Here is a 67,735-nt window from a genome sequence, read left to right as displayed (position 1 = left end):
ACTTGTTGCACGCTTGTTGGATCATTTGCCATCGGTGCGACAAGCCGGACTCGTTGCGATCATGGGTCACCGACGCGAACTCCCGATCGATGACCCGGCGCTCATCATACGTCGTCTTCACATGCCTCTAATAGGTGTCGCCAGATTGATTCGCGCCGGTGAAGGGATCCATGCTCACGACCTTCCAAGCTTCGGCGAGGCACTCGTCTTCCTTGGAGGTCCATTTGGGGCCTCGGCTTCCACCACCAGGTCGGCGTTTCTCTCCTTGGCCTTCCTCTCCCGTTCACGGCGGGTACAATCCGCCACCCAGTCGGCATTGCTCATCCCAGGTGGCCGCTCCTTCTCCTTGGGTTTCTCCGCCGCTGCGTCACCGGCCAACGTGGAATGAGGCGCTGCATACCTCTTCGGCGGCATGGTTTTTTTGGGGCGGTGGTGGTGTCGGCGAGACGCTTTGAGGTGGTGTCAGCGGCGAGAATGGGAAAATGGCGGGACTGGCCGCCTAGGCTGGGGGAAGTGGAGGGAAAAGGGGAAGCCGGCAAAAATTAGCAAGGAATTTTGTATTATCTCGCCGACAGGTGTGGCCCGCGTTGTCTTTTGGTTTCAGCCGGCGCCCCCGATCCCCCCCTCCGTAGAGTTGGGTGCGTCCTGAGACGCCGGCTAAAATCTTGGACCGCGCCGGCTAAATTTTAGAATTGGAGGATGAACTGGGTTGGAGGGGTTTTAGGGGTACCGATTGGAGTTGCTCTAAAGCGCCTTTGACTAGTTTAAAGAAGAATCCGTCATCTGAATACCTTCAGAAATCTGCTCCTTAAAAGCGGAGCCCCCGTCGGAAAAATCTTCTACCCCTATAAAACACGAAATCTAGCACATGGTGGTGCCCGTTAACACCACCTTTGCGCAAGCCCATGGGAAAATGCCTGACACAAGCCTTCGTGTGCGTGTCCACCTAGCGAGAACGGAGACACGACGATGCTTCCATGCCTGGCAAGACCACGCACTGCCCATCCTTCTCTTGCCACAAGCAACCAAACCAAACACGACAAAGGCACTCTACGTCCATGGCATGCCCAAAGAGGGCAAATATTGTCTCGCCTCGAATTGATTGCGCCCCAGTTCGCCGCCTGCCCCCCCTCCCCTTCGCAGTTCGCATTAAGCTCGAATCCCCGAATAGAGCCAAAATCTCAATAAATAAACCCTAGATGCAGAGGTAGTAAATTAAGCGGTCAAACCCTACGTATCAGTACTGCCTAAAACAACAACAAAATTAACAACTACGGATTACTCATCACACCAGCCAACCACTCGTGCTGGGTACTACTGTATACCTCGTTCTAGACTTGTTATTTTAGATGCGCGACGAATCGGATCTCGTTTTAAAATTAATCGGTGAAGTCCAAGGAAGACGAAGCAATCAAGCAGTAGCACGCCCACCGAGGGGGGCGTCAGGACAGAACACAGAGAAACGCAGCCGCGGGTAGTAGCCTCACCTTGAGGTGCGTGATCTCGCGGTCCATGATCTGCACCTCCAGCTGCATCCGCCGCCGGCCGCACATGTCCGGGTACCTCGGCGGCGACCTGGGCCTCTGCGCCTCCAACACCACCACCGCTGCCCCCTCCCCCATCTCACATGTACCCAAATTAACCCAGAGCCAGAGGGGTCTCTCGGGCTTAGCTACCGAAGCACATTAGACCGGCGTCAGAGGAGAGGAAGCCCCGAAGTCGCCGCGGCAGCGGCACAAGGAGGAGGCGGTGGAAAACGGAGATGGCGGTGTACGAAATCGTGGGGGAGGGTGGTGGGGATGCGGGAGCGTGGGCGTGGGAGGATGGCGCGCGCGCAGGTGCGTGCTCTGGCCTGTGCGTGCGTGCCAAGGCGAAGAGGCAGAGTTGGAGCAGGTGGTCTGGTAGAAATGAAGGCAGAGACGAGGAGTCCCTCCGTCCATCTCCATATAGCTAGCGCTGCGCGGGCAATAATAGCAAGGGGCCGCGTGGGGTTTAAGAGAGAGAGTGGCGCGGGGTGGGGTTTAGTGAGAGAGAAAGAGAATCAAGGAAAGGAGGAGGGATGGTACTGTGAAGTGTGAACTACTCGTGCTGGAGTACTGCGTGGGTTCGTTTGACTGTATGCGTCCTCATGTGGTCTACGGTGGCTGGGCTGGGCATTTGGCACAACTCGGGACGTGCCAACGCGGGTAACGTGGCATGGGTCCGGTCGGTACGGGGGTTGGGTTGCGTGGCTCATGTGAGCAACAACGTGAGTGATGATTACATGTTATGCCAAGGAAGATATATAAACGAGCAGACACGAATTTCAGTCAAGGACGATAGCCAGCGAATACAGAGGCAGCATTCGGTATAAATCAAAATTTTGGTTAGGAAATCCGGTTTATTTTGATACTTGGTTACCAGAAAATGCCAACCGAAAATTAGCATCTAAATAGCACAAAACGAAATTTCAGCTAACCGCAAATTTGTTTTTTCCTCGCAATTTTTGCCCACCCAAAACTGTAATCACATGTACACCTAAAATTCGACGCGGTTGTGGTAAGTCGGTTTTTCTGCTTGGTACCACATGCATTGCCTACTCATGACTTGCCAATTTTGGCAACAATTGACTAGTCAAATAATTGGGTAAGGATTTGGTTGGTCTATGATTGACCAAAAATTTGACAAGAATTGTGAAGGATGATGTTACGTACTTCCTCCGATTCTAAATTGTTGTCAAAATATTACATTATCTAGACATTTTTTAAGAATAGATATATTCATATTTGAACAAATTTGAGTCAAAAATTTAGAATCAGAGAGAGTAGTTGGCTAAAATCAGTTGGCAATCAAAAAATTAGCACTCAACCAAATAAAAGCCAAATTACCATAAGCTGCCAAAATTAGTCAACTTTGGACATGAAACAAAAACACCATGCAACTCCACGTTCACTGCAGTTGCACGGTTGCCTCTTGCAACACTCGAACTATCAGTATCACGTACTCCCAAAGCGCGATATGGCGCATCCCAAAGGTACGGAAAAGGCGAAGAAGACCAACGGGACAGAACGAGGCCGGGCTCTGGCTTTTGACAAAGACGCAACGCAACTGCGACGGGAAGGACGCCAGCGGCACCGCCCGTCCGCCCCCACGTATCCGCATGCAACTCGCGGGCTCGCCCCTGACATGTCCACGTCCGCCTCGGTCCCGCACGAGACTCGAGATAAGATGGGGCCCATCGGCAGTGGCTAGTCGGAAAAAAAATAGACGGTACGATTTGTACAGGAGGTGGAGCACGCGCGGCCCAGACTATTGCTGGCAGTGGGGACCCGAATACCCGACGGGTCTAGACCCGATTAGTATGTGGGTCTGGTAAAAAAAATCCCCGCCAGTCTGCAATTGGAAAAGTTCTACATCCGATCCATCTTTGGGCTCGAGAATTTCACGGGATAGAGCTGTCAGACCTAGATCCGCGTCGCCATATACCAGGTACACCCATAACGATAAGAACTGAATGGCCTAGCCCAGAAGGCCTCAAGGCCCAAGTACCGTTCTTGCCCTGTCTTACTCATTTAAGCCTAATCCTATTTCCACTCGAGCGACATCCTCCCGAGCTCTCGTTGCGCTGCTGCTTTCCTTCCGAGCTGGATGCGCTGCAATGCCGCCACCTCCTTTCCCTAGTCCTCGGCGCCGTCGCTGCCTCCTCCCTAGCCCACCACGACGCCGCCTCCGCCTCCTCCCTAGCCGGCTCCGTCGCCGCCGTCTGCTCCAGCTCGCTGCCCGCCGCCCCCGATATTCTCCTCGGCTGCGCGCATGCGCGGCCCCTCGTCCAGCCTGCAGCCGCGCCATCTCCCTACTCGCATCGCCGACGCCCGGCTGTCGCGCACCCTCCTTCCCTCACTGGCGCGTGGCGCCCTCTTCCCCAGCCCCTCCGCCGATGTTGGAGTAGCCGCCGATGTTGGAGTAGCCAGCCAGCGTCTTCTCATTCGGGTCGGGTATACCCGCGGGTACCCGAGACCCGTCTCAGGGCCGGGTCTGGGAAAATTTTAGACCCGGTACCGGGGTCGGGGGGGTGGCCGGGGCCGGGTTTGGTATGGCTGGACCCGGCCCGTACCATCCATAGCCCAGACACCAGGCACCTCCGTACGGTGGACTGCACCACGCTTGACGTGACCGACGCCTCCGCAGAACGCACATGTACCATGGCCACGGCCACGGCCCACAGGGCCCAAACGGCCCAGCCAGTTATGACGGTGTGGCCCATGGAGTACCGGAACGGGGGTCGACACACTGCCGATTCGATAAGGGAAAGCCGGATCGATCCATCGATCTCCATAGCAGTTCTCTTCCTCCTCTTCCCTTCTCTGTTGCTGCTGCTACATCTGCCACTGCTACACTGGCGACACAGGAGTATTATTTCCATTTCGGAGTAATTGCTGTGACGCGTCGTGCGCACAAGCCTCACAGAGAAGATCGGATGCTGAGGCCTTCTGTGATACATTTTGCGAAGAAAGCGGGGGGAACTAATTGGCGGACGACTGCCTGGCGCGGACGAATTTTGACTAGGTGGGTCGGCGCCATTCCGACCGGGTGAGTCGCCGCCGCTGCCGTGGACCCGCCGGCCGGCCCCGGCCCAACCGGATATCTCCCGCCACCTGCGGCCGGTGCGCTCCCGCGACGCCTCACCGCTCCGCCCTGCCCCAGCCGCCACCATCGCCGGTCGGCCGCTCACCCCCGACCATCCCTTCAAGCCCGGGAACAACCCATCTTCTCCGGCACCGGACAACCCACCCACCCCCAACCCTAAGTAGGATCGCCGGACTTACCTCGCCGACTGCTCCTCTCCTCCTCGTCTCCGCCGTGCTGTCGCGGCCCGCCGTGTCGCCGCCGCTTCGGCTTGGGCACGGCTCGCCCTCGCCTCCCTCGTCTTCGGCTCCGGCTCGATTCACGTCGCCTCCGCCGCATCGCCGCCGGCTGCTGCTCGGGAGAGAAGAGAACGACAGAGAAAAGAGAACGAGAGAGAAGAGTTCACACGAAGGGAAGCTTCGGGAGAGAGAGAAGAAAACAAGAAAATAAGGGAAGAAAGTGGGGCCCACCCGGATTTTGTGCGCAGAAACTAACCACGCCGCGTGGTTAGTTGCCAAAGAGGGAATCTGGAAGAAAGCATGTTTCAGGTTTTGCGGATCGGTGGAGGCGACACTGGAGCTACATTGTATATCCATGGGTTATTCGCAGGAAGTGGGGAAAGTAAGCATATTTCCCCATATTTGTTGAAATTGCGCTGGAGTAGTATCCATTGGCTACAGTACTTCTAAAATTATCTCGCCCTGTTAAAAAGCAACGTCGGATGGTTCCCAATTTTGGTTAGTTTCTCTGGTCCCTCCACGGCCATCGTTGAAATATGTCGTTGCTCTCTTCAGAGCCTCCACCTTAGTACATATTGGAGATGGTCGTAAGGCCCTTTTCTAGCATGACTCCTGGCTCGATGGTGTTGCTCCCAGAGTCATCGCCCCTACCATTTTTGCCTTCACTAGGAGGAAGAACCGCACTATTCATGATGATATCACTAGCGGGGCTTGGATTCACGCTCTTAGGGGCAAGATCTCCAATGCAGTGCAACTTGATGAGTTTGTCTCTCTTTGGTTGAACCTTCAAGGTGTGGTTCTGCTGAAGGACATCTCTGATTCCATCTCCTGGCGTTGGACCTCCCATAGAAATTACACCTCCAACTCAGCATACAAGGCCCAGTTCCTTGGTTCCATTCAAGCCCAACAAACCAATATGGTTTGGAACGCCAAGACTGAAAATAAGTGCAAATTCTTTGATGGCTCCTTGCTCAGAACAAGATTCTCACCTCTGATAACCTTGGCATTAGGGACTGGCCACACACTCCAGGTTGTTCTCTTTGCAACAAGCCCCACGAGGCAGGGACCCATATTTTTCTTCGTTGCCCCTTCGCTTGCCAAGTGTGGGGAAATGTTCCGGACCACTACGACTTTAACATCCTACAGCTGGTCAAGCCCACGACTACGACGACACTCTCGCTTGGTGGACTCAAGCCTCTAAGGAAACTGACAAGAACAAAAGAAGTGATTTTAACGGTGTGACCATTTACATCATGTGGAACATTTGGAAGGAGTGCAACCGGCGTATCTTTCAGGCAGTGGCCTCCCCTGCCTTCGCCGTCGCTTCTTAGCCCGCCACCCTATTGATGCTCATAGACTTGCTTTTTGTCCGTTGAACGCGTCGTGAGGCTTTTTTTGCCCTGTCGGCCAACTGTGCTTGGTCGGATGGGGCGGTTCGCTTTCTCTTTTTGTTTGGTCTTCTTCGTGTTGTTTTGACCTCGGTCTATTGTACATATACTTGATTTCTCCATTCTAATATTGCATGGCAAAGCTCCTGTCTTTCTCGGGAAAAAAAATGTGCCGTTGCTTGCTGAGAATCGGGCTAACTGTTACCTTAGATCGGACTCGAACTTGATAGCATCTCTCAGTCTAATTTGTACTCCACTGTACTGTTGATTTGGAACTGGTGGCTTTTGATTCTGTGAACATGAATACTAACGTTAAACTGTACCGTTGTTGGTGGGCTTGTGACATGCCCGACAGCTTCCTGGAGGCTCTGACCAGATGGGCCTGACGAATGGGCAAAGAAGGGGCCCAACTACTGAACTAACCAAGGAGAGCACCGCGGGGCCACTCTGAGGTGGACATGAATGAACCTGCGACGGTAGGCCCAAGCTCCCATGCACCACCACGGCCGAAAACGGCTCACTGATGATGCGGGTCGGCAGCCGCAGCAGAAGCCGGAAGCGACGCACCCTCGCTTCGCTAAAATAAACAAATTAAAAAAACACACACACACAGAGGACACCCTCGCAGGCTTCACATGGGCCTCTGGACCTGATTGCCTGTGGGCCTGTGGACCATGTTTTTATAAATAGCGCTATTTTTGACGCTATAGCATATCTGAAGACTCGATGCTACGTTTAAGCTATTTTTCTCGGCATGCCGTTATTCCTGCTATGGCGCACTATTTTTTCGCGTAGCGCGTTAAATATTTTGCATTCAAAATTGAAATAGCACCACGCCGCCCTAAAAGTCTAGGCCCAAAATATATCAAACCTGACACGCTCGAACATGAGCACGATCTCTAACCAGCTCCAACCCGAGGGCGGTGCATTCTCCCTCTAGTCCGGAATGAGTAATTTATGCTATTTTGTTGCCTCGTGGGCTGCAAATGTCATACACTTTGTTTCTTTAAAACTATTTAGTCCTTTAATTATGCCTAATATGTTTACGCCATGGATTTGGTCCTGCAAACGACTGGAGAACTTTTTAGTATGTTTTTATGCCAATTTTTTTAATTTTGGGCTATCTTTGATATATTTATTTTGCAAAACGCTATTTGAAATAGCGCACGCTATAGCATCTATAGCATCTGGAGGAAGCCGTCGCTAAATGTTATAGCGCACTATTTAAAACCATGGTTTGAACCTGAACGTGAGACGGGATAATGGAAGACCGGGAATCGTAGTAAAATTTGTTACACGGGTTTATTTTATTCCACGAAATTGTAAAACATTAATTTGGGATGCTAAATTTGTTTTTTTAGGCTCGCAGCTAGCCCAAGTGATGCAATTTAGTGACCATACCCGATGATATAGCACACGTGGCATGGAGGGGCTCGAACAAGATGTTCTTTTCCGTGACAATGAGATGAGCAACTGAACGGAAAATGCATCTTAATGATATATGTAGTCTATCCCACTTTATTTTTCATATTTAAGACACAATGATAAACGAGATGTTCTTTTCTTCGGTTAGTTTTACTCTCATAAATAAATGGCAAAATAAAATGTCCTATTCCCTCTGCTCCATATTAACTGGCGCAGATTTTGTAAGGGTCTTACTCGCGGAGTACAAGTCATGAATAGGCGCGACCAGTTACGTGCACCAAACTGCATCACATATCAGTAAAACTTTTTGAAGGGAGAAAAATAAGCAAAATAACAATAAAACGCAAAAGAAAAAACTGGAGAAAAAACCGTACACAAAACTTCGTGAATTATGAACAGTACTACCGATACCTTTTTTGTGCGAATAAGCAACTACTACTAATACAAAAATAGCAAAAATAACAGTTCAAACCCAGGAAAACGAGGCTAATAAACGGTTTTCTTCTCGCGTGTTGGGCCTGCTAGGATGATCTCTATTGGTGGAAGTCTCGTGGGCTGCAAGCCCGCTAAGCCCGCGAGTACCGTGTCGCTGGTGTATATTGCGCCTAAACCACAGCAGCGAAGAAACCCTAGGCGGCTGCTGCAAAGCCTCGACCTCCTCCAGGGTTCACCCCGCCCACCCTCGACCCCTCTCGCCGCCGGCCGTTATCCGCCTTCGTAGCGACGCCCGTTTCACCGCATAGTCGCCCTTTCTTTCGCGGCATCCCCGACCCTTTTTCCGCTGCTCGTAAGGGTTTATCTCCATAGGCTTGCTCCGTCCCTCGGGTGGCTTGGGTTGGATCCGAAGAGGAGCAAGATGGTGGCCATCAGAGTTCCCAGGAGCATGCGCGCCAAGCGAGAGGTCCTCAAGCACGCGCCCAAGCTCGTAAGCTTCTCTTCTCTTCAACTATTTCTTAAGCTGTTGCAAATTTTACCTTTAGTGTACATCACCAGAACACCTGTACGGCACCATACTACAAGCGCACGACGTTACTAGGGCATAAGTAGAAGGAAAAAGAGAGAGTTTGGTGTATAGTATTGGATCATATGATTCTATCACTTTGTGGCCAGGCTAAAACTGGTATCGTTCAGTAATTGTCCCCAATTAGTTTTGAGCATAGTGTTGCAACATTGTACTTTTTCTTAATATAGAAACCGAGTTACACTCAAAGGAAGAGCCTGATTTTCTGGTGGAGATACTATACGCGGTGCACATAAGGGCGTGCAAATCTTATCTTAGTTGATATAGGTTTTGAAGGATATGCACCTTTGAAATCTGCCATGTTGAGAAACTAGAAATAATATGATGTGCTTCTTTCTGACTCTAATATCAGACTGTTACTTCAATGCTTGTTCCAGGTTGAGAATGGCAAGAAGATGCTTATCCTCCATGGTACAAAGACTAGTGCAGTTTTGAACTCTGTGCTGGCAGATATTTTTCACTTGAAGCGTGATCATGCTGTCAAGTACACCAAGAAGAACGACAACATAAGGCCATTTGAGAGCGGTGGCGAAACTTCTCTGGAGTTCTTCTCCCTTAAATCTGACTGCAGTCTTTTAGTGGTAAGTTGCATTATGCTGGCTTGAGTTGCAGGGGAATAGAGAATTGCTATTTTCTCGAGAAAAGGAAGAATAATTTCATGAATGTCGAGCAGGAGTAAAATGACTGAAGTGCACAATGAATTTCTTAAAACCCAAACCTATCTGAAACCTTTTACATGTTTATTATAGTAATTATTTCATTTGCCCTGATCATATATTTTAAGAGATTATATTTCTGCATTGTTTTTAACTGTAACTATTTACGCGTTCGCAGTATGGTTCTCATTCAAAGAAGAAGCCCAACAATCTTGTTTTTGGAAGGACTTATGATCACCACATATATGACCTTATTGAAGTAGGTGTCGAGAACTACAAATCCATAGAATCCTATGCATATGATAAGAAGCTGGCACCAAAACTTGGGACAAAGCCTTTCTTTGCTTTTATTGGGGAGCACTTCGAGAGTGTTGAAAAGCTGAAGCATTTGAAGGAAATGCTGCTTGATCATTTCAAAGGAGAGGTGTGCCTTTTATATAAAAGTTGGCGTGTAGTATGTAGATTATCTCTTGAGCTTCAAAGTAACCTGTTTATTGTTGATATAGGTGGTAGAGAATCTGAACCTTGCTGGTGTAGGTCGGATTTTTGTGTGCACAGCGATTTCTCCTACTACTGTTTGCATGATGCACTGTGCCCTCCGTCTAAAAAGGTCAGGCACATCTATTCCTAGAATGGAGCTGGTTGAGGTTGGGCCTTCAATGGACCTGGTAGTAAAGCGGAACCAATCTCCAGCTGAAAGTTTACGGAAAGAAGCTATGAATACTCCTGGTCATGCTAAGAAGGTAAAACCCAATGGAGCACCTGTCTTATTGTTGTCCAGATCATTGTTAGCTTGATTGTTTGGTTGCAAATTGGTGTCATCAGCGTTAAACAACTTCACCTCCTGCCCTTGTTATCTCCTGTGAACTAAGTTTGATGTGGTATTCACAACTATCATGGCCCGTTTACAGGTGAAAAATGTCACGAAGGATGTGCTTGATGGCAAGACGGGCAGGATCTATATTCCAGACCAGGAGGTCAGTCCCTTTTGTTTTATTAGCATTGTAAAGGTGAGACTTAGCCTGTTTATATACTGATCTAATTCCCTGGTTTTCTGACCGAAAGGTTGCAAAGTTGGCGTTGACAAATGACATAAAGGGGCTGAAGCGTGAGCGCCGTGATGCCAAGAAAAACAAAGAGCACTCAAAGAAGCAAAAGGTCAACCCTGAGTGAAATAACACAGAGGGCTATTCTCACTTACCCGTCAGTAAGGATTTTTGGTGGACCTAATCACAGCTGCTCTGTTAAGCCAACTGGAGGCCAACTTGCTGTTTGCTCGAGTTGTTAAGAAAACGGTACCATCTTCTAGGCTATAAAACTTTGTAGTTACTTCCACATCAACATTGAGCAGGCCCAGCTATCCAACACAAGCATAGATTTTTTAGCAACTTATGTTTCAAGTATTTTATTTGACAATCGTCGGTCCTCATATGTGCCCGATTGGTGAGTTTCATATGTGCAAAGGTACCTTGTGCAGTTTCTGAATCAAGTACTACGGTGTGCATAACTGAACTGAAACTGAAAGCGATAACAAAAAAACCAAAATAAAATTGAAATATACCTAACAATATCTGATTCGGCTAAGACGGCCGAATGCCTGATTTTTTATGGCGAGCCAGTATAGAAACAAGCCTTTTGGTGGTAATCCTGACCCGCCTTGATTAATCTGAATGAGCACTGTATTTTCCTAAATCACAGCTGATCACAGCTGTTCTGTTTGCCCAAATGGGTCTTGATTAATGCTACTACAATTGGATTCCCCTCCAGGCCTCGAGTGAACGCAGCCGGGGCTACAAGCCATAGCTACAGGCGTTGACATATTCTCAGGCTCACATGCTGCCAGTTGGGTCCTATGCACGTGCAGAGACGTGACATACCACTATATTGAATCTACTGTATTATCAGTTGATGCTCTTTGTCAACACCTATAAATGATACTGTATTAATATACTCCACGACTACTTGGTTCAGATCAGTCGGTTGACAAAATGGACTGTTTCCTTCTCTAGCAAATAGCAGCCGTGGCAGCATACCACTATTAACTACACATCGTGTGGCTTTGTTTTTCTTCGATCAGCATCTCAAGTGTTCTAGCAGCCATGGAGCTCATGCCGTTTGTCCTCTCCGTTCTCTTCCTCTCATGTGTCCACGGCGCGAGCTCCGACTCTCGCTACTTCACCTCCATGTTTACCCTCGGAGATTCCCACATCGACGTCGGCAACTTCTTGATCATGGCTGCTCAGGTCATGCCGGCTTTGACTGTGTGGCACGACAAGCCACCTTATGGCATGACCTTCTTTGGCCACCCCACAGGCCGCGTCAGCGATGGGAGAGTCACCATCGATTTCATCGGTAAATTTTGCCATCTGATCTATTGCATTGGACCTGACGAATAATTTGCAGTTTAATTTTTGCTCTACATCCAACACTTGACTTTCCTATGGCTGTACTGTACGTAGCCGAGGAGTTTGGTCTCCCCCTTCTTCGAGCCTCCTTGCTGAATAACTCAGACGTGTCCAGAGGCGTAGATTTTGCAGTCGGCGGCGCGACGGCAATCGACGTCGACTTCTACGAGAGGAACAATCTGGTTCAGTTTAAGCTCCTGAACAATTCTCTGAATGTGCAGCTGGGTTGGTTCGAGGAGCTCAAGCCATCCATTTGCAACACCACCCAAGGTCTGTAGCGTGCTCTCCGGTCTCCACAGTCCATAGATTAGTAATATGAAGGTGCTTGATTTGTTCCAGCCAAAATGATAGGCAATCCAGTTAATACAGGGTGCAGAGGCTGCTTTAGCAAATCCCTTTTCTTCGTTGGGGAGTTTGGAGTGAACGACTACAACTTCATATGGATGGCGGGGAAATCTGAAGACGAAGTGAGGTCCTATGTGCCACGAGTTGTGAAAAATATTGCCATGGGCGTGGAGGTACATGCTTAGTGTTATACAAGTTCTTCGATTCTGCTTTGGACTTTTTTTTTTACAAGGCTACAACGGTTACTCGGTTATGGTGATCTCTTAACTATTGGAAGATAAGAGATGGCTTTGACCCTACAAAGGTTTATGTTTTCTTTGCACAGCAAGACATCTCACATTAATTGAAACTCAAATTAATGGAACGAGTCAATTCTAGAAAGGAGAGGGACACGTTATTGTGTTGTCATTCCAAATACGGAGTAGTTATTTTGCATAAAAATGGAAAGTAAGGTATATCGCTATATGTGTATATTTTATAATAACTAATCCCTGTAGTCCAGTAAAAACTGTTGTTTCGATATTGACTCAGTATTTAAAATAAGAGTAAAATACACCCACAGTTCTAATTCTTTCGTGAAAATGCCAACTTAGTCCTAAATATTTGAAAATGAACGTTTAAGTCCTAAAACTATTTGTAGTGGTTCATTGCAGGTCCTAAACGTGTTTGGGTTCCTTTGACTGGCTGATGTGGCAGTTTGACTTATGCCACATAGGCATTGGCCACCTGTCAGGTACCCATTCTAATAATAAACTTTCAAATAACACCCGCACTCTTCTCTTCTTCCCACATGCGGTCCCTCACTCTATGCCCCCAAATCTGAAGCCTATCCACGTTTTCGTCCTCCTCTTCTATGGCACCACCGTCTCCGGCCGCAGACCACGCAGCCTGCGCCCACCGCCCCCAGCACCCACGCCGCGCAGCCTGACCCACGCATGGCCTCTGCGTCGGCCGCCCAAAGCCCACGCGATCGCCTTCGCCACCTCTGAGCCCACGAGGCTGCTGGGCACTGGGAGGAGGACTGGAGGAGGACGAGAGGAGTGCGGTGGCTCCAATTTCAGCGGTGGCGGCACGAATCGCCACGGCTTCAATCGCGGCAACACAGTCTGGTGGCGTCCGAGATTCGGGCCGCCGACCTTGATTCCTGCGGGAAATTGGGTCTGCAGGGGGGCGAGGAGGATCGCGGGGAGGTCGAAGGCTGACGATGGTAGCCGGAGATGGTCGCGAGCTAGGCCGTTCAGCCCACTCTGCAGGCCTGCGAGCTCCTCGCCGGCCACGAGCTATGCGAGTTTGATCTGACAAGATAGCCTTCAGGCTTCAAGATGCACGGTTCTGTGAGGAAACTACGCTTCCGCGTGGCCGGCGGCCAGCAGCAGGACGAGGATAATTAGCAGCAGCATCCGGCGGTGCCATCTTTCCGATCCCTCCGCTATGTTACGGCCAGTGAGGTGGAGAGAGGAGAAAAGGGAGCGAAGGACTGCAAAATGGAAGGACGAGAGATTCAAGGGGGTTTCCAAAAGATTACATTCCGAGTGGTTACCGGACGGGTGGGCCCAAGCCTACGTGGCCAAGTCAAACCGCCACGTCAGCCGTCAGAGGTGCACAAACACACTTGGGATCTGCAATGGACCATTGAAAATAGTTTTGGGACCCAAGCGGCATTTTAAAAGATATAGGTCTAACTTGACACTTTTATAAAAGAATTAGGACCACATGTGCATTTTACTCTTAAAATAAAGCTCGGACTATTATTTCTATAGGAATATATATATTTTTTAAAGAAAACTAGCACAGTGTCCGTGCGTTGCCACGGACTCTTAAACATAAATGTCCTACAGTAACAAAGAGATCGTTAAAACTTCTTGCTACACCATCTAATTAGCAAAGAAGAGAAACATTATCGATCTGGAGGCTCGTGGGGGCCACCAGAGGCGCAGGGAGCGGTTTTTTTTTCGGACTCGTGGTTCGGTGCGCTAGATGACCAGTCCTCCTAATTGGGCTGCGCCCAGGCCGAAGCCCAAATCGCGCGACGGACGATGACCGAGGAAGAAAACACTATTCACTTTATTATTAGGTGTAGATTATCGAATTTGAGTTCATTGTTTGAAAGAAAACTGAAAAAGGGGACCCCACAAAATAAACATGTTTTAAATCAACCAATATGTAAATAGATTAGTAGTCAATTTTAAGAAGTTTGACACAATCCTTGTCCCAATCGAAAAATCTTAGATGACACAGGGAGTGAGTTGCAAAATTATACAGGTTCCAACTTTTAGTGTTTGAAATAAAAAATATTCTCAAAGTAAATGTATCGGAAATACTTTGTTACTTGTAGTGTGAAATTAAAATCCAATCATACAACACCCCTCCTAACGTTTATTGTTGGGTTCTAATATAGTTGTTTGAAAACATGTAGCATATGCGTTCCCTAGCTTAACAGAAAACTTGGCTAAACTACAGAGACTTGTGAAGGAAGGAGCAATATACAAATGGGTGCTCACCCACCATGCTCACGCTCCGCTCAAACTCTAGCAAGACGGACTATGACCACACTGGTTGCCTACTGGACATCAACCGTGTGGCCAGGTACCACAACTCCGTGCTACGTGTGGCCCTGGGCGTGCTCAGGCGCAAGTATGCTCATGCCAGGATCATCTTCGCTGACTTCTACAATCCAATAGTCACAATCCTCGAAAACCCCGGCCGTTTTGGTAAGAATCAATGCAACTTCAAATCTTGCATGGTTGCTTGTCCTAATCTTAATTTGCATCTATATGTGGGCAAACCTTGCGATCTATGCAGGAGTCGTTGGCGCGGACGCTCTCCGGACATGCTGTGGAGGTGGCGGCGTGTATAACTGGAACATCAGCGCCTTGTGCGGCATGCCGGGGGTGCCCGCTTGCAAGGATCCGTCGGCGTTCGTAAGTTGGGACGGGGTTCACTACACGGAGGCCATCAACCGGTACATCGCCCAGGGATGGCTCCATGGTCCTTTCGCCGATCCGCCTATACACAATGTTATTGGCTAACTAACTTGAGAAAAACTACTCTCTCCTACCGGTATTATTTGCCTCAAATTTATCCAAATATGAATGTTCTTCCTCTGTTTTTTTTCGTAAAATTTTTGACACGAATATTAACGCAGCGACTTGGTTCCGTCCACGAGCGAGCCAGCCAAACGCAACTGCTGCTCCCGTGCATGCAGGCATGGACGAGCCTCAACAACTCCCCCGAGAAACTGCCTCTGCACTGCAACATGCATGTGCGACCACAGGAGGAAACTACCGATTTTTCCTCCAAGCATGCACCTTGCCCTGCAGATTTTTTCGTCGCGAGGACCGATGCGAGTCTGCGCGCCTTACGTTTCGGAATTCGGTAGAAAAAATTACACGTCATGTAATATTTTAACAAATAATTTCGGCTGAAGGGAGTAATATATTTATAGACACAAATATGTTAAATATCTTTTGAAAGGAGCCAATGATACGAATAGTACCTGTACAGTGGTTTGGGCTGATGAGTTTCGGCCTTTTTTCTTACAAACTAGGCAATCTTCTGTAGGAATGTGCGGGAGCTGCTGCCCTCTTAATGACGTTGCTAAAAAAATTACAATTGTTTGGGTTGCACAAAAAAACGCTTTGATATTTGAAAAAAGAAAAGAGTCGTGTAAGGTAGGGAAAATTGAAACGAACCGCCGCAATTCGACAACAGAGAGTCCTCCGCTCTCTATGTGGCAGCTGACAACGGTTTATCCTCAAGTATTGAGGAGGGATAAACCACTTGCCCAAAAGGCATCTATTTTTATACCAAGGTCCTGATTCTCTAGGCTGCAGAAAATGTCCTTTTTTTTCGAAACGAAGGAAAAATGTCCCGTTTGACCAGCCTATATGTATGTTTGTGATTGTAACTTTGCCAGGAAAATCGGAACATGTAAAGGTCTAATCGCTTCCTTAGCCCCCGTTAGGCACCTCAAGAAGAGTTCAAAAAGAGAGAGCATGAACACGGGCACCTCATGCACGCGTGAGCAACTTTGTGATTTGGAACACTGGTGTACACGGCGAGCGTGCCATCATACAATACTCAAGAACGGCCATAAATAGCAAGCATACACTTACTGACTTACATACTCCATACTAGTATATTCCTCATTATTATTCCACTTTATCCTGCCACAGACCGACGGACGATATAAGGACACACGCAAAATAACTCGACACACAACCTTGGGCCGATCGAGCAAATCAAGCAGCCTGGGCGTAGAGCTGGGCCGGGAGCTTGGGCTCCACGACGGCCTCCAGCGGGGACTTGCGGGGCGTGGACAGCCCAAAGATCTCCTCCATGCTCAGTTCCTCCTTGGTGACGCCGTCGGGGAGCCTCCAGGCGAAGCCGTGCAGGAGGTTCGCCAGGCTCACCTGGATCACCTTGAGCCCGAGGCTGTACCCTGGGCACATCCTGCGGCCGGACCCGAACGGCAGCAGCTCGTAGTCCTGCCCCTTGACGTCGATCCTGCTCCCCAGGAACCGCTCCGGCGCGAACTCCTCGGGCTTGTCCCACAGCGCCGGGTCCCGGCCGATGGACCACACGCTGACGAGGACCCGGGTGCCGGCGGGGATGTCGTGGCCGCCGATGGACGTGTCCTCGCGGGAGAGGCGGGGAACCAGCAGAGGCGCCACCGGGTGGAGCCGCATCGTCTCCTTCACGATGGCTTCCACGTACGGGAGGCTCGCCATGTCCTTCTCCGTCACCCACCGGCCTCGGCCCACCACGCGGTCCAGCTCCTCGGTCGCCTTGGCGAATACCTCGGGCTTTTTTAGGAGCTCTGACAAGGCCCATTCTACGGTCACCGCCGAGCTCTCCGTGCCGCCGGCGATCATGTCCTGCACGTACGTGACGTTTGGAATTGGTGCCGATTAGTGTTGGGCGGTTATGTATTAAATGAGGTCCGATTTGTATCAGTATTCAGTTGTGACTAAATTCATGCTGAACCTGGTGGGGCGTACCTATCCGGCGGTGACGTATAAAATGAGGGGAAAATTTACTGAACGATGCAGTTGATTAATTGTATGAGTTGCAGGTGACTAATTCATATCTCTGTACTGTTTTCGGTGGAACTTGTACAGATTATATTAGTGCCTATCGCTGCACCTGGTGGGGAGTCCCTATCAACAACCCCATTTCTGCGTGGCTGTGGATCGGTATTCGGTGCTCCCTGATATAATCGAAATCTGACACCCATAGGCAGACAAAAGTAGTTGTGTTTGTAGGGTTCGCTTGCTGACCCAGGTAGAAAGAGAGAGTATTAGTAATATCCTAATATTCTTGTCGCTGCAGACCATAGTCAGACATATATCTGACAACACCGTTCCAAATATTCTTGTTACCTTTCTGCTTAGAACGACGATGCTAATTTTGTTTTTAACTTGACCGACTACAACTTGTAGAATCAGCGTGCATGAACCTAGCTAGTCGGAAAACACGTTTCTTCTTCTTCTTTTTGGGTAAAAGCGAGGATGGGAGAAACCTTAATTCAGTGTGCATATAGCTAAGGAAATTAAGCACTCACCTGGGTGAAAGCCTTGACGCCCTCCCTGTTGAGCTTGACCTCAAGATCAGGATCGCTGGCGACCTGCAGCAGCACGTCGACCATGTCCTTGGCCACGAATCCCTCGCCCTCGCGGCGGCAGCGCTCGCTGTGCTCGTCGACCACATGCTCCAGGAACCGGTCGAACATCTTGCTCAGCTTCTTCATCCTCTTAATGTACCCCTGGAGGTCCATCCAGTCGAGCCACGGGATGGAGTCGCCGATGTTGAGCACGCCGTTGAGCAGGAAGAGCTCGTCGAGCATCCACTTGAACTCGTCGGGCGTCGTGATCACGGCCCCGGCCTCGTCCTTCACCTCCTTCTCCAGGTACTTCTTCCCCATCACCATGCGTGTGATCACGTTCAGGCTCACCGTGGACAAGAAGTCCTTGAGCACCACGACGCGCCCGGACGCCCCGTGGAGGTCGCGGAGGAGCGCCAGCACTTCCTCGCCGCGGATGTACTCGTAGGACTCGAGCCGCTTGGCGCTGAAGAGCTCGGTGAGGCAGATCTTCCGGGCCTGGCGCCAGTAGGCGCCGTAGGGGGACCAGGTGATGTCGCTGTAGTCGTAGGTGGTGTGCTTGCCGGCGGCGGTCTTGGGCCGGTCCGTGAAGACCACGTCGTGGGTCTTGAGGAAGAACTTGGCCATGTCCACGGAGGAGCCCACCACGACGGGGAAGGACCCGAACTGGAGCTGCATCAGCGGGCCGTACTGCTTGGACAGCGCGTGGATGGAGCGGTGCGGGAGCGTGCCGATCAGGTTCAGGTTGCCGATGATGGGCCACGGCTTCGGGCCCGGCGGGAGGTTGTACGTGCGTTTTGGGCTGCCGCCGCGGCGCCGGAGGACGGCCTTGAGGAAGACCACCGTGGCCAGCACCACGCCAAGGAAGGACGCCCATTGGGGGAGCTCCATTGATGACGCTCAGTTCGTGATGCAAGTGGGCTAAGTAGTACTGTGGTTGAGTGACGTATTGTGTTGAGGCTTGAGCTGATGCTGCCCTCAGTGCGGTCCGGGCTGCTTATATAGGTGGCCAGGCGAGGGTGGAAGAGCTCTGCGTGCAGCGTGGCGAAGTTGACGTATGACTTGGTGGGAAAAGACGGGGGAAACTGGACAGGACTTGCGAAAACTTTACTAGGAAATTGGCGCGGACGTGACGTCCATTTCCCGGGACCAACGCGTGCTGAGGAATTATTGAAATTTAGCAGAGTTCAGTCAGGGACAAGCTAGTATAAGTTGTAATGAGACTATGAGAGCACTAAACATACATGTGTTAGGTTATAAATCAGTACATGCGTTAGGTTGCAAGTCTAAAACAAATTGATGCTCGTTGAGTAAAAACGCAGTCTATTCAGACCAGCTTTCTTTTTCCGTTCTATTATTCTTTTTCCTATCTTGGCTGTTCGTGATCAATCAGATTCAACCATTTCCATTTTAGTTATCCAGACACAAGTGTATGGGCATTCTTGTTCAAAAAAATGGCTTATTGGTAGTCTGACATACATCTTTCCGTGATTCTATCCTACATGCGCACACGTCTCTCTCAGTGAACAGGCAGAGCAGGCAAGGAAGAGTGGGAAAATTAGCAAGATATCTGACGCCGATGGCCACACCCACACGGGGGAGGGTCTCCCTGCAGAAGGCAAGAGGAATCGTCCACGAAATAGATAGATGTTCAGACTGCACTGCACAGACACGTTTTACTCAACAGTGCTCCTTCCCGGTTCTAGTAGCATCTGCCTGCCACTTTTGACACCGATCCTCTTATTTCGCAGTGCACCATCAGATACGTGCATTTCGTGATGCTTTCTTTGGTCCCGTCCCGTTTGGTCATCGATCCCTTACCCAATGCAACTTTTAAATTTTGAAAGTTGTCAGTAGTAAACAAAGCAATTTGGTGAAACGATTCGACCGTGATGTGAGCTCGTGCATCGATAATGGGGGGCACCGGCTAGCGATAATGCATTCAGGTAGAGCTATGCAATCAGTTTAGCCACAGATTAAATCAATCTCATGGGAAGATACGTCTCTGATCAGCCTCAGGTCTGAAGTAACATCTCAATTGGCAGCGAATCAACCACACGGAACCCTTCTTGGGCCAAGTGTGAGCTAGCTAAAGACTAATCCTCACGACTTGACCCGGGCCGGGGTCTTTCATAAGTAAATCCGGAGCAGGTGAGGATACATCCTGACTTAAACCGCACTGAAAAAGTGGTTAGCATAAGAAATTGCCGATTCATGTCCCTGCTCAGTCGATCGATGCTTTAATTTGGACTATTGGATTTTAGCTTGTTGTCAGATCCGTCGACTTCCGTAATGGTTGGTGTCTACACTTACACACTAGTTGCGAGTGGAATTGCTCAGACAGCAGCGAGAAACACGTAGCACGACCGATCATTTGAAAGGGTGGACTGACCATGGACTGACTGACCGGGAGCTGTCCTTTTCGGGAAGGAGACGCTGCCCTCCCTCCATTTCCCGTGTGCTTTGCTTGGTGATAGGGATGGGAACGCGGTCGATAGTTTGTGTCCCGGTGACCTAAGAATCATACCACGATTCACGGAGTCCATATGACCCCTGAACTTTGAGCATGGGACTAATTTACACTCTGAACTTCAAAACCGGATACTTAATCCCCTGAACTTTGCAAAACCAGACAAATCATTCTCTGAGACCAATCTAAACGGTTTTTGTAGGCGGTTTTGCTGACGTGGCGATTGAAAAATGCTATGTTGTCAGTTTTAGGAAAGGAATAATTGGTTTAGACAAGAAAACCCCCCAACTTCCCCTCCTCTTCCTCATTATTCATTCCCCTCTCCTTTTCTTCCATCCCATTCTAAAAACTAGGGTTCATCCTCAATGTTGAAATTAGACAGAAACTTGAGCTCAGTGCGGGTGTCGATTGTGTCTGATTTCTTGCTATTTGTTTTAAATAATATGAATTATTTAATCATTATTGAAAATAATACACGTTTTAGAATATATTTTTTAAAATAATACACCCTCGGCTTGGGCCAGGCCGACTGGAGCTAATCGGCCTGGCCCACGCCGATTAGGCCCATTCGGCCTCGCCCAGGCCGACTGGGTGCTCGTCTTCCTCGTACGTACAGGAACAGAATGCCATTGCTCGCTGGTTGATCTCCCTTTGATACCCTGGTTTCCACGAACCAGTTCAGGCACTAGGTCTCCCGTTTTCCTTCTTTAATGGCCACTTCCATTGACACGCACCGAATGCCGCCCATCGGCATCCGTCTCCAGATCTCCCTCTACCTATAAAAGGCGATTCCTAGCGCGTCACCGTGTGCCTCTGCCCTTCCTCTCTCATTATCCTATTGAGAGGTTGTCCCCTCAAGCTCTCTACATCTCGTGCCACGACCACTTTCCTCCGCCGTCCGTCGCCTCCATTGTTGAAGGGGAGCTCGCTCCGAAGCTCTGTTCCTCGATTCCTTTCACCGGGAGACTCGTCTGACCCCCTTCACCTTTTTTGAAAAGGTTTCGCGAACAACCGTTGCCGTTGGCCGTGCCGTCCCCGACGTCATGTCGAAGCGATGCTCGGAGCCCTGGCCGCGACGAGAGACCTATTGCGCCTGAATCGGTTCGTGGAATAGTGGGGATTAATTCGTATGTGTTAATGCGAAGAGAATGAGTGGAGACCAGGAGAATCGAAGGGAGATCAACAGCAGGAGTGGCGTTCGAGCTTCTGTTCCCTTGTACGTGCGAGGAAAACGAACACCCAATCGGCCTGGCCGAAGCCGACTGGGGCCTAAGCGGTCTGGGCGAGCAGGCCGGCCTCCGGTCGATCTGGGCGAGGCCAAGTGGGCCTAATCGGTTTGGGCCAGGCCGATTAGCTCCAGTCGGCCTGGGCTAGGCCGAGGGTATATTATTTTTGAGATTTTTATAAAACGATATTATTTTTAATAATGATTAAATAATCCATATTATTAAAAAAAATTAGCTGGTTTCTTAGGTATATTGATATGTGCTCAGTTCATGCTATTTTATTTTTTGGGTAAATGTATGATATTTCTTACTTTGTGGTAAGCATGCTTGCTTTGGTTTTGAGATGCAACTGAAATGATCATGTTTTGCTATATAAAAAAATATGCTCCAACCGATTATCGCTTTAAAACTGACAGTGTTGCATTTTGCCGGGGTGATTAATCCGGTTTTGCAAAATTCAGAAAATTAAGCACCCAATTTTAAAGAGGGGAAATTGAGGGGCTTCCTATCTAAACCAACTGATACCCGCACTAAAACTGACAGCATAGCATTTAACAGTCGTCACGTCAGCAAAACCGCCTACAAAAACTGCTTAGGTTGGTCTCAGGGGGTGATTTGTCTGGTTTTGCATAGTTCAGGAGGTAAAGTACCCGGTTTTGAAGTTTAGGGGGTGAAGTGGTCACATTCTCGAAGTTCAGGAGGTTATATGGACTTAACTCACGATTCACGTTTAAAACAAAGAGAGGTTAAACTAGGAGTAAAGTCCATATTAAACTTTGACCTCGTATGAAATCTAACTTTCTAATCCCTGAAATCAGCAACCTATCTTCGTTAGTCCGTTTGATTTCAACCTTCGGGAATGAAAGCTCCTTTTGGCGACTGCAAAAGACGAACCTCGACCCTCGCGTCATCCCTCTCGCGGGCAACTTGGGGGGTGAAAACTGGAAACCCAGGGCCGACGCCGCCACCTCCCCTCCCCTACCTCCTCTGGCCGCCACCTGAGGCTGCCGCCGGCTAAGCCCAGGCCATGGCCGACAACGGTGGCGGCAAGGAAACGACTCTTCTTTTGCCGGTGGAGCTCCCGTGACGGCTTCTTCCGGCGGCAAGGCTAGGCGATTTCCCACCAGATCTGCCGGTCCCTTCAAAGGATCCGGCGTATGACGGCCTGGATCCGGCTCCTCATGCGCTCCGAGTCGCCACCTCAAGTATACTCCATGTGCTGCTGTGTGCTGCAGCCGGCTGCGCGGCTCTGTGCGTGCCTATGCGTGTGTGCTCGAAACCGCGTCCGCCAATGTGCGTTATTGTTTGGGTCAGGCTGTGTTTGACGAGATTTTGTACCAAAATTCGGCGCAAAATCAGATCAACACTAGAAGTGGTAAGGATTAAAACGCATGGTACACGTGCTTAGAATAATTATCGGTGACTCGGCAAGCCCACTGGTAGAGGCGCCTTCTCGATGAGATTTTGTGCCTGTTTCATGCAACGTGTGAGACAAGTGCGCAAGTTAGCATACTTGTGCATGCGTCAGCATCACCGAACAGAAGAAAGGTTAAGTGTATGCATGCATCAGCTTGCTACACGAGAAGGTATTCAATATCAATTATTCTACGTGCATGCCGGACATGCAGGTGTACTTGTACACAGGAAGTTGATCGATCATGGGGTGCTGGTGCACATCCTCGATACACAAGGGTGCGTCCGCGTCAAGCTGTTCGACGGGGCCAGCGTTGCTCTGGATAAACAGTTAAGCACCCGAAGAGATAGAGAAGGTTTCAAGTTTAAACGATGGAATCCTTATCTGATCCAACTAACTAAAATCAGAAAATCAGGAAGCAGGCCGAGCGGCCGCATGCGCCACGCGCGATGCCCTGCTAGCGGTACGTTGCCTATAAATAGCAAGCCATCTCGGGCAGAATGAAGGAGGTCGAAGCTGATGAGAGCACTCGGAGGCCCTAGCCGCACCTGAAGGCAGCGGACGTCGCGCCTAACGCACACACAAGAGATCGATGGAGCGCTTGGAGGCCAGACGAGGGCGGCGCTGCTGAGCGCCCAACGGCGAACAGGTCCAGGAAATCGATCAAGCCCGGAACCAGAACGAACGGCAGCGGGGAACTCTCTCACGCGGGGAACCTAGACGGCGGAGGCCACAAAGCGCTGGGCAGTCAAAGGCAGATCGATGTAAAATAGCAAAGATAGACGCCGACTCAGTCATCGGCGTCGGTGACGGACGGCGCATGCTGAAGGAGCGCAACGACGCCTGGCCGGCCTAGAAAAGGTTAGTTCCATCTACCTTTTGTTTTTACAGGTCGAAGATGCTCCCCTATGCGCACGGCTTGCTCGATGCCAAGGAGCTGGCAAGCCAAGCCAGGAGTAGCCGTAGCCTGCAGAGAAGCCGACGGCGCAGATCGATCAAGGCGAACAGGTCCAGCGAGAGCTCTAGCTACATCAAGGGCCGCCCTTGCGGCGGCCACGACGGCACGCTCGTCCAAGGAGGACTGGGGCAGATCGGCCTGAGGCAGCGCTCAAACACGCCCAAGTCAAGGCGAACAGGTACAAGACTCCGTCGATCAATCGAGGACCACGAGGGCTGCGACGGGCGCGCCATGGCGGCAGCACACCACTTGTGCACCCAAGCACAGCCGCCCAGGACTGTGAAGACCTGCCCGGCAGCACCACGGCGCCTTAAACGTACGGAGAATCTACACGTAGGGCAGCGGGCCGGGCGCGCCCAAGATGGCGGCGCACGCCGCACAAGATCTCGTACGAGATCGTCATGCATATCAGGTAAGATCTTCTTTCTACTTGTTTACATCCAGATACAGATACAGGTCGGGGTGAACAGGAGAAGATCCCGAGATAGGACGCAGGTGCGGCGTCCACGCGCCCAAGACGGCCGGCGGCGCAAGCCGTACACAAGGATGGGTTCATCGAGGTGTACAAGACCAAGACGGAGGTCAGCGAGACGCCGCGTCCAAAGCACCCTCAAGCAATGTATGCATAACAAGAGTACAGGTCCCTGGACATCAAAGACAGCGGCCGGCCACGCGCTCGTCCAGGGGGGCGCCGTACAGGGAGATGAGTTCTTATTTCACCATGGCCGTGCGCCATGTTCCTGCGCCCGCTCAGTGCGGGACGTTGTCTTCATCAATAATCTTCCGTCCATGCCGTTGGTGCGATCATGGACGATGTCTACATACTGCATGCCCTAGGCAGGGCGTTCTTCATCAACAAGTACCATCATCAAGGCATGGTAGCCATGCCCGTGTGGTGTCCACTGAGACACCGCCATACACGGCGCCAGGCGGGTGCCTTCTCCCGCTGCATCAGGCACAACAACACACACGAGCTCAACCTGCAAGGGCAGCATGCACGTACAACGCATGTTGTAAAGCATGCGCTCTTCTCTCATCATGGTAAGGACATATTTCTCTATCTTTCTCTCTTTCTTGTCTACCCAGGTGCCATGGAGGTGCATGCAGGAGGCATGCCATTTTCTCCCGGAGCTTAGCAATCTCGTGATTGACGTTCGGGGCGCGCGCCACATTCTGGTGCCCACCCAAGCGATGCGGGACGCCGCGTCTTCATCAACATCCTGTCAACATCAAGCGCCATCGTGCGCGACAACGCGGACATGGGCGTCGTCTATACCATGCCCGCCCCAGGCAGAGCGCTACCTTGCTGAACGGGGCGTCGTCTCCATCTACAAGCTAGCCGACATCCATCTGAACGCCGCTGCCGGTGGCGGCACAGTTGTTGGCAATTTCTGCATCGTTCGTGTTGTCGGGAGGAGCCCGTCGACCCATAGCTCTCTCCCGACACCGCTCATGGCGGCCTTCTACGTGGTGTCTATCGATACACCGCAATACAAGGTGCCCTGCTTTACATGCCGGCCTTCTACCTCATGTCCGTCGAGACACTACCGTACCAGGCACCCGTCTTGGCGCATCCTTCATTGACCCGACGTCGTCACTCACGGCGGCCTTCTACATGGGGTCCGTGGAGACATTTCCATACACGACGCCCGCCTTGGCACACTTTTTAACAACTTCATGTCATGCATGTCGCCGCTCGTGGCGGCCTTCTACGTGGTGTCCGCTGAGACACCGCCATACAGGGCGCTCGTATTGGTGCATCCTTCACAGGTTAGTGCTGCTCCTGGCGGCCTTCTACGTGGTGTCCGCTGGGACACCACCATGTACATAACACCCGCCTTAGCAGTCTTCACCAACTTGGCATCAATACGATGTCGCTTGTGGCGGCCTTCTACGTGGTGTCCGCTGAGACACCACCATACACGGCGCCCGCATTGGCGCACTCTTCACCAACTTCGAATCAGCATGCCACTACTCATGGCGGCCTCCTACGCGGTGTCCATTGAGACACCGCTACACGGCGCCCTCTTGGGTGCATCCTACATTGACTCATGGCGGGGTCTCTTGCACCTCCGACAGCATCTACATCATCGTCTTCAACATCCAGTCTACTCCCTCATCCGCATTGCCGATGGCATTCCGGCATCCAAGTATCTTCTCCAACACCGACTAAGCACCGGCGACGCGAATCCACTCCACCGACATGTCCTTGTATCGATGAAGTACATCACCACACCACATGCTCTTGCTGGGCACCGACGCTAGGTGATGGCAAGACATCTTGTCCAGTCCGATGAGGCGGACATTTTACAGGCCAGGTACCGACGAGGCGAAAGCCACTTCATCAACCTGTCTAGCTGACAAGGCGCGTGTTAGCTAACAAGGCGCGTGTCAGCTAGACACTTCATCGTACATCGACAAGACGGCGTAGCATGCCGTTCGGCACCTGCACGGTCGAACGGTCGTGGCTTAGCATTGACGGAGCGGGGGCGTACCACCCCTCTCTTCCTCTTCATCACCACCATCTTCTGCACCAAGCACAAGGAGAAGACAAGACTTGAAGACGACACCATTGCAGCAGCTTAATCGGAGGTGGTCTGCAGGCTTGACCTGCGGACGTAATTAAGCGGGAGCTTTCCGAGGCCCCGTGAACTAAGAGACCACAATCGCCCGTGTCATGTTGGCCGTGCTAGCAGGCCACACAAAGCGCACATTTCATAAGGGAACTTGTAATTTCATCTCTCTTCATGAGATTAATAAAATACACGTTTTCCTTACTTTGTTTTAGTTATTTGTGTACATTAGCACGCTGGCACGCCCGCACCTTTTCTTTCCCCTAGCGCGTTGAGAAAATAAACTCTCTACCTTAGAGAGTTCCGTTATTTTTCTCGCCAAACAGGCTGCAATCTCCTGTTCCCCTCACCACCAATGTGCTCTGGCATTGTCATGCCTTCGGTAACCATGGTTTGCAGATGGCAGCTATGGTGGCGGCATCGCCTAACGGCTGGTGCCGTGGTTTCGACATTGAGATCTCTATACAACCTGTGGTGTTGAGCTCCAAGATCCATGGTTTTGCAGATAGTAGCCATGGAGGCGGCATCCTACTGTCGAAGATGGTCATGATAGAGGGCGTGTGTGCGGCCTGCGCTTTTTGATTTGTGAAACCAACCTTGTTGGGAATATGCCCTAAAGGCAATCATGTATGATGTAATTCCCAATGTATTCATAAAGATTATTAAGTTGTCCTTGTTTGAACATCTGATATGTATCATTGAATATGTGATTTGATTGTGGAACTATGTATTCATGTTGTTCATACTAAATTGTCCTTAGTCATTGAGGTTGTGCTGGACACATAACCTAGACTAATGTGAAAGTTGGCTGATGACTCGGTTCCACTTGTCATGGGCATGGTGATGTCATTCCAGCTTACACGGACTCGGCTAAAGAGTTTAGCGAGTCGGACTGACCCATATTGAGATGCAACGAGTAGGTCGTCATTTGCATGTCTCAATCAATGTAATCCTTAGACCTGAGGTTATCGCACAATCCGAGTTGTGAATCACCAACTTAGGTTCTGTCAAACGTTGTTCCGTAACAGGACAGTTATAAAGGAAGAGTTCGGGTTGACTGAGAATCAAGCTGTGTGATGTGGATAACCAAGATGGAATTTTTCCCCTCCGACTGGAGAGATATTCTCTGGGCCCTCTCGAGTGATATGATTCGGGAAGCATGGCCATGCGCGACTCGGTTAACTGTTAACCGGGTCGACTAAGAGTTAGTCGGATGAATCGTATATCACAGATCGAGAAGAGAGTTGAACTATTAAAAGGATGACGATTAATCGCCTATAGTTTGACAAGGTATATCGTGAGGCAAAAAGGACTAAGACGTATGTCACATTGGAAGGTACGTCATCATGACTCGATGGTACTTGGGAGTCGGCACGTTCTACTAGGAGCCGCTACCGATTGATCGATTGAGAGTCAGACTCCAATCGTGTCCAAGTCACCATGAGCCTGCGGGGTCACACACTTAAGAGCGGGAGCAAGTATTTGGTCGGGTTGGACCCGAACCGGAAATGGACTGACAATGCGAGTTAGGACTCACAGAGTGGATGGGCCACAAGTGCTGGAGCCCACTTCCACTCGGTATATAAGCAGGGGCGTGGGATGTCTAAGGGGCACGGTTCGCCACTCTCATGCGTTGGGAACCCTAGCCCCATTCAGTCCAACCGTCGCACCGGACCTAGCAGTCCGCCGCCGGAGCTCCTCCTCGCACGTGTGGATACCGGCAGAGGTGTTGTACGTTCAGCACTTCGACGATCGCGGGATTGGATCGGCTGGATCGGATCGAGGGAGTGCACTGCATCAAGGCGCTGCATCGATAATCCGCAACTGCGCGTCTAGTGGTAATCCTCGTGGCCTTCTACCTCGGCTAGATCTTGGGAGTTCGCGTAGGAATTTTTTTTGTTTATCTCTACGCGCCCCTTCAAACCTTACCACCTTCCATAATGCTCTTGTACTCGTTCCTTCGCCACCTGCCGTCGTGTTTGATCCACCTCTGGTTAGCTCCAAGTCTCCAACAAACTTCTGTCAAATTGCGTACTAACATCATCCTGTCGTCGTAAGTGCCCTTCTTTTACACTTCTCCAATGGGTATACCACCCCCTTTAGGGCTCATTTGGTTGCCCCTTTCCTCGCGGGGATCCCGGCCCATTCCCTGGGTGGAATCGACCCGTGGAAAAGTTTGCCCCGGAAAATCCACATATGCATTTGGTTGTCGGTCCAACTGGGAAATGCCGGCACTTCCACGCGGAAAAAATCCACGACTCATGAGGTCGGGGAGAAAACCCTCGTCTCTCTCTCGCGCGGCCAAGTGACGCCGCAGCCGCTTTGCTATCTCTGACTTCACATTGTGACCTCTCCTATCTCTCTGCTTTTCTTGGCCAGCGATCCTCTCCGACAACCTCACACGACCCTCCCTCCTCCTCCTCCTCCTCCTCGTCCTCCGTGCAGGAAGACCTCCCCAGGGAACCTATGCGCACAGGAAAATTCCGCCCTGGTGATTTATTGCCCTGGGTCCACCCCCAGCGTCCAAACGAGCCCTTAGGGGATATATTTTTCACGAGTGGCACTCTTCGATAGCATGTTACCATCCGGTCCCTCTCCTCAATCCTCCTCTCGGAACAGCCACCCTTCAGTGAAGTATTTGCGTGACTTTTAGGCGTGCTCAGTGAGCCTCCGTCATCTATTGTTTTCCCCAATGATGACATTGGTGTGGCTTTCTGATGATGATGCTTCAGTTTTCTCGGCTTTTCCATGCTTTAGTTTGAGCTCTCTGGTTATGTTCCCCACACTCCGGTGTTGTCTGTGACAGTCCTCCTCCTAGTGCTCGTGATATCCGGTGCGTTAATTATAGCATTACCTATGCGGCATAGCTTAGCTCCTCTTTAGGTGGGTTCTTCGGCGTTGTGTTGTAATCATGTAGTGGGTTTTTTGGATTTTCCTATGTTTCTTGCTTCAGCAAGGTGTATTTGCCTATCGGGCTTCCTTTTGGGAATATATTCAGGTGGGGATGCCCCACCCCCACCCCAGTGAGATTTGTTGACATAATGGTTAAAATTCGGAATTTGTTTACTAATTCAATTTAGCTTATTGTTCCCTGCTGCCGGCACACATATTTACCCCAGTGAGATTTGTTGACATAATGGTTAAAATTCGGAATTTGTTTACTAATTCAATTTAGCTTATTGTTCCCCGCTGCCGCCACACATATTTAGACTAAGTCATATACTATGATTTACAATTTTGCATGCATGCGGAGGATTTGATTGTATGCCCCATGTTACTTGTGCATTTGATCATATGTCTCATATTAGTTTGTCTTTTATCACTTGCCTCATTTTACTTGGACACCTTGATGATTTGTCCTTTTCAACATCTCACTCATTTTTTTTATTTTTCGAGCATAGAAAAGCCACGCGAAATGCGAATAGGTGCATGGACGCTGCGTGTGTGTGGCGTTGAAGAAAATGAAGACATCTAATTTCATTTATTTAAATATATTTATACTACAATGTACACAATGTAGTCATCTCTTCTAGTTCAATGGGTTTTTGGGTAAATTCATTAGATTTGTCCACCTAGTCAGCAATCTTGCTCCTCCAAACAGGAATTGGTTCCGGAATGTCAAGATCAAACGAGATTAACAAGAATATGGTGCTGATTTCAAGGCTTGATAAGTTAGGGTTTATTTCAGACTTCATCTAGTTTAAGGTTTGGAATGGACTTTGCTCTTAAAATAAAGAGGGTGCATATTTGTCTACAAACAGTTATTTCGTTAACTTTGACTCGATAGCCATTTGATTGGGATCTTCTCATCTCTTTTGAAGTCATCGAATCTCAAGTTTATAGCTAGGATGTTTTTTTTAATGTTAGCAGGAGAACTGCTAAGATTTCATTAAGAAGAAGACACCGATGTCCAGGACCTCGTTTTATAAGGAAAATTGGGCATACAAAAATAATATAGAGCATGACTTATACGAAGAAAGCAAAACCTTGATAACGAGTGAGCTACCTAACCATGCACTGCCGGGACTGAGATCCAGTGCCCTGCTAGAGGCAAGGCACCGTGTGCCATGCCCCCTGAGATCCACCGTCCCGCTTCAATCCAACGGCCTCCAGCAAATGATGCCGCATAACCAGCACACGCACGGGGACGGGGCAGGGAAGGAAACAGGGTCTCTGCCACGCGGACGAACGGGGCTGAAACGGCGGAGGAGCTTCACCGGCCGCCAAAGCCGCGTGAAAGGTTGCCGCCCGCCGCCACTGCATGCAAGAGCACTGACCACCGACAACTGGGAGGCCGGCTCCCTTCGCTCCCCCTTGCTCTGACGCCCCGCGCGGCCGGCTGCCTCATCCATCCCGTGGCGCTGCTCCAACGTCCGGCGCGGCCGGCTCCTTAATTAAGCTCCGCCTGCGACCACCTCGCATGGCCGCTTCGACGCCCTGCGCCGCCGGCTTCCTTCTCGCATTCTCTCTCCATGAGACCAGCCCTGGCTGCTCCCAAATTGACCATCCGACGGCAGGCTACAGGCTTGAAGACAGAAGACCAGAACAGAGACATTTAGCAGTCGGAGTTGTGCGCTGCATGGAGGCAGTCGGAGCGGTACGCAGCGGAGGAAGCCGTGCGGTGGTGGAGCTTGCTCTCCTGCTTCTCCCGCGGCGGAGGTGGCAGGCGGCGGGAGAGCCTGCGCGGCTTCAGTTTTTCGCGAGCAGACCCGCGAGGGATTTTTTTCTCTCTATGTGCGCTCGTTGACTTGGTCGTTGTGGGGCATGATTTGCTGGAGGCCGTTGGATCGCAGCGGACGGTGGATCAAGGGGGCCATGGCACACGGTGCCCTGCCTCTGGCAGGGCACTGGATCTCAGTCTGCACTGCCGGGCGAGCAGCTTGGATGGTTCTTACAAGTAACATCCTTTTGAAAACATAATGTTTACGGCCTCATTGATTTGCTGGATTTGTAAAATGCAGGAATAAAAAAAACATTGGATGACAAATGTCATGCTTGTTTGAATCTTATATGATTTGGTATGCATCCAGATTTGTTGATCATAGAAAAAACAAAGGAACCTATCCAAGTGATTTGAGTGGATAGAAATTTTCTTATGAAATGTGAACGCTTTTATGGCACACACAAATAAATATATCGATGTCACTATTGTGCAGATGACGTTACTATGTGAGATGCATGGATAACAGAGTGATTTGTATAACAAATAAAATTCTTTTCGTTTGCTTAAAAAAGAGGAGTTTTAATCAAAATGTTCATGAATGCAAACAATCTGCAGAAATCGGCGAGGATTGCACACACAAGCTCAGAAACATCAACTAGTGACCCATTCAAACAAAAAAGGCCGACTCATAATTCTGGGCCAACAAAACAACAGACTTGGTAACAAAAAAGAATCCCAAATGGGATTGACTCGTCCTGATACATTTTCTCATTTCCTTGCAACAGCCACTAGTATCGGAGTATTTGGGTGATGAGTATTGGGTTGAAAGGATGAAAATGATGGGCCTAAAATGCCTAATCGCTCGGCTCGTACGTTTTGGTCTCGTCGAGCCAGTTTGTCAAACCCGAGCTATATTGACAGCCCTACATAAAGTGCATGTCTCTTCTCTGCATTAGTCTCTGGCTGCGAGCTTGATACGTACAATGCTACTATATATTCGTGACATTCTCAGTGACGATGCATTAGCCATTTTTTCTTTGAAGAAATTTGTATCTTTGACTTCGCAAGCATATATTCCCCGCAAAAAAAAAAAACTTCGCAAGCATAGATGTATTTTGTGCACCTTTTAGCTGGATAATCACAACGACAGAATAAAATTGGCTCTTTGCGCGCCAGGGCTAACGTCCGCTCTGCAGTCACAGCTTGACCTCTGATATGAGCCTTTTGTTCGTGTATGCCCTTGTTTAGAGAATAGAGATGCAAGCTGGACGCTGCTGTTAGAGCATTTTCAACGGCAACCCCTAAAAGAAGGCCCCTAAACAGTTTTTAGATGCTCCCCTCAAATTTTAGCGTCTCAATAAAATCAACCAGCTTCAACCGTAGCTTCTATTCCATAGCCTTTTTTTTTCTGTCCGACATGTGGGTCCTACTTGTCATTGACAGACTTTTTTTTTTATTTTTCTTTTTTTTTCTCCCTTCTTCTCGACCGAAATTCCCCTTCTCAACGAGCTTCTCTGTCCCAATCATGGCTGCCACCTGCTGCTAGGCTAGGTGGGCGCAGGGCAACCAGGGCCGCCAGGCGTGGGGGGTGCGGGGCGGCGCGGGCGCCAGTGTAAGGCAGCGATAGAATGGTGGCGCGTTGCCGCGGGGCAGCGTAGGGCGTCGTGTGGCCGGGGAGCGCGGGGCGGCGCGGGGCGGCGGCGGAACGGCTTTGCGTGGACACGGGTCGCAGGGTGGCGCAGGGCGGCGATGCACAGGAACAAGGAGGGAGGCATGACAGCGGACAGGCGGAGCGAGGAGGCAGACCCGCAGCGGCTCGGCCTTGGACCGGCGACCCTAGTTTTGAAAACCGGACGATGACCGAACCGGTGAGACTCTCAGTTCAGGTTTTTCCAATCAAACCGCCGGTTCACCCAATTGAACCGGCCTGGTTTTTTAAGATATAAAATAATACATTTAATTTTTTTTTGAGAGCATTGATTAAGCAACAAAGTACAAAAGATCGATAAACGAACGAACACAAATAACAAAGATACTCAACAAAACTAAAAGCTTCATCGTAGTCCGTCGAAGTAAACTTCTCTTGATCCATCCTTCGCATCTTGATACTTTTCCACGTATTCGTTGACAAAGTTGCAGAATACGATGCTTGCACAAGCTGAACTAACCTCAGAGGTTTTGAAAAGCCGCATGAGTCGCCCACCTCAAAAGGAGAGAATCTAAGATCATTGAACGCACCATGGCCGGGATAATACCTTTTGCGAGACAAGCTGTAAAACTGCTTTTCCGTCGATGAATCCACAAGGAAAAAGATCAGCAACCCGAAAAGACGTGTCATGAGAATCACTAACTCCATGACATAGGTTGCAACCTGTACACCAGGACGATGAAGGAGTCAGGACACCAATCTTCTAGACGACGGCGTGGTATAACAGCCCAAGTCGGCCCAGGTTCGTGAAGCCCATTCGCTAACTCCTAGTTAAAGGCCCAAGTGTCCAGGCAAGTATTTAAGTTTTAAGTCAAAGCCCAACACGCCTCAGCTGGGCCAGCCACGATACCATCCTAACACTAGCTGATCAATCTATTTCTCCATCTCGTTCCTCTTCCCGAGCAGCAGTTCCGGCCATCTCCTCCAACAACACACATCTCTCTCTCTCTCTGCACCATATCTCGTCGGAGAAGGCCGATGAGGAGGACCGGGGCCGACGCCGGCAGGCCCGAGCGGAGCTGGTAGGTGTCCGCGTCGACATTGAAGGAGAAGCCGAACGGGGCGGCCGCGTCGGGTGCGGCGCGGAGCGGGAGGCGGTGGGACCGTGGGAGACGACCACGCGGCGCGGACGGGGATGGAGACGGGGAGGCCGGGGAGGAAGGAGAGCAGCGGGGCGGTGCGGGTGGCGGTGACGCGCTGATGCCGGAGAGGCCGGCACGAGATCGAGCGGCGGCGGGGCGAGATCGAGCGAGCGGCGGACGGTTAGCTCGGCGCGGGATTGAGCGGCGGCGGGGAGGCGCTGGCCTGGTGGTGGAGACACGCGGGATCGAGCTCGAGCAGCGGCCGGCGGCCGGCGGGACGAGGGAGACGGCCAAGACGGGAATTTTTGGAACAGGAACTGAACCGGGCGGTTCGAGGGTTTTCACCGAAACCACCCAGTTCACCCGGTTTTGTCAGGTCCGGTGCGCTAAAAAGACCGCAGAGGTCTTCGGTTCCGGTTTTTTCCGGTCGGACCGCTGGTCCGGTCCAGTTTTCAAAACTAGGCCGGCGACGCGCGAAGAGATGCTCAGCCTCGGACCGGCTCGGCCTTGGACATGCAGCGAGGATGCGTCGGCAGGGCGGCCGGCAAGGAGATGCTCTTTGCGTGAGAGATGACGTTGTGCGTGGAGATGTTGACGTGGCATGGATAGGGGCTGGCTTGAGAAGCCCTTGGGAATGAGGGCTTGAAGGGCATTTTAGAGGCTCAAATAAGGGTCCTACTAAAGACATTTTTGGGCTCGGCCCCTAAAAAGCAGGATAGGGGCACTTGTTTAGGAACCATGGATGCTCTTGGGTGCAAGCTCCACTTCAAATCAGGGGTGGAGCGCCCTGTATGGGGAGCCAGAGGACCCAGGTCCAGTATATGTGTGCCAGGTCCAGTATATGTGTGCCATAGGCCTTGGATTGACAGTGCTACGTTGGGTCTTTTCTTTTTTCAGTCAGGCCCGGTGGTTGGTAAACAGAGGATACGGAGTAGATCGATTGATCTTCTCGTATTCCTCCTGGCTGGATCAGTTTTCTCGTATTCATGGCTCCCTCAAAGTTGAATCGTCTCCTCTCCTCTCTGTTGTTTCGCCTGCCGCCTGGGACTCAATTCTGATGCCAACTGACCTAATCTCCCGCCCGGCCTGTCCCCCACTTCTCCAGGCCTGCACTTCCCTGTCTCTACTCCCCACCGGCGTTCCCTGCGCAGGCTAACGAAGGGCTGCAAAGCCATGGCAAAATCAAGAGGTTGCTGTAATTGTTCTTTGTACCAATATATTCTATAAATTGGCGGTGAGCGTTTGATTAGGCTTCACTTAGTTAGGTATTTCTATCAAAAAATATGTTTCCGTACGAATTATATATATTGCCATGTCAATGTAATATTGTGTCGTATACTTTAGTATATCTGTTAGAACTTCACGCGTTGTTCACATCTGCTGCTATCAGTTTCGCCACATCAAAAATTTAGTTCGTCCTCCGCCACTGCTTCAAATCAGTCGCGCCACGAGCCTAGCCCGCGGCATCGCGCGCGAGTCCTGAATCCTTAAGACATGAACCGTATTCGTGGGGAGGCCATGGGTATACTTAAACTTGTTATTTTTTTTAAAGGCCCATATCCTGAGGAGCACGGGCGGTGGAGATACGCTACGCGGGTAGGCACCCACCGTAGCATCCAGGACTTTCCTGGGAAAGATATATAGGCCACGACAGGTGGTATGACGTGGCGCGTAGCCCTCCGATGGACTGTGCGGTGCTGACTATATATGGCACGTACCACATACGACGGGGCTGATGCAGCTCCGGTTCGGGTCCTTCCCGAAGCCACACCGAAATCGGCAATGATCGCCGAACAAGCCGAGAGATCCATCCGGGACGGCCGCAAGAAGGTGACCACATCATCCGCGAACAAGGAGGTGCGGCCGAACAAGCCGAGAGATCCATCCGGGACGGCCGCAAGAAGGTGACCACATCATCCGCGAACAAGAAGGTGCGGTGACAAAAACCACGATCATGAATATTTCTAACACGCCGCCGTCTCCGGAAAAGATAGGCCGCGACAATTAGCACGGCGTGGCGTGCAGCCTTTTGATGGATTGTGCGGGCGCTACCGATGGCACGTACGACGGGGCTGACAACGGAGGCCCATATCCTGAGGAGCACGGGCGGTGGAGATACACTAAGTGGGTAGGCACCCACCGTAGCATCCAGGACTTTCCGGGGAAAGATATATAGGCTGCGACAGGTGGTATGACGTGGCGCGCAACCCTTCGATGGACTGTGCGGCGCTGACTATATATGGCACGTACCACGTACGACAGGGCTGATGCAGCTCCGGTTCGGGTCCTTCCCGAAGCCACACCGAAATCGCAATGATCGCCGAACAAGCCGAGAGATCCATTCGGGACGGCCGCAAGAAGGTGACCACATCATCCGCGAACAAGGAGGTGCGGTGAGAAAACCACGATCACGAATATTTCTAACACGCCGCCGTCTCCGAAAAGATAGGCCGCGACAATTAGCACGGCGTGGCGCGCAGCCTTCTGATGGATTGTGCGGGCGCTACCGATGGCACGTACGATGGGGCTGACAAAGGAGGCCCACGTACGATGGGGCTGACAAAGGAGGCCCATATCCTGAGGAGCACGGGCGGTGGAGATACACTACGCGGGTAGGCACCCACCGTAGCATCCAGGACTTTCCGGGGAAAGATATATAGGCCGCGACAGGTGGTATGACGTGGCGCGCAGCCCTCCGATGGACTGTGCGGCGCTGACTATATATGGCACGTACCACGTATGACGAGGCTGACAATGGAGGCCTATAATAACTAGCCCGCCGGAACGAACCGTAGACAGTAGCACCACCGTCAGCTCAAGCCACCGGATACCCACTTGCATCAGCAACTGAGCGCCATCAATGGATCAGCTTCCTCAATGGGCGTCCCTCCTGGCCGTGCTGCTGGCCACGGCGCTCTTCTTCAAGACCATCCACCGCCGCCGCCGCGGCAACCAACGCACGTACAACCTCCCGCCGGGCCCGAAGCCATGGCCCATCATCGGCAACCTGAACCTCATCGGCACGCTCCCGCACCACTCCATCCACGCGCTCGCCAAGCAGTACGGCCCGCTGATGCAGCTCCGGTTCGGGTCCTTCCCCGTCGTGGTGGGCTCCTCCGTCGACATGGCCAAGTTCTTCCTCAAGACCCACGACGCGGTGTTCATCGACCGGCCCAAGACGGCAGCCGGCAAGCACACCGGCTACAACTACAGCGACATCACCTGGTCCCCCTACGGCGCCTACTGGCGCCAGGCACGGAAGATGTGCCTCACCGAGCTCTTCAGCGCCAAGCGGCTCGAGTCGTACGAGTACATACGCAGCGAGGAGATGCGGGCGCTGCTGTGCGGCCTGCACGAGGCCTCCGGGCTCGGGCGCGTCGTGAAGCTCAAAGATTACCTGTCCACCTTAAGCCTCAACGTGATCACGCGCATGGTGATGGGCAAGAGGTACCAGCAGGACAACGAGGTGGCGGACCAAGGGGGATCGGTGACGACGCTGGAGGAGCTCAAGTCAATGCTGGACGAGCTATTCTTGCTCGAAGGCGTCCTGGTTATCGGCGACTCCATCCCGTGGTTACGATGGCTGGACCTGCAGGGGTACATTAAGAGGATGAAGAAGCTGAGCAAGGTATTCGATCGGTTCCTCGAACATGTCGTGGACGAGCACAACGAGCGCCGCCTCCTAGAGGGGCAGAGCTTCAAGGCAACGGACATGGTCGATGTTCTGCTGGAGGTAGCCAGTGACCCCAATCTTGAGGTCAAGCTCAACCGGTACGGTGTCAAGGCCATCACTCAGGCATGTATCCATTCTTTCTTTTTTATTGAACTGTATGCACCGAATTATACCAACAAAAAGTATCCATTCTCTCTTTCTTTTTTTTTGACCAGTATCCATTCTTTCTTTTTTCTTGAACTGTATGCACCGAATTAGACCAACACAAAACAAATCTATCGTTATATAATTAAGGATGTGGCTATTTCTTAGTCGATTGATTTCTAAGAAAAAGACTCATATCTCAGTCGACGCACTAGAACCGTTGGATTAAAATCTACACGTCATCTCCACTCCTCCATCTCCCACGAGTTGCCGTTATATTAAGATCCAACAGTAAACACGTCGACTTATATCTAACCAAATATCAGTCGACTTGTCTATAGCAAAACCGTATAATTAAAAACAAAACTAGAGGAAGCCACCACGTTCGCCGCTAAATAATCTCCACCGTCAATCAATGTTGATCCAGATTATACCGGCACAGATCTAAAGATAGAAAAAATAAAAAATAAATGAGAAATATTCAGATACAGGTACACATACATATAATTATGAGTCCGGGATTGTCAAGCAAGAGGACTCAATTGAGATACAATAAAATACTTTTTCCGATCCATCTTGAATTTAGTACAAAGCTGTACGAATTTTATCTATTTAGATAGACGCATATCTTGTACAAAGCTGTGCGAATTTTATCTATTTAGTACAAACTCTTATTATTATTATTATTATTATTATTATTATTATTATTATTATTATTTTACCGAAAACATTTATGAAGTTTTTTTTTTAAAATGGGGATTTATTCCTTAGAAGCACAGTACATTGCTTCACGCTTACATGATCAAGAGCCTGCTGCACAGGACAGACATCATCTTTGTGAGATGAGTTGATGCAAGCAAATTTTGCTGGGCTACAAGAGTTTGAGAATTTAACACTAGAAGCTAAATTATGTCTGAACCATTGTTCGCAATTTTTTTTTAGGGGGAGCCATTGCTCGCAATTAATAATGCCTTTTCAAATGGCACGTGCAGGACCTGATGGCCGGCCCAGAGACTTCGGCGACCACGGTCGAGTGGGCCGTATCGGAGATCCTGAAGAAGCCCGACGTGTTCGGCAAGGCCACCGAGGAGCTGGACCGCGTGGTGGGCCGAGGCCGCTGGGTCACAGAGAAGGACATCCGGAGCCTACCATACGTGGAGGCCATCGTGAAGGAGACCTTGCGGATGCACCCGGGTTCGCCCCTGCTGTCGCCCCGCCTGTCCCGCGAGGACGCGTCCGTCGCCGGCTACGACATCCCCGCCGGCACGCGCGTGCTCGTCAACGCGTGGACCATCGCCCGCGACCCGGCTCTGTGGGACGCGCCGGAGGAGTTCATGCCGGAGCGGTTCCTCGGCAGCAAGATCGATGTCAAGGGGCAGGACTTCGAGCTACTGCCGTTCGGTTCCGGCCGGCGGATGTGCCCCGGATATAGCCTGGGACTGAAGGTGATCCAGGTGAGCCTCGCGAACCTCCTGCATGGCTTCGCCTGGAGGCTCCCGGACGGCGTCACGAAGGAGGAATTGAGCATGGAGGAGATCTTTGGGCTGTCCACGCCGCGCAAGTTCCCGCTAGAGGTCGTCGCCGAGCCCAAGCTCCCTGGTCATCTCTACGAACGGCTGGAGTAATCAGTGCTTTTCTGTCCGTTCACTGTGTTCTTCTGGTATTGCATCATTATCGTGGCTTTCCTAGTTACTTTGCAGCAGTATACTGTGTTATGAAATCCGGAGGCACGATATTTGTTAACGAGATTCGGCCGACGCCTACATCACCGGGGCATGACTACGGGCACTCCTCCCCTCATAATACCTTAACACCGGCCACCCTGGACGCCGGCTTCCCCTACGAGCCTATTGCTATTATGTTGTCATGATCACTTTGGGCTATCTCGCGATGCCTTTATATATTAGGTCCGGGTTTCACGTGTTCGACTCCAACACCTAACCCTCCACTAATCCAAGTCCAATTGTAACCCTACTCGTACACATATTCGACACATATCTCAACATACAGAAAACTAAGTTACTTTGGAGCTTGGATGGTCAGCGGGGTTGGTTTATGTCTTCAGACACCACCAGACTCAAGCGATGAAACCCTGGTTTTCGACGTGCATCATGTAATGTTGTTTCTTAATATACACTCGTATCTATTGGGCATTGCTACTTTACCAAGCTCCGATATGTAGCAGTCTCGCGATCAAAGTCCGACAAGCGTTGCCCCGATTGAATAAATTTTTCGAATGATGAATTTTCCAAATTATGGATGAGCTTTCCATAAATGTTGACAAACTTTCGAATTCATTGACAACTTTCTATTTCTTTACAAAACTTTCAAAAATCTAGGATGGGCTTCCAAATTTTTCTGGAAAAACTTTCAATTTTTCAGAAGAGGTTCAGTTTTCTGATTTTCAAAGTTTCAAGGATAAACTTCCTTTTATTTAAGCTTCCGGATCATTCAGATGAGGTTTTACTTTTTTAACTTACAAATTTTCAAAGGACAAACTACCCGTTTTGTTTTGACAACCTTTGAACTTCTGAGATGGACCGTGTCACTGTGATGTGTTGTATGGTGTCAGGCTGCTTTGCCCTTTTAAAAAAAAGTTGGGCTGCTCCTTTTTTTTGAGAAACGTCTAGCTTTATTGATTCAATAAACAAAGTACAAGCGATCGAAATTGAAACGAAAACCAACAACAAAAAACCCTAATGAAACTAAAAGTTACATCACGATTCTTTGAAGTAAACAACTTTTGATCCGTCATCCGTATCTGGAAAACTCTTCATGTTTCCGGTGATGAAATTGCAGAAGACCAAAGCTGCACAAGCCGGATTAACCTTATAGGTTTTGAATAGCCACATGAGTCTTTCACCGCAACTGATGAGAACCTAATATCGTTGAACGCACTCTGACCGGAGACACACCCCTTGCAAGGCAGGTTGTCGATCTGCTGATTCGTCGCCGAACCAACTAGAAAGAAGACCAAAATAACGAAAAAACAAACCGCGAGATCCACCAGCTCCATGAAGTAGATCGTGTTGACTACATCAGGAAGAGGATGGAGCCGGTAAACTATTATTCCATACGCCGTCGCCTCCTCCACCAAGAAACCGTCGCGAGGACACAATACCTCACAAAAAAGGTAGACAAACTGTAGCCAGACGTTGATTTATTATTTCCCTCGTCATCAATGCCTAATCGGCGGTCGGAGACGAGAAAAACCGAAAAAAAAAACGCTGATCCGAAGACTACTGACGGGGAGGGTTCCGCCAAGCTCCTGGCGGCCAGGGCTCGCTCAGCTCGCTCTGCTGATCGATCGCTCAACACTTCATAACTGGGCTGCTCTGTTAATCCTTTTCTGGAACGTGCAACCGGCCCGTGTGGGCTTGCGTCGCCCGCGCCCGCGCCCGCGCACGCTCCCTTGATTCCTTCTGCGTCGTCCGTGCTTTCCGCGTCTAGCGGTTCCCCGCGGAAGAGGAAAATCGGTATCTATCCACTCTGTACCGAAAAATCGATTTCCTTTTATTAAGGGGCTCCTCTCTGTCTTCACCTCCTGAATACAAGCCCCTACCTTTGCCGCACAAAGCAGCCAGAATTCTTCCAACCGGCCTCTGCAACACTACCACCGATCACCCGCCGGCGATCCATCCGCCGGTCATGGCGAAATACGAATTAGTTACTCATCGATGTTTACGGTGTCTTACATCCCCCACGTATACGATATCGGGCTCCGCACGTCGTGCTCCCCGTCGGCGCTGCTCCACGTCAGCCACCCGAACGCGGCGTCCGTCGGGGCACCTTGCGCCGACGACTTGAACGCGACGGTGTACTTGAGCTTGTCCCCGGCCTTCTTGAACACGAGCCTCGCGGGCTTCACGGCCACGCTGACGCTGCTCGGCCCACCGGTGACCTTCACGGTGTACACCGACCCGGCGGCGCCGACGTTGGTCAGCTCGCGGCGGTACTTCACCGTGCTGTGGGACTTCCGGAGCGGGTACACGACGGAGAAGGACGGGTAGTTGAGGTCGCCGGGGCTGGACAGCTTCCGCTGGCACGTCGCGTTTCCTTTCGCCGTTCTGCTGCCCGTGATGGCCTGGATCTGACGTGGCGAGGAGGCGCCGCCGACGGTGCAGAGGAAGGCCACGTAGTCGTCGATGGAGGTGTCGTAGACGAGGCCCGGGGAGAGGGCCTTGACCGGGTCCACGTGGCCGGAGCCGAAGGACCACGGCGTGGCCGTGGTGTTGTCGCCGGCCGCGTCCAGGAGGGGCGAGCCGTTGTTGTCGACGGCGTACGCGGTGGTCATGAGCGCCGACTTGATGGCGCTGGGGCTCCAGTCCGGGTGCGCCGCCTTCACGAACGCGGCGAGCCCGCTGATGTGAGGGCACGACATGGACGTTCCTGCATCACCAATTCACTAATGTGAGCTTGCGACTTGAATTGAGTCATAAATCCAGAGAAATATCGTACAGTACTACTATTAGATTCTGGATTGCCGCTGCACACAAGAGATCAATGCAGCTTCCAGCTAGCAACAATGTAACCTAAACATTCGCGAAGGTTTCAGTGGAGGCAAAACAGAGAAATAACCAGACGCATGCGCTAAAGCCTGTCTTTATACCATCATGGCTTTTTCGATGCGTGCGCTCAAAGCTAACAACATCAGAGACGACCATAACGATAGCGCGCTGACATGTTACTGCTCCATCAAGCCGTAAAGTTTAGGTCGTTTCACTCCAATTTTTCAGACAATCTACAGAGGAAGGAAGCAGAGCGTGCACTCACCTGACAAGATGTTGAACTTGGGTCGCCGCTCGTCGGCGATCAACCCGGTAGGCCCGACGGACCCGGTCCACCCGGCCAAGATGTTCACCCCAGGTCCGATCACATCCGGCTTGAGCAGCTGCGGCACCACCCTGTTGGGCCCGCGAGAGCTGAATGCGGCCACCACCGGCGCCGGGTGCACGTCGACCGCCGTGCCGCCGAAGCTCAAGGCCACCTCCGCATCATCGTTCGACTCCACGTACCTCCTTATAGCATCGCCGCTCTTGGCGCCCACGGCCACGGCGGGGAGCAGGTGGCTGTCCGCCACGATCTCCTCGCCGCTCTGGGCGGTGTTGGCGAGCACCATCCCGACGCCGCCGGCTTGCTTCACCACCTGCCCCTTCTCCACCCGCGAGTTCCCGCCCCTGTCGCAAAGGACCACCTTGCCCTTCACCGCGGCCGCGTCCAGCGAGCCCGGCATGCAGAGCTTGCTCCCCGTGCGGAAGCCCTTGTCGTACACCAGAGGGAACATCTTGTCGCCGTCGTCGTCGTCTTCGTCGTCCTCGCCGGGTGAGTACAGGGACATGCCGGCGTGGGTCTCGCCGTTCCCCAGCTTGGCGTATGCCGGGAAGTTGCGGTCGAGCGTGCCGGCGCCGACCGTGATCACCCACGGGGCGGTATTGACGAGCGACGAGGGTGAGGGCCCGCTGTTCCCGGCCGAGCACGCGACGACGATGCCGCGGCGGGCGGCTGCGAGCGCGCCGACGGCGATGGGGTCGCGCGAGAGCGGCAGCGCGCCGCCGCCCAGGGAGAGGGAAAGCACGTCCACGCCGTCGTCGATGGCCTGCTCCATGCCGGCCAGGATGTCGGAGCTGAAGCACCCTTGCCTCCAGCACACCTTGTACGCGGCCACGCGCGCCCCGGGAGCCATCCCGCGGGCCGTGCCGCGCGCGTACCCGAGGAGGCTCGCGCCGGCCACCACGGCACCCGCGGCCGTGGACGCCGTGTGGGTGCCGTGCCCGTCGCGGTCCCTCGGCGACGCCGAGACTTCGCCATTGACTCCGTGGGAGGAAGAAGAAGAGCCGTTCCTCCCGCCGCCCGCGGCCGCGGCCGCGCCGGCACTGGCGCTGGAGCCCCGGAAGAAGGCGCGCGCGCCGATAAGCTTCCGGTTGCACAAGGAGGAGGGGAAGTCGGCGGCCTTGGTGTCGCAGGACCCGCGCCAGCGCGCCGGGACAGGGCCCAGGCCAGTGTCGACGAAGCTGGGGCTGTCGGGCCAGACGCCGGTGTCGAGCACCCCGATGATGACATCGGCGCCTCCACCTGCGTCAGCGGCGGCTGGATCGTCGTAAGGCGGGAGGTGGAGGAAGAGAGGGGAGCGCGTGGTGTGGAGCGGGAGCAGGACGTCCTCGTGGACGGAGGCCACGGCGGGGTGGCTCTGCAGCTCCGTGGCGTGGGACGGGAGGAGGCGGGCGGCGAAGGCGGACGGCGCGGCCGTGGTGTAGGAGTAGAGGAGGCTGCGCGAGGGGTCCAGGGAGAGCGACTCGAGGTGGGCGTGGTGCCAGTGCAGGTGGGTGGCGTAGGGCGACGGCTTGAGCGCCGGGTTCAGGTACACAATGTAGGTCGCCGCCGCCGCCGCGCCTTCATCGTCAGTGCTGCCGGAGGCGAGCGTGTACGAGCAGGCAAGGAAGAAGAGGAGTAGGAGGACGACGACGGGGGGCGGTTGCTGCTGCATTGGGGGCATGGCGTGGGGGAGTTGAGTGGAGTGGAGGGAGTGGTGTGCCAATCCGTCGAGGCGCTCGATTCAAATAAAGAAACCAGGAAGCCGCGTACGTACGAACTTCCTGTTAATGGAGGATCCTTCCCTGTAGAGACTACAGACCAACGACTCGGACGTCGTAAAGTGTAGTACTACGTTAGTGAAAGACCTTTTTTCTTTCTTTTTGCGAAGATGGAGCGCTAGTGTGTGAGAAGGCGAAGGAAATCCGATAGATCTTGTGTGCGACGACTGTGTCTGTCATGGCCGTATCAGCATTGCCAGGTCACACAACCGAATAAAAATTGTGGGTGCGTGTACGTTCCTGGTCCGCGGGGGACGGAATTCGGTGGTGTCAACGTCAAACTTTCTTCCCCCCTCCCCCCCGGTGCCGCTGCACGTAGGTGGTGAGAGAATCCTGCCTGAGATGGATGGAGTGAGTGACAGACAGCTTATTAGGGAATAGGGAGGGCACAAAGACAAAGCGCATCGAGCACAAAGCCCGGCCGGCAGTCCATCATGCGTGTCTCCGTCCGTCCCTTGGTGGCATGGCAACGGCATCATTCGCCCGGCTGGTCGATCGATCCGTCTTTACAGGCGGCGTGCTCCATGGCCGGGCACGTATATACGTACGCACGCGGCATCTCCCGGCCCGCCGCGCGCCGTGGTGGGGAGCCAAAACGGAAAGGCGGCCGGGTTCGATCGATCCACCGAGAGAGCTACAGCTAGCTCGCACCGGTGGTTGCGACGAGCAAAGGCTGGGCGTTGTGCGCCGTGCGCGTTGATGGGGCGCACGAGCATGAGAGGGGGCCGCCGGGCTAGCTCGTCGATCGCGGCCAGTGCGTGCGTGCGTGCGATCGATCTATGTATGGCGTGCCCCTTTCTAATACTGTGTCGCCCATGCCTTTCTCCGCTTTTTCGGTCCAAGCACCGCGTGGCTCGATCCGCACCTCGCCATGCATTTCAGCTGGCTGGATCCCGTAGAGATTATTATTTTTTTACTGAAATTCGACGCGCTTCACTCTCACTTTCACTTTCACTTGTCAATTTTGCCAATAGATCCCGGCCTATGCAAGCGAAGTCAGGCAGGTATGGTTTTTCTTTTTCTGCATTACTTATTGGATGGACTGGCCACGTGCAAACTAGCAAGCGACGAGCCTTGAACCGGCAACGGGCATAGAGATTCTGACGTGGTGGCTATATATATTTCAGTGCTATCCCAACTTATTAACTTTGCGGAGGAACAGTGCTTAGCACTACTGCTCAAAAACGGAGCTGGAGTGCTGGACTGGTAGTCCTTCCGGTTTTGAGTAGTAGGCGAACAACACAGAGTTTGCTGTAAGAGAGCCGGGGCACCAGATCTGTCACAGCACTACCCGCCCTGAGATTCGCTTCCACGTTGACAAAAGATGATGAGATACGTGCCAGAGTTTGCAAGCTTTTGTTGTCCACTACTGTAAACAGCGAAATGGCATGTGTGCAATTTAGGCGTGCTTATGATATCCACGCAAACATTAACTTCGTTGGTCTTTGCTGACTCTAGTATTATATGACCCATGACAATTAACAACTTATAATGCAAATGAGTATAGATTCGTGATCAGCATTGCTTACTCGGTCCAGATTAGCGCAAATGCACTGATGCGCATGCATTATGCATAGGACAATCTATGCCGTAGTGGCATCTATGTTATGGCTCATCCATGGTGCGACGTGCTTTGGCATGGGTGGGAGTGTGAGCTGGTCACCGCACAAATATTCAATTGCCTTTTTCCGGCATGAAATGCCAGCTTCCATTGAGATGCCACACCTCGCCAGAAAAGAAGAACATGACACACCTGAGAAGCTCAGCCAGTGTCAGCCTTGTCTGGTCAGGACGATATCCATTCACTCTTAAAGATTAAGACCCTTTGCGGCAAAGTAGTAGACGAGAATCGAGATGTTTTAAATTGAATCTGTTCGACTTGTATGCCAAGAGGCCCCTAATTTCCAATGTGCAGAACAGCATCTGATATCATAATCGCCCGAAGGTTGGAGTAACTTGCCCCTGCTGCCTGACTACAACTCTACAAGCGAGGAACGGGGCAGCACTGCATATGTGGTGTGACATTGTTAATTCCATGATGCCCATGAATCAGCTTGCTGTTCACTTCATTCAAATGAAGAAAAATGCTTGCCCATGAGTACCATGTTTCTTTCAGCCAAAGAGAAGACTTCCATGCATTTTCTGCCCAGGTACCAACTGCGCACCCGTATAGACATGGTAAGAAGAAATATTTAGGTTGTAGCGACTGTTAAGTTGGGTCCGGCTTATTTGCATCATTCAAACCGGTAGCGGTCACCGGTCAGTGCAATGCTGATGCCCCACCTGCCAGTCTTGCGTATTGCGGTCACGCTGCTTGGTGAGAACCTGTTAACGTTTTCAATCAGCACAGGCATAAACCCATCCACATTTCATTTCTTCATTAAGCGTTAAGCCGTGACGACGCCCAGGTGTACTCCAGTGGGATGTCCCAAATGTCCGGCCTTCAACGGGCAGCGCCCACACGCCACCTGAGGATGGTTTTGCGACAAGGTTTGGTGAGGCAGCCGCTCCTCGCGGTGCAAGCGTCCACAAGCTGATCCCCTAGCCCCCGGCATACTGTCTGATGACCCCACCGTTTCAAAAATATATATTATGATTACCATTGTACAAAAGCTATTTATGTACTCCCTCCGTCCCATATTAAGTGCCGAAATATTACATTTATCTAGACGCTTTTTAGGTACAGATACATGCATATTTGGACAAATTTAAGTCACTTAATTTGGGACGGAGGGAGTATTTCATTCTTATGCTATGCTCATTTTTCCCATGCCTCTTTTTGTGCTATTTGATAATACTTGCATTTAGTGCTGATACTGCACACTGTCTAATGACAACAAGAAAAGTCAAGCTTATCAACCAAATGCATGAATAATGCATAGCAGCGGGTGAATTGAAGTATATGTGATAAGTAGAGAGACTTCAGGCCAAAAAGAAGAGGTATCCACACTACTAGGAAGAAGCCCATACGCATTCATTTTATATTCTACTCCAGAGAGTGTGTGCTCTCTCTTTATAAATTTCTAAGTGTGTAGCTTCAAAATATCATGCATGTAGACAATAGATGAAATATGCATTTCCAAAGTTCCTTTAGAAAATGAGTCTATATATGATCTGCATTAAAACAACAAACATGAGTAAAAAAACACTGTATGTGCTCTAAATATACTGATTTTTGACAGGCCACAAATACAACAAGTTTGCAGAAAATTTGACAGCTGCACATAATACTCAATCATTTACATGTGAGAATTTCTTTGAATTTTCTGGAAGGGTGGGAATATAATGAATGCTAAAGAGGTCAAGCTCACCTTGAGTTTATCAGGCAGTCCACCCTCTGCAACAAGAATGGCCAAAGCAGTTGCACTAGCCATGAAAAAATTCTGCTCATGTTTCGATATCTACACGATCATAATCTTTTCCTAAATCTGCTTTTCTGGATTTGCATTTTCAAATATCTGGAAAATGCATAGGTAAATTCATATCGTCCACCCATATAAAGGCAACTCATTTGAAAGGATCTTTTGCAGGTACCGAAAGAAAATGACCACTGCTTCTGTACAGTCACATGATACCACGGTCCAGGTAACCCAAATCAGGGCTTAAAATTGACCTGCACGGAGATCTCTATCTATGCGCTCCGCATTAAATGTTCCTGGCAACTCCCTGAAGTCTTCATTAAATATGGAATAAGCACTGCATGGAAAGTGAACAATTAGAAAGTTGAAAGGATCAACTTCCTAATGCACTATTCATATCCATATAATAATTTATATCCGCTATAATCAACACCCAAGACAAACATTCCAGCTAAATTTAGTACTGTAAATTTAGATGGCCCTTCTCATTTCGAGTTTATAAAATGGTAATAGCAGCAGTTCAAAAAGTAAGAGATTGACCTCACAGGTCTTACAAGAGAAACTTAGTTTTGGTTTATCAGCAAGGCAAGCCAAGACATATCAGAAGTGAAATACAGCTATTCTAGTCAAAACGTGACCACAGTTTTAGTTTGAGAAATTGCAGTAAGGCTGCTTATGCCTTTATCTGCAGCCGGTGGCAAAAAAAAAAGAGGAAAGGTTCTGAGACTGCAGCCCGTCTCAACAGTAATGTTAGCATCTGAAACTAACCTTAGGACCTAAAACTAACCTACGCATCTGAATTTGAGGTATCCCGTCTGCCTACACACCACATCTGCCCTCTGTTTTGTAGATGCCTTAAGAAGGCTAATATATGTTTTTTTTGCATACAGAGGGCAGATGTGGTGTGTAGGCAGACGGGATACCTCAAATTCAGATGCGTAGGTTAGTTTTAGGTCCTTAGGTTAGTTTCAGATGCTAACATTACTGTTGAGATGGGCTGCAGTCTCAGAACATTACTGTTGAGAAAACTTTTAGAAAATTTTAATTTACTCTAGACTGCTTTATCTGCAGCCGCTGGCAGAAAAGTAAAAGAAGGAAAGATTTTGATACTGCAGCCCAGGTAGCTTTGAAGCTACTATTAGTCTATTACTGTTGACAAAACTTTTATTTATTCTACACGGATTATTAGGGAAAATACATCTTTTCCAAGTAAAACTGTGAACTCTACCTGCAATTTTAACACAAGTAAAACCAAGAATACTAATCAATATGCAAGGTTATAAGAATAAAACAATCGCATGGCATTGAAGAACATTATCTTGCTACGCAGACTGAAGGCATAGAGAGCATACCTTACATCACCTTGTTGTCGTCTTCCTAGATTAAGAATTATGATCAAGAAACCCGTCGCGAGTATCTGGCAGATAGCAAGCACTAACATCTGTCAATGAACTGAAATCTAGCTCCAAATGCAACAAGTTTGGTCATTTTAAAACCACAGACCACATAGTTGTACTATGGAGATTGCAGCATTGTAGTTCCGCAAAACAGCTATACACTAGACAAAAGAAATTTGCAATGATTAATTTATAGGTACATGACTTTTATGGTTCAGTCATAAATTAAAGAGTAAATTTCACAGAACCACACTTTTGTGGCAGTTGTCTCATAAAACCACGGTTGTTTGTAATAATCCCACAAAACCACAACTTTTGGGGCAGCTGGTCTCAGAAAACCCTAATCTCGATAATTAAGCTGGTTGATGGTGTTTCCGACAACGTGGGGCCACCAATCAGATGCAACGTCATATTCCGCGACCCGTTTTTGACGCCACATCAGCTGCCTTTGCTCTACTGACAGCTGGTGATGTCTTTGGTCGGGTAGAAACTGGCGTGGCATCGAAAATGGGCGTCGAAAACATGTTGGGGAAGATGATGTGGCATCTGACTGGTAGCCCCGGGTTATCGGAAACGCCATCAACCAACTTAATTATGAGATTAGGGTTTTCTAAAACCAGCTGCCCCAAAAGTTGTGGTTTTGTGATACTATTAAAAACAACCGTGGTTTTGTGAGACAACTGCCACAAAAAGTGTGGTTTCGTGAAATTTACTCTAAATTAAAGGCTTATACATGAAAGAGAAAACCACTCGGAGCACGCTAGTAACCACCAGTTCCCAGGTTTCCAAGCGACAGGCATGGATTCCCCTAGCTTGAACTAGAGACATAATTCAATATGTATGCTCAAACTGGCTTCCAAAACGTGTTTTGACTTGTTATATGCACCTTCATGTATGATAAGCACACACTCATGAATGAAACAAGTTTAATATACTATAGTTATTTTCTTGGGAAAGCAAATCATCAAGAGCTACTTACATATAAAGGTCCTACTTCATACTTTCTAGCAACAGGGGCCAACAGGAACCACATTGTGATAATAATCCATGCTTTCATAGTAATAGAAAATAGTGCCATCAACAAGATATCTGCAGAAGTGAAATTCAAAAGAAATTAATCATCCCACTATCATTTCATCAGAAAATAGGGGTGCGTCAAGTGCATTACCAGGTAATCTCAGTTTGTCTCGAAGAAATGTGAAAATTCTTCGCTTCCACCAGGTTGTTGTTTGAGGTATTTTGAACTTCTACAGAACGGACAGATAATTGTTATGAGGAGCACCAATCCATCCTGTCAATATAATATCTTTAAAATATCATGAGAACACATTACCAGTTCTTCATCATCATCATCATTGTCATCATCATCTCGGAGATGCTTAGCAGGTGGTTTAGGTGCCACGGCCACTATAAGACTATCTACAGAAATTGTGATGTGAAAACATATAAAATAAAAAGTCCATATGATATATTATCAAGTGCACAAACAAGCAGAACTCAATGAAACTTCCAACTAACTGTTCTATGATAAAATTTTGTTGCACTGCTATGTGATTCTGAAAGTGGAGGAGCCTAGCCAACATTGTGGAAACTGGAAAGTTTGAAAATATGTAAAAACAGAAATACTAAGAATCATGGTCAGTAATACCGTAGTAAAACAACACAAGCTACGAGTTCTTGCATCTAGCCTGGCAAACAAGACGAGGAGGAGGCGGGTGTAGGTGTGGTTAGTTTACCCCCATCCCGTAGTTTGACATGGGCGTCGTCTCCCCACGGGAGAGTCGTCCCTCGCAAGATCAGTCGGAGGCGGTCTTCTGGCAGACGCCGGTCGTGGGCAACGCTGCGCCGCAGATCGGCAACCTACAAGATCGATCCCCATTAATAATTAGGGTAAGAAGAGGCGAGAAGAAGGGTGTTTGCGAGTGTTACCGACCGATATAAGCGGAGGAAGGCGGAGGATTGTGGGCCGGGACGGACCAACGGCGCGCAGCTTCACCTCTACCGTCTCCGGCTCGTCGATCGCCGTTGCAGCCATGGCCCCGTCTTCTCGTGCTCAATTTATTTTTCTTTTTAGGATTTTTTCGCGTTCTAGTCCTCTCTGTGGTTTTTCTTTTATTTTGATGGCCCAACGGTAGGCCGGCAGGCCCAAATAGCCCATCGACATTATTTTTCGTTTTCTTTGTTAAGGAAAAGCCGTGCGAGAGAGCCGGTTGACTGGTTCGTTGGGAGGGGTGGAACTTGGAAGGGGAATGGAGCCGGCGGCGACGATGGTGTTCGTGTACGGCACCCTAAAGCGGGGATTCCCGAACCACCCGCGCCTCGCCGCCTTCGGCAGCCCGTTCGCCGGCACCGCTTCCACTGCCGCCCCAGTCTCCCTCGTTATTGGACCCTACTCAGTCCCCTTCCTCCTCCCGAGCCCCACTCCGTCCTCCGGCCGTCTGGTCTCCGGCGAGCTCTACTCCGCATCCCCCAGCGCCCTCGCGGACCTCGATGCGTTCGAGGTACCTTTATTCCCTCTCGGCCACGCACGGCTCCTTTCCCAATTTCACTAATCTCGACTCGACGTCACGGCAGGGCACCCACCTCGGCGTCTACGAGCGCCGGCGGCTTACCGTAGTGGTCGAAGGGACGAGCAGGGAGGTGGAGGCTGAGGCTTACTTCGCGGACGCGAGCTACGCGGAGGCCCTGTGGCGGCGCTGCGGCGGTGAGGCGGCGGAGATCGGGGGATACACCATGGAGCATGCCGGCAGGTACATCCCGCCCAGTGGCCGCTCTCCCGGCATCTCGGGACTCATGCAGGCCGTTCATGGTTTCATCGCCACCACTCCGCCGGACAACTGAGTTGATGCCATCCCTTCCTTGAACCTTACATGTTGTGTGGTTGGTCTGTGAATGAATTGGACAATTGTGGCTTGATAATCTTGGATCAAATTATCCATTATGCACAGTCGTACAGTTGCTGAATTCTGAGTGCTTCTTTCTGGAGAAGTTGCTGTCGAATAAAGATGCTCGGGGCATCTAGGCATTGAAAATGCTGAGTTTGCTACAGGGACTGTAGGTGGTAATTGTTGTACTACTGCCTTTTGTTAACTCTAGAGCGGTAGTATTCAGAATTTTTTTTTTTGAGAGGATGGTAGTATTCAGATTTTTTTTAGCAGAATAGTAGTAGTATTCAGATTGTGAGAGTCTTTGCTAGAGGTGAGAAGTATGCATTGGGCTCAAGTCGAAAAGGTGTTAGCTCCAATGGGCTAGATCGGCCCATCAACTTCACAAAACCTGCCTTTGGGATTGGGCCGGGCTCCGAGCAGAAACGGAACGGAACGGAGAAAGGAAAGAAGAGGGCGAGGCTAACGGCGATGACTTCAGTCTTCCCAGGAGCACAGCTGTACATGGGAAAGGGGGCGGAGTCGCGGAGAGGGGAGGGGAACGAAACGAATCAGGCGGAAGCAAGCATGGCGTCCTCGCCGCAGCAAGGCCAAGCCCAAGGCGGCGGCGGAGGCTGGACGGCGGAGCAGTTCTGGTCGCTGCTGGACAAGGCGGACCGTCGCTTCGCCCGCGTGCGGGACCTGCCCCTCTTCGGCCGCCACGAGCCCGAGGAGTACGGCAAGGCCTTCCGCATCTACACCCAGCTGTGGCGCATGCAGCAGGAGCACCGCCACCGCCTCCTCGACGCCGGCCTCCGCCGCTGGCAGGTCGGCGAGATCGCCGCCCGCATCGCCCACCTCTACTACTCGCAGTACCAGCGAACCTCCGACACCGCCCTCCTCTCCGAGGCCTTCGTCTTCTACCACGCCGTCCTCGACCGCGCCTACTTCCTCGATGACCATCTCGGGGGCCCCACCAAGCACCTCCGATTCCTCGCCAGGTTCCTCCTCGTCGCGCTTCTCCTCGCTCGCCGCGCGCACACTGTCCCGCGCCTCGCCACCAACATCCGCGCGCTCCTCGATGAGTCCAAGAAGACCCTCCAGGTCCAGGCAATTCTCCTTTTCCTTCGTTTTTCAGTTTCGGTGCAATTGGCTTGGTCTTCATGTTCTGACTCAAGATGAGAAGACGAGATGTTTCAGGAAGCCGAATACAAGGAGTGGAAGCATGTTGTGCAAGAAATCTCGAGGTTTCTAAGGGCGGACTCGTCCTTCATGAACATGAGACCACTCAGGTACAGCTACGCATTTGATCATCCTCCGGATACTCTTCCTACCATCCCACCTACGGTCAAGAAGCGTGGTCTGCTTTTAAGTGATGCCATACTGTGCAGCTACTATCATAACGAGGTAGTGATTCCTCCATTACTTGCAGTAACATGCATCAGTTCTGTTTGATTGTACCAGTGAAACATGATCGATCTATGTGCTTCATTCAGGTCAAATATACAGACCTCACTATAGACACATTTAGAATGCTTCAGTGCCTTGAGTGGGAACCATGTGGTTCCTTTGCGCTAGACAATGGTTACAGTGCCCACGATGAAAGCGGGCAAAATCACCCTAATCTCTTAAAAGATCTGAGAGATGCCGCATTGCCTCCAAACCCGTTGAAAACAGTTCTATACCGCCCATCAGTGACGCATTTCCTAACAGTAAGTTCAATTCTTTCTCATTTGACATCTGAACTCAATATACTACTCCCTCCGACCCTTATTATTTGTCGAAATATTGCATGTATCTAGACACTTTTTAAACATAGATACATCCCTATTTGGGCAAATTTGAGACAAGTAATATGGGTCGGAGGGAGTACTATAATTTATCATATCCATCCTATTTATGTTTAAGTAACATGGGTCGGAGGGAGTATACAATGCTTGTTGTTATTCAATACACTCAATTGGTTTGTCCTAGGAGAAAACTTGTGGAACCATTTCTGGTGCATTCATTTTTACCTTAAGATGAGCGAAGTGCAATCAGTAAATAATGGACAGTCGGCCAGTTTGTGTTTATTGGAATGGTCAGAATGGGCTAGTAGGGGAACTGAAAAAGGTAGAGGATCCTGCAAGATATGATAACAACATAGTCTTTTCCATTGGTCCTTTCTAGATTCCTGTTCCCCCATAACAATTATGAAATATCACTTCTTCTTTTTTTGTGTGGTATACTGGTATTAGTGATTCTGATTCTTTGGGTGCCATGCTATGAATGTCACCCAACAAAGAGAAAAGAGCTGTTAAACAGAACCCCAGAGAACCCTCTGGGGTTCTCTCACTTGCATCGTCCTTTTAAATTCAAATTCTATTTTGTTTTACTTCACGTGAAAATTGAGCTGCAGCATTTACACTATTTTATCATCCTATGTGAAACAATTGCCCCTGTAAAAATGTAAAATTGAAATCCAGGTCCTGGCCACCAAATGTGAGGAGCTCCCATCGAATGGTATGATGTTAATATATCTTTCAGCTGCAGGTTGGTGCCCCGGGCTTGTAGAACTGTAATTTATCAACCATCTTTTGGGAAACACATTTTAGTTAGCATTCAAATATGACGATTTCTTTCAGGTGAGGTGGGATCTTCTGGATTTGGTCCCGACACAAGCGAAAGGGTTGTGAGCAGTTTTAATAAGTTTGACATATCTAATACTAGGCCCATCAATTCAAAAGAAGATAATGAACCATGCCTTTGGTTAGGTTGCCGTGAAAGTGAAGGTAATTTTTCAATGCTGGGTTGATGTGATTATCTTCAGTGTCTCTAATGCAGAATGGAACAATTTTGATGGCATGGGGTTATTTGAAAACGCCTTTACACTGGCTATACTATATTTTTGAATGAAGCAATATTGTTTCTGAAAAATGTTCAACTTCTAGGCTCAAACTGCATATACCCTTGTGATCTGATCCCATTTACAAGGAGACCTCTCTTTTTGGTGATTGACAGCAGCGTCAGCTCTACATTTAAGGCACGTTTATTTTTCCTTTGTTCTGCCATTCATATTTTTCTGGCTAGTGAATGCTGAATATATATATATATTTATAGTGGAGTATCCAAGATTGGTGGATGTTTTTACGGAATATTGTAATGTATTTTAGATAGATCATTGTTGCTTTATTCTATATGTGAACATTTAGTTATTTTTGTCAACACCCTTGTTATTTATCACAGCCTTCTGTGGTTCCTATTTCTTTATTGACAGGGCACTCGCTCGGGTTATGTGCCTTTGCCTTATATACTCTTATTGTGGAACAAAGTTCTTTCTGCAATTTTTGTTCTAAGTTATATCGGTGTATTGGTCCATTCTTATCGTTGTATTTAACAATGGCAGTCAATTCATGGAACTGAAAAGGGGGAGGCAACTGCCATGTTACTTTCTCCGAGCTCCCGATCTTCCTCCGTAGGATTCAGTGGGGACTCTACTCGGCAGAGTGGTAGTCAATTTACTATGTTTCTCACAGCTCCATTGCAAGCATTCTGCTTTGTTATCGGCAATAATGGACTCGATATTGACAGGGTGTGTGTTTAAAAGTTTTGTGAGAAATTATTTTCTTTCTTCCAGGACTAGACTTTGTGTTTTGAGGGTTGACATGATCTTTTTTATTTTATAGGATTTTTATAACAAAGCTGAGGAACTATTATCCTTGTCCCTGAATGAATGGGCCATGACTTTGGTTGCATCAACTTCACTTTTACCTGTTTGGATTGAAGTTTTAGGTGATCCACTCCTGAGACGGCTGCTTCTCAGGTCACCTGGCTAACTATCTTGTCAATCTCTGATACCGTTCCCTTCTCCAGTTCCAGTCCGGGGAACAACAGATCGATCGAAACCTGAGGAGCTGATTCTTTTGGATTGTTTCTGCAGGTTTATCTTCTGCCGAGCCACACTTTCACTGTTAAAAGCGAGCAACGATAAGGTGGAATGCCTACCAAGCTGCGTCCCTCCTTTGCCCGAGTCAGTTGGGGAAGAAAGCATGCTCTCCCAGTGCTGCGTGATGCGAGTGGCTTCTTTCTTTGGTGCCACCGACCAATTCTCATTTTCTGAGGTGACTACATGGCCTGACATTGAGGACGCCACCAGCAGTGGAGGCGCTGGCAAAGAATTATGAGAAGATACATTGTCATCTCATGGAACCTCTCCCCTCCTTGTAGACAGCTGCTGTTTGCTCTCCGCATTTCTTCCTCCCTTTACATATACATACTGTTTGCTAGTAACAGTTGTTGATTCATGGGTTTTTCTTTTCTTTTTTATGAGATTGTTGTTAATTTGTGAGTTGCCGTGATACAAAAGTAAAGTATAGCGCTACCCACCCTAGCTACTGCCCAGACATGTAATGATACTCACAAATCAACCAATTCATTGGTTTATGAGTTTCACACTAATAAATTAAATTTTCATGAAAGAATAAAACATGAGTATTTCATCATGTAAAAGTGCCACTTTTGCCTCGTGTCAAAAAGTAAAAAAAAGGCCGCAAAGATATGCACTAAATTTTGTTGTACTCCGTAGCAAGCAAAATGGTACAATCTGCTGATGCGATCGGGAATCGGGATGATCAGAATGGAAAAGCCTCCGACACAGGAACAACATTAAATATGCCAAACGCACCACACTGATTAAGCTGTGGCAAGAAGACGTCGCTAAAACCTTTCAGACCCGATGCGATATGGAAACAGCAGGAAGCTTGGATGGCTATGAGACACATCGTAAATGGCCAAGAACAGCTTTGGACGCCGAGAGGAAGATATGGAAAAATCTTTCGAGCGCTGAATGTCCATCAGAAGAGATAGTAAGATGTGGGCTGATACCGTCCAACAGAAGATACTTCGTGTTAGGATGCAGGAAGATGTCTAAACAGACTCCCTACCCGGCGACGCCCGTCAACAAATTTAGGATGGAAATGGAAACCGGGAGTGCATGTCAAGTCTATCTGTTCGTTACGACTGATGAGAGGGAATTACATGCCGTTGTACTCAGATATGCATCCCGAGTCCTGACGATCTGGAGGACGCGGTCATTGGGCTCTCCTGCCCGGAGTTCTCGCCATGGCCGATGGGCCACGAGGGTGATAAAAATGGTCAACGGAGGCATTGCGTGTGACAAACAACAGCTTGGTTGCCAGCGTCATGAAGTGCATCGATGGCTCGGTGCGCTGGTGCTCACACGCTGAACCTCGATCAACAAGCACCTTTTGCTGGAGGTTCTGACAATGGCCTCGAGCAAAACTGGAAACAATATCGGCAGCATTTGCGCTTTTTATACACGGACCACAAACAAACGGTTTCCCCAACTCGTCTCGCTCTCCTGTATTCTCATCGCCGGGACACCCATCCTTCACTCAAAGATTGATGCTCTTTATGAAAAAAGGACAAGTATTTATCTTTACACTGATCGAATCTATATGCTCCTCCTGAGTCCTGAGCCCTGCGTACGATATCTGGGCTTCAGTTTCTTCCACGGAAGGTGGATGCTGCTGAGCTGCTCTTCCCTGTCGAATATCACTTCCTGGATACGTCACAGCGCCACGAAGAAGATATTATAGCTATATGTGAGGTTAATAATTCTACAGTGGAGTAGCACTTCATTAATCTGAACTACTGCTCCTTCGCTCACAAAAGCATTCACCAATTTGTCGAAACAAAGGGAGCAACTTTTCCGATTTCTGTATTCTACAATTCCTCCCGGATGAACACGAACATTGCAATCCCCCAACACAGAGTTTTCGATTTGTACCCAATCTTATTACTACTACTGCTTGTGTTATACAACATCAGGAAACCACACCTGGGGCAAGCCAACCGGGCCACCGGCCCCCGATCCCTACGCGCAGGCGCAGGGGTTGTCGACCACGACGAGATCCTCGCCGTCGCTGCTACGGAACGCGAGGTACCCGGCCGCGAGCCCGAGCACCACGGCGATGAACACCCCGCCGTTGAACGACATGATGGCGAGCATGAGGAGGTACCCTATGCCGGCGTTGACCCCGAACAGCGCCGCCGTGGCCACCCGCGCCGGCCAGCGCCCGCCGGCGAGGGCGGCCGCCGGCGCGAGCAGCGGGGCCCTCGCGGCGTCGGAGCCGGCGGGCGGCGGGAGGGGCTCCGCCTTGGCGCCGGCGAGGAGCTTGACGCGGATCCGGAAGGCCTCGAGGTACTGGTAGAAGGCGGCGGCGAGGAAGAGCGCGAGGAGGGAGAGGAGGTAGCCGGGCCACGCGGACGTGCGCCAGCCGTCGAAGAGGATCGTGGCGGACGTGCCCCAGTAGAAGGTCATGTGCATCATGGTGGCCTGCTGGGGGATGGAGGAGGTTTTGGGATTTCGATGCGGTGGGCGAGCCGCCGGCCGGACTGGAGGGCGCAGAACGGCGGCCGGAAAGGGGAAGGGAAGGAGGAGGAGGATTACCAGCGAAGCGACCGGTGGGATTTTAAAGAGACAGGGGCCTTCATTAAACGTGCTGCGGTTTCGGGCACGGGGCTTGGATTTAATTACGTTGGTGCCATTTTGGTGGAGGTTGGGTTTACCGGCACGCTACGCCATAATCGGCCGGTGCGTCTCATCTTCACGCGTCCCGGCCACAGCCAAGTTAATGCATCTACCCCGATCCCTGGGTATGTGCGGTGTGCACTGGCGGAGCTCGACCAAGATCAAACGAATTTAGAGCTGTACTTGTAATAAAAAATTCTACTTTCTCCATTTAACAAATGATATCTTAATTTTGACTAAATTTGAATACATCTATACACTAAGTCATGTCTAGCAAATTTTGACCATCTTATTCCTTGAAAAAAAAAATCCTCAGATTTTTTTTTCACCATCTTATAAAAAATCTGATAGAAGTTGGACAAAGTTATACCATCTTATAAAGGTGCAAATGAGATCATATGAGTTTGTTAAAATTTAATTCAAACAAGGCTCCATTTTTCTGTCCTCCCAGTAGGTTGATCAATGATGTAAGTTTGAAAAACCAAATAAAGAAGCATATTGTTGTTTAACCAAATTAACGCACCTACGAAACTAGCTAGAGCCATATGTTGACATTTTTATGTCCTCAACACCAAAATAACTCAAAATTATTTTAAAAGATTTAGAGATGACAGTGTTGAGCGGTATTTAAGAAGAAAAAAACGATCTCGTAGTCGGATTCCGCTATCATAGATAAGGGAATACACAAAGTTCACCCCCACATAGTTCTTAACATACTTGCCGTCCGAAGACTAACAAGAACGCACGAGAAATCTATTGAGCGGTATTTTTTTGTCACGGGATATTCTTTTCTACGGATTCAAAGTATTCTTTGTAGAAAATCAATTTATTCTCTATCTTACACATATGTTTTCTAAAAAGTCCCTAAATGATACTATGACAAAAAATATAATCTTGGCATGACATCTTAGAGCATCTCCACTCGTCCCCCCTATATTTCATCCGACGCATGGCCATATGGGAAGGCACCGGCGCAACAATTTGTTTGGAGTGGAACCGGCACCCGGCCGCACCCCCAAACATCGCTCCCCAAATTTAGTTTGTCTCACTGATAGTGGTGACCCGCGCTGCTTTTCAGCTTCAGCCGGCGTCCCTGCTCGCCCACCTGTGAGAAGATAGTGGATTATGGGTGCCAGCTAAATTGATACGTCACTACTTTTTGATTTTGAGAAGCGGACGTGCCTGGAAATGCTCTTAAGTGTTTAGTGTTTAGTGTTTGCTTTGAACAAATGTCTTACGGAGATGCTAACCCGAACTGTAGCGTCGGGCTCCAAGCCCGAGGTGAGTTTCACGTCACGCTATGAAGATGTACTACTAGCAAGCTTCATCCAGATGTTGCAAGTTTGAAGCAAGCCAAGCACATTCATCCATTCAGGGATGGGTCAGAGGAGTATCCTATGATAACATCCTACGCGCTAGTGGCCCACCGTGTGATTGTTTGAAATACCGCGTCACGTTAATCTGGAGCTTTTTTTCAACTGTTTCGAGTTGACTTTTCGTTTTTTGTTAGTCCAGTACTGTACGTATGTCAATTTTGCCAGAGCCCAAAACCGGCTGGCCCAAGGCACGAATCTTGCCTTCCGTCCCGTGCATCGTGAGTCGTGACAACGTGCCAACGGAATCATGGGCGAGTGACAGAAGAGGCCGGCGTTAAGAAAATGGGAAAATCGATTAGAAAAAGCCGACCCATAGTCTTCGATATGGATGAGACTGGTAGAGGCATGGACGCTGCAACCTGCAGACGGACCGTAGGGGCTCCCACGTAATTAGTCCGCAAGGCCCTGCCCAATCAAATAGTGCTGCAGGTAGTACGCCCGCGGCCGGCACACGGAGTACAGATCTGTACTGCAGTTGTACTCCCCGGCAGGCGCGCGCTTGCCGCTACTGGGAAGGCCTTTTCTTGGGTCGACCGGCTGGCTGGAGTGTCCACAAGGCCTTCGTTGTTTATTTCTTTTGAAAAAAAAGTGAAGGGATTGTTTGGTCTTAGCAGAAATTTGTTCTATTAAAAGGTCGGCTAGCTAAACGATGTAAATGTTTACAAGCTGATTACAAAAAAAAAATGAAAGTTGAACCGGTGGACGGTAAAATTTGCTGGACGGTAGACGGTACTGGTATGAGGTAGTTAGTAATAACGTACCAAACTGTAATTCAGGAATTCAAACCTAAATATTTGGACCTGTCATCGTTACTTATACTCCGTGATAAAAACAAATAAATTAGGACCTTTCCATCGCAAGAACCGAAATTCATTGTAACTTCTCTGTATGTTCGATCGATTTTCGTCCAAAGAATGGCAACGACGTAAAGATACTGAAATGACATTGTAGGCCTGTACGTTGTCAACTTGCAAAGCATGGGCCTCAACGGGCTGAATCTGACCGGCCCAATTGCTGGTTTGCCCACCAAGAACTCACAACAACGACCCTATGTTTGCTCAAGAAAAAAACAACGAACCCTATGTTACTGTGAAATTCTCTTGCTTTACCATATGAAATCTCATTTATTATCTTACAGGGGCGAAGTATCTGGTGAAAACCCTAACTCGGTGCAAACTTGTAAACTTCCATCCCTAGCTATATACATACGTGTTTGCTTCTTTTCTTTAGAAAGAAATAAAGATCCGGACTGAACTGGATGATGCAGTGTGCGTGTTTGCTGGAACTGGATGAAAGTTGATTCGTTTACTGGAACTGGATGAAGGCAAGCAATGGTAGATGTTTTCCTGCAACTTCCACATTTTGGATTTATAAATACTTATTGTTTTGCTGTACCCGATCAATGCAAATGTACTGAATTCTTGAATGTGAATGTAAAGGAAATATTTCACTTTTATTGTTTTGGTGTTGCTGTACAAAACTGAAACTGCAAAATCTGTGAACTGGAGCCTAAATTCTAAGCAATATTCAAAAACTGAATTCTTAAACTGGACCCTAATTTCTAAGCAATATTCAAAACTGAAGCTGCATTCAGACTTAGGCTTTCACAGATTTGATTCCAGGCATCTCATCATAAAAATCGTCTCACGAAGATACACAATATTCAGAATTAGTCTTCAGGTCAAGAGATAACAAAACATTCTTGAATCAACTCCCACAATAGCTACACTACTAACATCTGCAAACGGCTCGATCCATAGGAAAATATAGGAAACAAAGGCCATCTAAAATTCATGCAACACATGAGCTCCAGAACCAGATTTCTGAACACACAAGTATTGTGGAGCTTCTACATAACCTACAGTCTGACATGAACAACGGATTAGGCACAGCTGCACAACGATGCCTTCAAGAAGAAAGCGACGTCCGAGGATGCCATCGTCGCCGGCGCCGACCCCGTCAATGCTGCGTTTTCACCCGCATCCACCAAACCAACCGCAGACAGGAGCAACCAACGGCCGAGTCTGACCAGAGGCCTCCGCACCACAGCGAGCGCCGGCAAACCCCGCCGAACGCCACGCGCCAAACCACCGCCGGGCACCGGCCAGGGCGCCGCAACCGCTCCTTGCACCGGATCTGGCCACACCGACCCTGGAAAGGGCAGCATGGCCGTGGCCCGCCAGCCCCTGAACACGCCCGCAGCAGCGCCGCCGGCGGCCCCCTCGCGGCCCACCACGTGGCCTCCTCGCTACAGCGCACCGCCACGCATCGGCGACCTCCTCGCGCCGCTACACCCGTAGGACAGAGCACGCGCACGCCGCCCCGCATAGGCGACCCACGCCCGCGCCGCCCGCAGGGCCGCCACAACAACGCCTCCCCGGATCCGGGGGCCCTCCATAGATCCGGCGCCGCCACCCCGACCTCCATCACGCGCAAGGGCTCAGAGGCCGTGCCCACCTGGCCCCGCCGCCGCGCCATGCCCCCGCGCCTCCCTAACACGTCCACACATGTGGGACCCATGAGAGGAAGAAGAAGACGCCCCGCCGCCACCATCCCTGGACGAGCACGGCTTCGCCGGCACGGGGGAGAGAGGAGAAGAGGGCCCTAAGGGCCGGCGGTGGCTAGGGTTCCCTTGGGGAGGGCGACGCCGGGGGGGGGGGGGGGGGAGGAGAGTCAAATGTCCCAGAGCAGTACGTTGCTCCTTTGTCTCTTGCCTACGATTATTGAGACTATTATTTTCTTTGCCATTGTTAATTGTCATTGCAGATCAAATTGATTTTTCACATTAATTAGTTCATGCCACGTGCATGATGGACTCTTTTCAAAGTCCATTTATCTACAAAGATATTGGTTGTATGCATAAAAATTAAAAGGATTATCTATTTGTCTGAGCTGCTTGATTTTTTTTACAAACCTCAAACATATTTTCATAGCTTTAGAGTATTTTGGAAACCTAGCAATTGTTTTAATGTGGCTTCTCCAAGAAGGTGGGGGTGGTGTGTGGGGGGGGGGGGGGGGGGGGGGGAGCAACTTCTCACAAAAGCCCGTCCTCAAAGCCGAAAAGAAGAAGACCGCACAGCCAAGCTAAAACCCCACTTTATATTTTCTTTGATAACTTTTCATGAGCTTCTTCTCTATCTCTTAATCTCTCTCCACTCCATTTTTCAGTTCTCCCATTTCCTTTTGTGTTTACATGTGCACCACTGAAAGTCATGATCTACAAATTCTTGTGTTTTTAAAATCCCGCATGAATCTCTCTTATTTGACATTCTTTGCTTGCACAATTCCCAAAATGCACGAAAGGAAAAAAATGGGATTAGAGTATAATGCCTAAATATATTGAATATTTTCGAAAGGATATTTTCGTGCACATGGAAAACATAGAAATCTTTCAAGATACTAGGGAAGATACTCTTTGTGATCCTACAAATGAAAGAGCATACATAAGAAGAAGCATTTATGGGGATTAGAATCCTCCAACATCCCAAGAGATCCTTTGAATTGACCAAAGAAGTTCTGAATCCAGCTCTTTCATTTTGTATTCTTACTTTTCTAATTCCCACAATCTAAAGAGATCTCTAGATACCCCCTCCATCCACAAATAAGTGTACATATGAGAATTTCAAGACAAATTATGAAATAAGGTAGAAAATGCCGACCACCATTTCTCTTCTCTTTAATTTATTTACCTCAAATGAGCCAAGTACGTGGACTAACGTGCTTTGAAAAGAGTCGGTCTCTGAACAAAACATGAAAGACAGTTTTCAAACTTTGCACCATTGCGATAGAAACTAAAAGATCGAAACTTCTTTTGATTAGTATATCTGCGGAAGAAATCAGGACAACCACAATAAGAAGATACTACCTAGATCATGTATCTAGATGCATAAATTTTTAAAAATAGATACATTCATTTTTGGATAAATTTGAGACAAGAACCAAAATTATTCCCAAGCAATTACACGGCGGGATCTCGATATTCCCTTTTACTTAGGAGGAACAAGAGGGGCGTAGTCCAAACCCTCATCAGCGAGGAAGGCAGCGGCCTGCTCAAAGTCGAAGGAGGCCGAGGCCGAGCGCGGGGCAGGGCACATGCATTCGGATACTGGAACAGGTGCACCAGATGAGGCGGCGTCGGCGGCGACAGCGACACCGACGAGCTTTGAAAGCGAATCACCACGCTCGGTGACGATGGCGTAATCATGCCCCGCGAAGTCGTTGGGCGATGGAGCGGAGGCCGGGGAGAAGAAGGGGACGGAGGATACGAACGGTAGGCGGCGGGATTTGGCGGCGCGGACGATGGAGGCCTGGATGTGGGGCTCGGTGTTGCAGTGGACGACGGCGCCGCCGCCGAGGGAGGCCATGGCGGACTCGGAGACGGTGTCCATGGGGGAGGCGACGCATGGGATGGAGAGGGACACGCCGCGGGAGAGGTCCACGACGTCCGCGGGGAAGTCGATGAAGCCTGGGTGTAATATGATGTCGTCGTAGGTGTAGGAGACGCCCTGCGAGAAGAGGCGCTCCGCCGAGAAGCCGTCGCCGGCGAGGTCTGCGCTGCTCGGCGCCATTTGTGGTTTTTTAGGATTTTGGCGGCGGCGGCTGGGGTGAGTGGAGATGGGCAGATGGCAGTGGAGATGGACGGTCAGATGGGTCGAGTGTTCGCTTGGGATTTATGGGAACGTGAAGCAACTCACACGCGAGGAGCTAGGATTTACCCCCAAAAAAGAGGAGTTAGGATTTCCCTAAAAAAAAGGAGGAGTTAGGATTTGTTTGTATCATTAGGATTTGTTTGGCCGGTAGCAATTTTGCCCAAGTCGTCTATGGGCCTATGGCATTTGGGTCCTGCCTGTCACTCGCACAGAAGGAGACTCACGGCATCGGCATTGTCAACGTTGACTCTCCATCTAGAGTAAACATTAAAATAAGAGTGAGTAGTTTTTCTAACTACTCCCTTTGATTCATATTAATTGTCTCAAATCTGTCCAAATATAAATGTATCTATGACTAAAAAACGTCTAGATATATGTAATATTTAGAGAGTAACTCTAAACAACTTGTTAGAATTAAATGTGATTATGTATAATGGTTAAAATGTTAACTTTTTGCGGACTATTAATCAATTCTTGGCTAATAGTCTGACTTCTTACGAAGAGTTACTTCTTTTCTCTCTTCTATTTTCTTTCTTTCAAACCAATATTTGAAAATAAGAATTGTCAAGTATCCACTTTTGTGGATGCCATCATATCGCTGCTTTTTGGGCTTTGAGATCAATTATTGAAAATAAAACGTCGCTTCATTATAATTATGGGAATATTGGCCACATGGCATTGTTATTTTCCGGACTTTGCCTAAACACACCACTGGATCGCGTCTTTGCCTAATACCATTACAATTTCGTGATCATTTGCCAAAACACACCGCCTGAACCAAAACGGAAAAGGTTTGACTTTTTTACCTCCGGATGACGTTTTTTTCTTAGCAGGATGGTGGTTTTGAAAGAAAAAAAAATGTCTAATTGAAAATTGACCCTAAAAGGCAGTGCATAGGTGTCGATTTTGGACATTATTTTATTACAAAATTGGTCGGCATTTAGCCTCAAGTCAAACCATTACCTTCACAAAATCAACTAGTGCAGGTATATATTTCAGATTGAACACATGTTTAGGAAAAATTCTGGAGGTACGATAGCAATTTCTTGTGAACGAAGTCAAACTTTTTGTTTTAAGCCAGGCGGTGTGTTGTAGCAAATCATTACGGAATTGTAATGGTACTAGACAAACGTGCAATCCGGCGGTGTGTTTCGGCAAAGACCGAAAAATAATGGTGTCTTGTGGCCAATTTCCCTATATGATTTATGAAATGTCATTGCTAAAATTTCTTGTTGGACTTTGGTTTGGCTAAGCCTTGTTTGTCCACCCTTAATAGAGTAACCAAACAAAAATGTTTGGTATGTGATAGACTCGTCTCACGAAGTGGCGTCTATCATGCTAAATCATTGGGCGATCCTCTCGTTTAGGAATGAGATAGTGGTTTTCTTTTAGCAGCATCATGCACAATAATTTCTTACTGGAAAAAATATGTTTTTACTCTCTTAAATAACTAGATGATCTTACTCTCCTAAATAACTGGGCGATCCTCTCATTCTTGCAAAAACTTTTAGTTAACATACGTGAGTGAAATTGAGTAGCACCGAAAGAGTACCCATATTGATAATATATAATGAAATTGTATGATAGATTTTTCACTTAATGAGAATAGCTTGATGGAAATTAGGATGCATGCATGTGCAAAAAGACTAGTTTCTCACTAATTAGGTTGGTCGGCATTTAGCCTCAAGTCGAACCATAAACGTTCACAAAAGCAACAAGTGCATGCATATATTCAGATTTAACACATGTTTAGGCAAAATTCTGGAGGTAAGATGGCAATTTCTTGTGAAAAGAAGTCAAACTTTCAATTTTAAGCCAGGCGGTGTTTTGTAGCAAGTCACCACGAAATTTGTAATGATACTGGGCAAACGCGCAATCCGTCGGTGTGCTTCAGCAAAGGCCGAAAATAACGGTGTCTTGTGACCAATTTTCCTTATAACTATTTAGAAATCTCATTTCCAAAATTTATTGTTGGACTTTGGTTTGGCTAAGCCTAGTTTGTACACCCCTAATCGAGTAACCAAACAAAAATGTTTGGTATGTGATAGACTCGTCTCACGAAGTGGCTTTTATCATGCTATATCATTGGGCGATCCTCTCGTTTAGGCATGAGATAGTTATTTTCTTTTAGCAGCATCATGCAGAATAATTTCTTACTGGAAATATATGTTTTTACTCACTTAAATAACTAGATGATCTTACTTTCTTAAATAACTTGGTGATCCTCTCATTGTTGCTGAAATTTTTAGTTAACATACGCGAGTGAAATTGAGTGGCAATGAAAAAGTACCGAAATTAATAATATATAATGAAATTGTATGATAATTTTTTCACTTGTGAGATTAGTTTGATGGAAATTAGGATGCATGCATGTGCACAAATACGAGTTTCTCACTAATTAGGTTGGTCGGCATTTAACCTCAAGCCGAACCATAAACATTCACAAAATTAATTAGTGCATGCATATATTTCAGATCGAACACATCTTTAGGAAACATTCTGGAGGTATGATGGCAATTTCTTGTGAAAAAAGTCAATTTTTCTGTTTTTAGCCAGGCGGTGTTTTGCAGCTAATCACCACGGAATTGTAATAGTATTGGGCAAAGGCGCAATCCGGCGGCGTGTTTCGGCAAAGGCTGGAAAATAACGGTGTCTTGTACCCAATTTCTCTTATAATTATTTATTAAATCTCATTGCTAAAATTTCTTGTTGGACTTTGGTTTGGCTAAGGCTAGTTTGTCCACCCTTAATCGAGTAACCAAACAAAAATGTTTGGTATGGGATAGACTCGTCTCATGAAGTGGCGTCTATCATGCTATATCATTGGGCTCCTCTCGTCTAGTCATGAGATAGTGCAGGTTTTCTTTTAGTAGCATCATGCAAAATTATTTCTTACTGGACAAACATGTTTTTATTCTATTAAATAACTAGTAGATGATTTTACTCTCTTAAATAACTGGGCGATCCTCTCATAGTTGCGGAAATTTTTAGTTAACACACATGAGTGAAATTGAGTAGCAACGAAATAGTACCCAATTGATAATATATAATATATTTTTCATTAGCTTGATGGAAATTAGGATGCATGCATGTGAAAATACTAGTTTCTCACTAATTAGATTGGTTGGCATTTAGCCTCAAGTCGACGTTCACAAAATCAATTAGTGCAGGCATATTTCAGATTGTATACATGTTTAGGAAAAATTCTGGAGGTACGATGGCATTTTCTCGTGAAAATAGTCAAACTTTCTATTTTAAACCAGACGGTGTTTTGTAGCAAATCACCACCGAATTGTAATGGTACTTGGCAAAGGCGCAATCCGGCGGTGTGTTTCAGCAAAGGCCGGAAAATAACGGTGTCTTGTGGACAA

The 67,735-nt window shown here is 49.3% G+C and overlaps 10 protein-coding genes, 1 long non-coding RNA gene and 1 pseudogene across 16 annotated transcripts in view; 5 read left to right on the top strand and 7 right to left on the bottom strand.

Moving 5' to 3' along the window:
- Positions 1–1,481, bottom strand: part of LOC106865454 — a 2,331-nt gene extending 850 nt beyond the window's left edge. Inside the window, exon 1 of the long non-coding RNA XR_001408060.2 lies at positions 1–1,481. This exon is cut by the window's left edge and continues 62 nt beyond it. This is a non-coding gene — a long non-coding RNA (uncharacterized LOC106865454).
- LOC100833123 (keratin-associated protein 5-1) overlaps positions 1–5,216 on the bottom strand; it is an 11,153-nt gene extending 5,937 nt beyond the window's left edge. For 2 of the 4 annotated variants that reach the window (XM_024455248.1, XM_024455249.1), the window contains exon 1: positions 4,806–5,216. In XM_024455248.1, the coding sequence (XP_024311016.1) occupies positions 4,806–5,201 (396 nt within the window). In that variant the 5' untranslated portion in view covers positions 5,202–5,216. Of the gene's footprint in view, positions 1–1,487; positions 4,736–4,805 lie in introns of those variants that run through there. The other 2 variants (XM_024455251.1, XM_024455250.1) reach the window with 2 other exon arrangements.
- A 3,061-nt stretch (positions 5,217–8,277) lies between these two features.
- On the top strand, positions 8,278–10,787 carry LOC100832812 (ribosome production factor 2 homolog). Its single transcript, XM_003578138.4, has 6 exons — positions 8,278–8,582; positions 9,056–9,259; positions 9,513–9,758; positions 9,841–10,077; positions 10,246–10,311; positions 10,400–10,787. Exons 1-6 carry the CDS (start codon positions 8,514–8,516, stop codon positions 10,505–10,507), a joined length of 930 nt encoding a protein of 309 aa, XP_003578186.1. The 5' UTR covers positions 8,278–8,513; the 3' UTR covers positions 10,508–10,787.
- Position 10,788: 1 nt separating this feature from the next.
- LOC100844707 lies at positions 10,789–15,604 on the top strand (annotated as a pseudogene).
- A 490-nt stretch (positions 15,605–16,094) lies between these two features.
- Positions 16,095–18,667, bottom strand: LOC100832500 (cytochrome P450 71A1). Its single transcript, XM_003578137.4, has 2 exons — positions 17,648–18,667; positions 16,095–16,961 (listed from the first exon to the last, which is right to left on the bottom strand). The coding sequence occupies exons 1-2, from the start codon at positions 18,575–18,577 to the stop codon at positions 16,326–16,328; spliced, it is 1,566 nt and encodes a 521-aa protein (XP_003578185.1). The 5' UTR covers positions 18,578–18,667; the 3' UTR covers positions 16,095–16,325.
- A 17,970-nt stretch (positions 18,668–36,637) lies between these two features.
- LOC104585106 (cytochrome P450 71A1) lies at positions 36,638–39,244 on the top strand. Its single transcript, XM_010241080.2, has 2 exons — positions 36,638–37,576; positions 38,590–39,244. Exons 1-2 carry the CDS (start codon positions 36,641–36,643, stop codon positions 39,220–39,222), a joined length of 1,569 nt encoding a protein of 522 aa, XP_010239382.1. The 5' UTR covers positions 36,638–36,640; the 3' UTR covers positions 39,223–39,244.
- Positions 39,245–41,087: 1,843 nt separating this feature from the next.
- Positions 41,088–44,283, bottom strand: LOC100844401 (subtilisin-like protease SBT1.8). The gene is made up of 2 exons (XM_010239916.3): positions 42,371–44,283; positions 41,088–41,986 (listed from the first exon to the last, which is right to left on the bottom strand). The coding sequence occupies exons 1-2, from the start codon at positions 44,088–44,090 to the stop codon at positions 41,289–41,291; spliced, it is 2,418 nt and encodes an 805-aa protein (XP_010238218.1). The 5' UTR covers positions 44,091–44,283; the 3' UTR covers positions 41,088–41,288.
- Positions 44,284–47,257: 2,974 nt separating this feature from the next.
- LOC100832192 lies at positions 47,258–51,033 on the bottom strand. Of its 2 annotated transcripts, XR_732589.3 has the most exons (8): positions 50,877–51,033; positions 50,680–50,803; positions 50,277–50,362; positions 50,112–50,190; positions 49,923–50,032; positions 48,899–48,963; positions 47,499–47,883; positions 47,258–47,301 (listed from the first exon to the last, which is right to left on the bottom strand). XR_732589.3 is itself a non-coding variant. In XM_003578136.4 (7 exons), exons 1-7 carry the CDS (start codon positions 50,976–50,978, stop codon positions 47,790–47,792), a joined length of 660 nt encoding a protein of 219 aa, XP_003578184.1. In that variant the 5' UTR covers positions 50,979–51,033; the 3' UTR covers positions 47,322–47,789. The 2 variants fall into 2 exon arrangements, 1 of the variants encoding a protein (XP_003578184.1); XM_003578136.4 differs by lacking the exon at positions 47,258–47,301 and having other exon boundaries at positions 47,322–47,883.
- A 128-nt stretch (positions 51,034–51,161) lies between these two features.
- Positions 51,162–51,907, top strand: LOC100844107 (putative gamma-glutamylcyclotransferase At3g02910). The gene is made up of 2 exons (XM_003576525.4): positions 51,162–51,444; positions 51,518–51,907. The coding sequence occupies exons 1-2, from the start codon at positions 51,193–51,195 to the stop codon at positions 51,782–51,784; spliced, it is 519 nt and encodes a 172-aa protein (XP_003576573.1). The 5' UTR covers positions 51,162–51,192; the 3' UTR covers positions 51,785–51,907.
- A 208-nt stretch (positions 51,908–52,115) lies between these two features.
- LOC100831896 (protein SCAI) lies at positions 52,116–56,229 on the top strand. Of its 2 annotated transcripts, XM_003578135.4 has the most exons (9): positions 52,116–52,911; positions 53,008–53,214; positions 53,304–53,519; positions 54,273–54,339; positions 54,432–54,578; positions 54,738–54,829; positions 55,193–55,378; positions 55,473–55,609; positions 55,727–56,229. In XM_003578135.4, exons 1-9 carry the CDS (start codon positions 52,300–52,302, stop codon positions 55,968–55,970), a joined length of 1,908 nt encoding a protein of 635 aa, XP_003578183.1. In that variant the 5' UTR covers positions 52,116–52,299; the 3' UTR covers positions 55,971–56,229. The 2 variants fall into 2 exon arrangements, with proteins under 2 accessions (XP_003578183.1, XP_010238217.1); XM_010239915.3 differs by lacking the exon at positions 53,304–53,519.
- Positions 56,230–57,195: 966 nt separating this feature from the next.
- On the bottom strand, positions 57,196–58,273 carry LOC100831592 (copper transporter 5.1). The gene has a single exon (XM_003578134.4). The coding sequence runs from the start codon at positions 58,136–58,138 to the stop codon at positions 57,683–57,685; it is 456 nt and encodes a 151-aa protein (XP_003578182.1). The 5' UTR covers positions 58,139–58,273; the 3' UTR covers positions 57,196–57,682.
- A 5,428-nt stretch (positions 58,274–63,701) lies between these two features.
- Positions 63,702–64,283, bottom strand: LOC104585105 (inosine-5'-monophosphate dehydrogenase-like). Its single transcript, XM_010241079.1, has one exon. It carries the CDS (start codon positions 64,281–64,283, stop codon positions 63,702–63,704), a length of 582 nt encoding a protein of 193 aa, XP_010239381.1.
- Positions 64,284–67,735: the final 3,452 nt, after the last annotated feature.

The sequence above is a fragment of the Brachypodium distachyon genome, chromosome 4 (assembly GCF_000005505.3).
Source record: "Brachypodium distachyon strain Bd21 chromosome 4, Brachypodium_distachyon_v3.0, whole genome shotgun sequence".
Classification (NCBI taxonomy): domain Eukaryota; kingdom Viridiplantae; phylum Streptophyta; class Magnoliopsida; order Poales; family Poaceae; genus Brachypodium; species Brachypodium distachyon.
This window is presented reverse-complemented; position numbering and strand designations above follow the sequence as displayed.

Coding starts and splice junctions, on each gene's coding strand:
- LOC100832812 (XM_003578138.4), top strand. CDS start 8,514: ATGGTGGCCATCAGAGTTCCCAGGAGCATGCGCGCCAAGCGAGAGGTC. Junction 8,583..9,055: donor TCAAGCACGCGCCCAAGCTC/GTAAGCTTCTCT, acceptor TGCTTGTTCCAG/GTTGAGAATGGCAAGAAGAT. Junction 10,312..10,399: donor TCTATATTCCAGACCAGGAG/GTCAGTCCCTTT, acceptor TCTGACCGAAAG/GTTGCAAAGTTGGCGTTGAC.
- LOC100832500 (XM_003578137.4), bottom strand. CDS start 18,577: ATGGAGCTCCCCCAATGGGCGTCCTTCCTTGGCGTGGTGCTGGCCACG. Junction 16,962..17,647: donor GCGTCAAGGCTTTCACCCAG/GTGAGTGCTTAA, acceptor ACGTACGTGCAG/GACATGATCGCCGGCGGCAC.
- LOC104585106 (XM_010241080.2), top strand. CDS start 36,641: ATGGATCAGCTTCCTCAATGGGCGTCCCTCCTGGCCGTGCTGCTGGCC. Junction 37,577..38,589: donor GTGTCAAGGCCATCACTCAG/GCATGTATCCAT, acceptor TGGCACGTGCAG/GACCTGATGGCCGGCCCAGA.
- LOC100844401 (XM_010239916.3), bottom strand. CDS start 44,090: ATGCCCCCAATGCAGCAGCAACCGCCCCCCGTCGTCGTCCTCCTACTC. Junction 41,987..42,370: donor CAAGTTCAACATCTTGTCAG/GTGAGTGCACGC, acceptor TTGGTGATGCAG/GAACGTCCATGTCGTGCCCT.
- LOC100832192 (XM_003578136.4), bottom strand. CDS start 50,978: ATGGCTGCAACGGCGATCGACGAGCCGGAGACGGTAGAGGTGAAGCTG. Junction 50,191..50,276: donor ATGATGATGATGAAGAACTG/GTAATGTGTTCT, acceptor TCCGTTCTGTAG/AAGTTCAAAATACCTCAAAC. Junction 48,964..49,922: donor ATGAAGTAGGACCTTTATAT/GTAAGTAGCTCT, acceptor GCTATCTGCCAG/ATACTCGCGACGGGTTTCTT.
- LOC100844107 (XM_003576525.4), top strand. CDS start 51,193: ATGGAGCCGGCGGCGACGATGGTGTTCGTGTACGGCACCCTAAAGCGG. Junction 51,445..51,517: donor CGGACCTCGATGCGTTCGAG/GTACCTTTATTC, acceptor ACGTCACGGCAG/GGCACCCACCTCGGCGTCTA.
- LOC100831896 (XM_003578135.4), top strand. CDS start 52,300: ATGACTTCAGTCTTCCCAGGAGCACAGCTGTACATGGGAAAGGGGGCG. Junction 54,340..54,431: donor AATATATCTTTCAGCTGCAG/GTTGGTGCCCCG, acceptor GATTTCTTTCAG/GTGAGGTGGGATCTTCTGGA. Junction 55,379..55,472: donor ATGGACTCGATATTGACAGG/GTGTGTGTTTAA, acceptor TTTATTTTATAG/GATTTTTATAACAAAGCTGA.
- LOC100831592 (XM_003578134.4), bottom strand. CDS start 58,138: ATGATGCACATGACCTTCTACTGGGGCACGTCCGCCACGATCCTCTTC.
- LOC104585105 (XM_010241079.1), bottom strand. CDS start 64,283: ATGGCGCCGAGCAGCGCAGACCTCGCCGGCGACGGCTTCTCGGCGGAG.